At 42.2% G+C, this 70,555-nt stretch overlaps 3 protein-coding genes across 4 annotated transcripts in view; all 3 read left to right on the top strand.

Moving 5' to 3' along the window:
• The window catches only part of LOC117452627 (eosinophil peroxidase-like), a 4,923-nt gene extending 3,040 nt beyond the window's left edge, over positions 1 to 1,883 (top strand). The window contains exon 8 of the mRNA XM_034091336.1: positions 1,788 to 1,883. Coding sequence (XP_033947227.1) covers positions 1,788 to 1,883 — 96 coding nt within the window. The remainder of the gene's footprint in view (positions 1 to 1,787) is intronic.
• A 7,747-nt stretch (positions 1,884 to 9,630) lies between these two features.
• LOC117452746 (eosinophil peroxidase-like) lies at positions 9,631 to 15,173 on the top strand. Its single transcript, XM_034091495.1, has 15 exons — positions 9,631 to 9,642; positions 9,770 to 9,838; positions 10,277 to 10,364; positions 10,458 to 10,633; positions 11,315 to 11,444; positions 11,686 to 11,812; positions 11,901 to 12,107; positions 12,390 to 12,747; positions 12,855 to 13,015; positions 13,117 to 13,375; positions 13,459 to 13,629; positions 13,746 to 13,983; positions 14,088 to 14,287; positions 14,391 to 14,414; positions 14,526 to 15,173. Exons 1-15 carry the CDS (start codon positions 9,636 to 9,638, stop codon positions 14,981 to 14,983), a joined length of 2,673 nt encoding a protein of 890 aa, XP_033947386.1. The 5' UTR covers positions 9,631 to 9,635; the 3' UTR covers positions 14,984 to 15,173.
• A 4,507-nt stretch (positions 15,174 to 19,680) lies between these two features.
• On the top strand, positions 19,681 to 51,173 carry ebf2 (EBF transcription factor 2). Of its 2 annotated transcripts, XM_034091179.2 has the most exons (16): positions 19,681 to 20,224; positions 21,906 to 22,062; positions 23,690 to 23,753; positions 25,112 to 25,167; positions 25,264 to 25,337; positions 26,859 to 26,927; positions 43,720 to 43,801; positions 46,393 to 46,534; positions 47,360 to 47,490; positions 47,696 to 47,822; positions 47,950 to 48,038; positions 48,317 to 48,382; positions 48,879 to 49,053; positions 49,145 to 49,324; positions 49,411 to 49,581; positions 49,761 to 51,173. In XM_034091179.2, the coding sequence occupies exons 1-16, from the start codon at positions 20,094 to 20,096 to the stop codon at positions 49,790 to 49,792; spliced, it is 1,746 nt and encodes a 581-aa protein (XP_033947070.1). In that variant the 5' UTR covers positions 19,681 to 20,093; the 3' UTR covers positions 49,793 to 51,173. The 2 variants fall into 2 exon arrangements, with proteins under 2 accessions (XP_033947070.1, XP_033947069.1); XM_034091178.2 differs by having other exon boundaries at positions 49,411 to 51,173.
• Positions 51,174 to 70,555: the final 19,382 nt, after the last annotated feature.

The raw sequence follows: 70,555 nt of genomic DNA, 5'->3' as shown, positions 1-70,555 counted from the left end.
TGCACACACATATACAGTACGCACAGACATATACACCACAGACACACAAACGGATAATTAATACATTTTAGACATACATTTCAGATTAAAACTTTGTTATCAATCGTCACAACTTCTTTCAGCACTCGTGGCTACTAGCGACTACTACTAGCTGTGCTACTCATGCACTGAGTTAACGGTGCCCTGAGATCGTTCAGTGCACGTACAGTATATCCACACAAGTCACAGGTGCATGGGTTATGCTGACATTTCCAGTATAGTATGTTGGTGATGAGCAGACTTTAACAGCACGTTGTCTGAGTTGCTCAGCTTACAGGAGCAACGTGTTATTGTAATAGTAGTATTTTTGCAACATTAGCTGTAGATGGACACACACACACGGGCATGGTGGAGAAAACAAATGTATGCTATTTTAGACGGCTCCACTCCTGTAGAGCCACACGACAAGTAGTATCTGAGCTTTGTCGGCATGTTACTCTTTAGTTCAGTTTCATTCATTTAGTTGCATGTGTAGCTAAACATATTTCTGTTTCCTTAGAGTTTTCTTTGGAATGAATCCTGACCGAGGGTCCAAGGCTGAGATGAAGGGGAAGAAACGGCACCACATTCCTCCAAAACTGTCGAAGCTCGTGACTGAGCTGAAGAAATTTGACTGGCACATGTGAGCATTCCTCAAAGCTCAAAACAGAACTTTTTGGACTGGACTTTTGGACTGAACATCCCAACACACACAAAAAACAGTTTACTTTTTTTTTTTTTTTGTCGTCACTGCATGAAGGCTCCTCCTTCCTCACTGACAGGTGAGCCAGTAGGGTGCAACAGCAGTGGCAAACAGTGGGAGGAATTTATTACATTACATTGCATTGCATTTAGCTGACGCTTTTATCCAAAGCGACTTACAATAAGTACATTCGACCAGGAAGACACAACCTTGAAGAAAACAGAATCATATAAGTACATCAGGTTTCATAGAGCCAAACATTTCAAGTGCTACTCAACTGGCTTTAGATAAGCCAGTCCTTTATTAGTATATAAGTGCTTTATAACTACTAATTTGATCTTGAGGCGCACATGTCCACACAGCCCGACCTCTAACATCATGGTGTTAAGAAAAAGGTTATTGTTGCTGTTATTTTACATACTTGAATGTATGATCATGTTAGGGTTTTACAATTGTATGGAAATGTATTTTTAAAAAACCATTTGTATGGCACTCAGGTAGCGAGGGGTACAATTATTGCCCACCACCACAGATTCTTTGGGTTCAAATCCCCCATGTTCGGGGGAGGGAAGTTGGGAGGGGGATATTTGTCATTGCATGTTCTCCTACAGGTTGGGGGCGGGGAATGTTGAGTTTTATGGAAAGAAATAAATACATTTTGTTCAATTTCTATATATTGTGCTTTATTCAGTGTGCTTGAAAGTGTAATTGTTATTTATTTAGGATTTTATTTTTATTTTTAATCCCACGATTTAAAAGAAAAAAGATATTAGGATTGACGGAAGTGTCTGTAAATATTACGGACAAAGTCTTGTTAATCTACAGAAATATCCGTTATAAGGTTGACGGAAGTTTCCGTATATGGTACAGAAAAAGTCTTGTAAATCTACAGAAATATCCGTTAAAGGGTTGACGGAAGTGTCCGTATATGGTACAGAAAAAGTCTTGTAAATCTACAGAAATATCCGTTAAAGGGTTGACGGAAGTGTCCGTGGAATAACGGACAATGTCCTGGCAGCAAATTACCAGCACTTTGTCCGTTTTTTTACGTTTTTTTTTTTTACAGTGTAGCTGCTCCACTCTCAGAACGTCAGGAGGACTGCAGCTGCTGTTCTGCGTGTCCAGGAAGTCTGCCAAGTGGTCTGATCCATCCTCCACGTAACTGCCAGTATGCACTGGCGATAGGGACTGGCCCACGGTGAGTGGTAAGCCACAACCTGTTTCCACCGCGTAGTAGCACCAGCCAGCATGAAAATAAGGCATGAGTGGCCTGGCCTTTGTGGCCAGCCTCCCTGTTCCCAGATGCAGCTCCACGCTAGGGGTGATGGACATCTCATCCAAGGTGAGCACACATTTCTTCTCTATCTCACTCATGCCATCTGCCTTCAGCCTCAGCATATCAAACACCTCCCCCAACACTCCTGGCTCCAGTTTGACGTGCTGCCTCCTCTGAATGGTCCTGATGTCAGGCAGAGGCATATTCATGGCTTGGAGGGTTTTATATCCTGTAGTGCCACAACAGAACCTTAGTTGTTTTGCTTTTTTCACGGTTTCTTTCCCCCACCGTATCCCACCTTTTTTTGATTGCCCAAGTGCTCTAATTTGGTCTGTGTTGAAGATTTTTTGAAACTTTAGATTAATCAAATTGTGTTTTGTTTTTAATGCCGAATGAATCCTCTTCTGGTTTACCAGAGCCCTCTCGGCTCTCTTTCTTAGTAATCTCTCCCTTCTCAGTTGCCTCATTAGATCCTCCACGTGAGCCCGGTCACAACTGGCCCTTGGCAGTCTGGTCCCTGGAGCACCTGACCCTGGCAAACTGGCCTCTTCATAGCTGACCCCTGATTGACTGGTTCCTGGCACACTGATCTCTGGTAAGGTGGCCTCTTGATTGTCGGCCCCCGACATACTGGCCCCTGGCAGTCTGCTGACACCTGTCTGTCTCTCTCTGTCTGTGATGTCCCTTTCATTCCCTTGGAACTCCACCTCAATATCTCCCTGAATCTCTGTAACAATAACAAGGCAATTGCTATGTGTATGCTGCCTTTACATGTGCACCTATTGTCATTTAACCTGTTAAACCCCGAGCCTGTTTTTCAGGTTTCAGGCTCGAAAATGACATTCCCAGAACAAATGACTGGCACTTCACTTCTAAAAGGTTTATATGAATAATTGTTGTTATCAAAGCAAGGTTACATCTGTGAGTTGGATGTAGAAGTGTCAGAATCAATATAGATGTTTCTGTGTCAGAGTAAATTCAGATGGAACATAGCAAAAAAATGTAAATTCCTGTCTCCGCCTAAAGAAAACCCATTACTTATAGTGAAGACCAACCTTGAATGATGGGTTAGTAGCCTAAAAGCTTTAGGAATCCAAATGATAACATATAATAAGTACCCTGTATCAAGATTGAGGCAAAACAAGTGACATTTGACCTTTTTAGAGAGGTTTATGAAAATAAAGTCCAGGCGGAATAAGCTTTGGGCACATTTGGGCCCATCAGTGCCATTTGACCTTTTTCAGATACCAGACTATAAAAAGCATTGTATTACATTGAATAATCACTATAGGTATTCATTCCATTAAAAAAAAAAAAATTAAAAAATGTAAATAAAAAAAAGATTCTTAAAAAAATATTAAAAATATTTGTGTGAGTGTGTATAAAAAAAATCAGGGTCCCCGTCGGCGGGGACCTTCGGGCTTACACTATACTCCTATAGTGACATTCATCTAAGTTCGTCTATTGGCAATGTTACAGTATGAAGAAATCGTAGATTATGTACATGTGGTATTTGAGTCTTCAGAGAATCCATGAACCCTGGTATTTTTGAAGCTGATTAATCTGAAAGTTGGAGTTAGGAGTGTAGTCTATCCTTGAATGATATAACATGGGAAACATTGTTAGCTTCATATATCATACCAATGTTTGATGTGCAGTAATAGGTGTGGTCATTATTCCTGACAGCTGGAGGCATACTCCTTGACGTGAATTTTCTCCTTTTCGGTTTAGGCCGATGTATAAATACTGTTGGAACAGCATCTGGCCTCAACCTCAAATTTCCTCCTGATTTGTTGCCAATATATTGGTCGTCTTCAAAGTGTACCTGTGGGTAGGTAGGTTGATCAGCTCCCCTGCACACTTCAAATGTCATTGAAGAGTCATAATTCTCTACACTTGGAAATATGATGCCCTTTAAAATGTTAATAAGTCATGTCACCTCTGTGAACATTACTTACATGACAGAGTTTTCTGCTGTTGTTGTCCTCTTTCAGGCACAGGTTTTGTCTGTTGACCATTGCCATCCATCTCTTCCTTCGCCTCCACGTCCTTAGGGAAGCCATACATCCGGAACCCCTTCTCGGATCGATTAGAGCACCCAAATGCTATGTATGACAACTGATCTATTAAAATGCAATATAAACGAAAGTGCCATAATATTTATTGTGCAAACATTTTAACATGAATATTGCTATGTCCTCTGTTCAGTCTGCTCCCAACTGTATTCTCTCCCATTATTCACCACTGTTCCTATTCTTGCTCTGCTTTTTAGGGCCCAGGAAACAGATGAAGAGGATGTCCCTTTCACAAAGAACCTTCCTTGTTTTTTTCAAATGATTAGGCCCCTGGATGCCCTAGACTAGAGTTCTGTATTGCTTTTTTGTAAATAGTTGTTTGTAAATATTTGTAAAATGCCCCCCCCCCCACCCACCCACAATTGTTGTTCGCACAATTGTGCTTGTTGCGAACAACAATTGTGGGTGGGTGCTTATTGTGCTGCATGACGTTGAAGGACCCTGAGTCTCCTGAGGAAAGACGGTGTGAAAGGTGAGGAGAGGTCATCGCTTGGAAGGTTTTATATCCTGTGGTGTCTCAACAGAACTTAATATGAATTGCTTTATTGTCTCGTCGCTGGATCACCTCCCCCTGGCAAAGTGGCCTCGTCATTTTTAATTGTTATTGTTGACAAACCTGTTTGTGTTGCTCTGTTGAACCATGTTTCAACAGGAGCTTCTGTAAATAGTTTTGTAAATAGTTTGAATATTTATCATAGTAATCATTTTCAGTCTCCCACTCTCTCAATTTAATTTATCGTTTACCATATATGTTGTTGTCCAAGGGCACTAATTTGGTCTGTGTTGAAGATTGTTTTACACTTTAGATTAATCAAAATTGTGTTTTTTGGCTGAATTAATCTTTTTCTGTTGAACCCTCTTTGTTCTCCTTCTCATTCATTTTACTTTGTTTTGTTCTAACACACATCACTTTTTCCATACACTGTTCTTAATACTTGTTCACACATTTGTTCGTCCCTTTTACTTTGTTCTTCCTGTTGTTCTTGTTCAAACACATATATCAATTGTTCATCCACTGTTGTGGTAAAATGATATTCATAGTCTTAACATGATCATGCTACCCATGCTAACATGAACATTTTACAAAAATGTAAAACGTATCTAAGTAATAGGCTACCAAGCTTTCCGTTGTCACCCTGCCTCTCCAAATGCAATACTGTCAATAAAAAGTATGCAATTACAGCTGAAAAAGTACTTGGGTGTGTGTTTTTTATATATATATATATATATATATATTTACCATTCAATAACGCAATCGCTGCGGTCTGTCTGTCCCATATAAGAACATGACAGCGCAACTATTCCGTTACCCTGCTGACATCTTTAACCTCTCCGACTTCAAATCCAGCCATGTTTAGACTGTTACATTCACTCATGCAGCTGCGGGTTCCTTGTAACAGCATTTTAAGTAACGGAATACATGTAACGGAATACATGTAACGGCGTTACGTAATCAGAATACAAAAACCAAGTAGCCTAACTGTATTCAGCTCGCGTTACATTTGATAAACAACTAATCCGAATACAGTTACTTTCGTAAACCTGAAGTGAATACATTTTGGAATACTTATTGGAATTATTGGTGGAAAAGTTTCCTCACAAAATGTATCCTAATATTCATTACCGGCAGAACTGTGTGCACACATGGATGTATAATAAGAGTGTGCACAGCGCAGCAGCATGTCTGTGAGGCCCCGCCCCCGCACGCAGATGAGAGAGAGATCTCTTTTTAAATATATTGAAAGTTAGAAACGGAGATGGTTCGATAAAACGTGCAAGATAACGTTTATAGCAATTCTTTATTGTCGAAATGATGACATTTCATAACGGGATAAAATCAAAGTGAATGGCCTGCTGCTGCTGAAGGCATGGGGCAAATATAAGTCCTTTGCCTAATTTATAAAGTAAACCTTAGTATCTCACTAGCAGTGGCAACTGCAATCGGTTACAGCCGCCCTAAGTCTGTAGCCAAGTCTAATAACACCAGTGTACACGTTGCTGTGTCAATACAGATATGTATTTGTCTTTACTAGTCATAACACCTGGTTTATCGTAGCAAGCAGTGTAAACTCACCTCAAGAAGCGACAATTGCCAAGGGCGTTGCAACCCTCACTTGCCAATATTTCATCATAAATATAGCACGTTTGTTTATTTTAGCAAACCATGCTCCAAGTAAAATTGAATAGAAATGATAATGTATAATCTTTTTGAAAAACAAAGATCGCACATCAGTCCTGTGTACAGATCAGTTCGATAAAGTCATGCCTAAACAGCGACATTTTACACGATAAATACGGGTTTAAATAGCAGTGTTTGCCACGGAAGGCGAGTGGCAGGTACAGTAAACCTTCTCTTACTCTGGCATCTTGTGGCAACTCCCGTTGAGCAGTGGCAGATGCCTCGGCAAGTTGTGGCCTCTGTGGCATATGCCGGAAGTACTTGCCACTGCCTGCAGATGCCACGAAATGCGCTTGCTGTCTCTCGTTGACTGTTGAGTTGCTCAGTTTTTTTAGATTGTCAATACTATTACTGTATAACTAATATCTCAGGTTAAGAGGCACCTTCAAAGAAAGATTGGTCTTTAAATACATGTTGTCTTTTGAATTGTTTGTCTAAAGTCAAGGATCTAGAACTGGTACTTCGTTTTAATGATACAGTCTGGTTATTATGCTGTTTGGAGGAGGCATCACAGGTAAGAGCACTAACTAGCTGTACACATGTAACACATGTACCTTAGCTTGACTTAAATGTATTAAACGTATAGTTCAGTGATGGCAAAATATAAATAACTAATGTCATGCAAACATATTAATATTTGCTTGATTCCAGAGTTGAATTTAGCACAATTGCATACAAACGTTAAGGGATTTTAAGATTCTGAAGTCTTCGTTCAAAATATATAATAGCATGGATAATTTACAAAGGCTTTAAAAACACAGCAGGAGCCCAAGACAATTATAAAACTTGTCATTATTTCAGTACAGTTCAATTGGTTTTATTTTCATAAACGGTTATCAACCGTTAGTGCCAAAGCAGTAGGCTATAATATATGAATTACTGCTGTATAGACTACAACCACTACTTGTTTAGCTAGCATAAACTCAACAAAGCTATCGTTAGCTGGCTAACTGACGTTATTTTGCCGCTAAACTGCACGATATAAAACGGTGGTCTTCAAAGCGGATTTAATCCTCAATCACAATAATAATATTCAAAGTAATACTGGGCAAGTAATGGGCAACATTTACCGTTGATTGATGCGCCATGTCAGCGGACTGGTAGCGACACGAACCGTTAGCCCCGCAGTCTCCAGTCACCCGAGCCTCGTTGTTCTGATAGCTCCACCCCTTCGCTCCAACCCCCCTCCCTCCCCCACATCTACAGGTGAAAATTACTTTTGCGACACATTTATCGCAAGAAGTGTAGCAAAAGTCAAGACCGCAGATTCGTCGATTTATACTGCCACAGAGCAGATTCGTCAAGTTGTAATGACTGATTTGAAAGGTTGTAATAAATAAAGTTGCAGTTGTAATGGAAAATATATTTAAAAAATATGTATTTTTCTGCAAGTGAACATTTCATCTCTAAGTTCATTTTTTTCCTACAAGCTACAAAACTTTTTTTTTTCTTCTGTGACTTCAAATTTGGTTCACAGTTACGTGGATATTTTTTTTACAAGTGTAAATTTGATTCACAGTGACGTGGATATTTTATACAAGTGTACATTTGGTTCACAGTTACGTGGATATTTTATACAAGTGTAAATATGCACACAAGCTCAGATTTTTTTTCTGCAAGTGCTCACATCAGGTTTTCACGCTCTCGCATTTTGCACCATATCTACCTTCATAGAAAAGTCATCTCTTTCGACTCCACTTCGAGCGATAGAACTATTAACAAAGCACTTATATACTAATAAAGGACTGGCTTACCTAAAGCCAGTTGAGTAGCACTTGAAATGTTTTTGCTCTATGAAACCTGATGTAGTTTATATGATTCTGTTTTCTTCAAGTTTTTATTTTGTTGGTCGAACGCACTTGTACGTCGCTTTGGATAAAAGCGTCAGCTAAATGCAATGTAATGTCTGCTTGTTTTTGCAAAGATCATGTGTAATCTGATGTGTGATCTCTGACTGCAATGAGGTCACCTGGCTGCTTCTGTTAGTAGAGATTTGACTTGATGACATGCACAGGTATTAGTAATAAAGGTGGAACACGAGACTCGCCCACAAACCTAATTATAGCAGATAGGAATGAGTGCTTACCATCACAATGAGAATTCTAGTTCTTAAAGCACAAATAAATCCAAAGAAAGAAGTGCAGTCTTCTGTGTGTCCCCCTAAGCAGAGGGTCTCGGCTGGGAATCTGTTGAGATGATAAGAACAAGTAATCATTGTGTCTGAGTGTGTGCGTGTCTGCGTGTGTGTTTGTGCACCAACAACACACCGACAGCAACCCCCCCCAAAAATTGCGTTTAATATCCAAATGTAATATAAAAAGTTATTTTCCCCTATTGTGCAGAAAGCTGCGCAAGTTAAAGTACGTTTTTTTGGATGGTATTTATATGTAGGCCTAATATATATGTTTAGAATCCCAACAAAAAGGAAGCTCACATTAATTTTCGTTTATTCAAAAGCTGGGATCGTCTTAAAAGTTGTCATCATATTGAAAAGCTTGGACATTAGCGGGTTATTAAAGGAGCTGTTATCCAATGCTCAGGTGCTGGTAGACTTATTGTTAATTATTTCACGGGTCTATAGGACAACATCAGACCCTTTTTTTCAGCATTGGTCCAGGAAGATGTTTTCGTTTGGCAGGAATCGCAATACTGAGTTTCAATGGCATGTCAAAATGCAGCCACGGTATCATTGGAGTTTCAGGAACTTGAATGTTACGTCACGATTAACTTCCTTAAACTAATTTGACCGGAATCGACTTACATCGTCCTACTAGTGGAATGCGTTATCGTGTGTAGACCTTATTATGTGTAGGACGAGACTCACATAATATTCACAAAGCACTTTTCGAAAATGTTTTAATAAATACTCAAAACTCGAAACAAGAAATTAGCTTGAAAGGAATAGACACACACATACAGTAAAAGTTAAAATTAACAATCCAGATTTGGAAATGTAACTTTGTGTTATGGAAAAACTGTAACGTAACACATTAAGAGGGAGAGCATTTTCAGAATATAATTTCTTAAAGTGAAGCGCTGCAGCTCTCTAATCCAAAAGTATTATATTATAAATGTATGCAGCATTTACAAATAAATATGAACAAGACATTTATTCATGGCGAAAATAATTATTGACGAATAAATGACAACGCAAAATGTGTAATATGTGTGAAAACGTTTTTCTCGAGTTAACTACCCCTAAGAGTTTCTGTTCTTCTGTGAAAAACAAGATTCATAACACGGTGAAATCATGCAACTTTGATTTGCTACATTGATTTTTTTGATTGACAGGTTATTTCTTTCGCTGATCATCATTAATTGGCAGACTTCAACAGGGATGCTGAGTGAGAACGCGGAAGAAAAGATGGGAATTCCGGACAACAAATGGGCGGTAATGAAGCAACACACCGGCTATAAATTGTCCGACAACTTACACGTATGCAGCACACACTTCTGAGAGTGGCTGAAGATTTGCACCTCTTGCTTCACTGACTGGATAATATTTGTCTTTTTTGCAGCAATGAAGGGTTTTCTGTGCCTGTTGGCTGCAGGGCTTTACCTTAGCTTGCAATGCCAGGTGAATGCTGGTGAGTGCTTCCACCTTCCTCTTGCTTACAAAAGCCACTAAGATATATTTAAATATTTGACTTATTGTACTTTTTTTTAGATCAAGACCTTTCTTTCTGCCCTGCTTTCAATTGAACTATTCATAGGTTACATAGTTTGTATTCATGTTTTTTTTATACCTGTGTTATTTGCTTGTTTAATGTTTATTTTATCCTCCTTCTCTTTATAATGACAGTTTTTAAATGTCATTTTATAATGTGTTCCGCTGTACTATTTCTTAATGCTCCTAATGTTTTTCATTTTTGTAAAACACTATGAATTACCTTGTGTTGAAAGGTGCTATATAAATAAACTTGCCTTGATTCAGAAATAATTATCCCAGTTCAAATGTTTGAGTTTTATGTTACAGTATTGTATCACAAATATATCTTGTAAAAGTCTTTGATGTGGCATTTCAGAATCGTATTTGAGAAGAGATGAGATTGAGAGAATTGTGATCGCAGCCAAGGCCAATGTTGACTCAGCTTACGAACACTCCAGAAAAGTGTAAGTGTACAAACCTTTTTGAAGAACTAAATCGAAGGTATTAGTTCCTATTAATGTATGAATTCATCAATGTTGTCTCTGCTCACCACACAGGAGCATTGATCGCGTGAGGCGGAATGTAGTGAGTCCCTCAGACATTCTGCGGACGTTGAAGCAGCCTGTTGGGCTGACCCGAAATGCAGTGCGCGCTGCAGACTACATGCATTACGCCGTGGAGCTGATCCAGAAGTCTTTGAACAGACGACGAAGACGCTCCATCAATGCCACAGGTGTGCAACATTTACAGCTCCCCGTCACTTTCCTTAGAAACATCTGTATATCGTTACGTTTTTTGTTTTCTTTGTATTGTTTCTGTTCTGATTTTATGTAAAAGGTCTTTGAGCATTAGGAAAAGCGCTATACAAATCCGATCTATTATTATTATTATTATTATTATTATTATTATTATTATTATTATTATTATTATTATTGTTATTAAAGTAGTAGACTTACTCACTGTACTTAAGTAACATTTTTTGATACTTTATTTGAGTATATCCATTTTTGGCTATACATTGTACTTCTACTCCACTGCAATTCAGAGGTAACTCGTGTATTTTGAATACACTTTAGTTATACCTGGAGTAAATTCACAAGCTACCCTGAAGAATACAACGATATTAAAACAGCTGCACCTCAACCATCTTTGATAGACACATGAATGCATCAATAAATAAACAAAACATACAGTATTCTGAAATGGGCCAATCTGCATAATGAGAAGTTATACTTTTGAAGTACATTTTGATGCAAACACTTTGCTACTTTTACTTTTACTTTACACATTTTTATTGGAGAACTTTAACTTGTAGATTACTACACTCTTGTACTTCTACTTTTACTCAAGTACAAGATCTGAGAACTTTTCCCACCTCTGCAGCTGAGTCGCTGATGTTTCTTACTTAATTTAGATCTGATCCCTGAGGAGACTCTGGAGGTCATCGCTGATCTGACAGGCTGCTCCCCCCGACATCGGACCCCTTCCTGCAAGGCGAGTTTCTATTCGCCGTATCGCACAGCAAGCAGCACCTGCAACAACCAGTGAGTCAACTATTAAATAGAAACCTTACATTTATTTCCCCTGACTATAGGTGTGGACAACTGCACATATAGCTTTCATACTACTAACTCATGAGTAGTTTGATTCTGTTTTTGTTTTCATGTTACTGTATGTATTGGTTGTAAGCAGCTGCCTAGGTTTCCCACCTATCATTTTAATTAAATAAATAAAAAAAAAACATATAAGATGAGCACTAATTCATTTATTATTTCTTGCATATAGGGAATACCCCCTTTTTGGCTCCGCCAATACACCTTTCACCCGCTGGCTCCCTGCTGAGTACGAGGATAGTACTTATAAACCAAGAGGCTGGGATAATAACACTATCGACAATCACTTTCTGCCATTGGTAAGAAACCTTAACATATGGTCAATGACAATGAAGAAAAGACGAATGTAGTACTACTAGGTGCTCACTGTCTACACTGTGTCTTCAGGTATTGGACGTGTCAAACCGAATTCTGGCAACAGCAAACGATGACGTGACAAGCGATCCACTCTACACATTCATGGTGACCATCTTTGGCCAGTGGACAGACCACGACCTGAGCTTCACCCCTCACTCGCCTGTTATCCGCTCATTCAACAACGGGATCGACTGTGATGAGAGCTGTGATCTCACAGAGCCCTGCTTCCCCATTGAGGTCAGTGTCATTAGAAAAAAACAGACATCATTGAATTTAAACTGAACTGAAATAATTGTAAATCTTGAACTCTGTCTTTGTCTGTCTTATCCAGCATTAAATGTGCCTCTCTACACACACACACACACACACACACACACACACACACGCACGCACGCACGCACGCACGCACGCACGCACGCACACACACACACACACACACACACACACACACACACACACACACACACACACACACACACCCACACATTGAATGCTAACTACTTCTCGTCTCCCCAACAGATTCCTAGCAACGACCGGCGTTTTGGCGAAGACGCAGAGTGCATGCCTTTCTTCCGCTCGGCGGCAGGTTGTGGTTCTGGACGAACGGGCCACATCTTTGGTTCCAGCACCACCCGTCAGCAGATGAACGCTCTTACAGCTTTCATTGATGTAGGTCAGGTGTATGGTTCAGATCCTAGCAAAGCTCGCTCACTTCGGGATCTCAGTTCAGATGATGGCCTGATGAGGGTCAACAAAATGTACAATGACGAAGGCCGTGAGCACCTGCCCTTCTCCGACATGGTGTCCAACATTTGTGCCAACCGAGCTCGCATAACTAATGATGTTAATGCAGAGGAGGTGCCCTGCTTTCAGGCTGGTGAGTGGCAGCAAACACACTGATGTACAAATGTTGAACGTGTTAGATCATTCCAAGCATTGCACAGGGCTGACAGCTCTTTTTCTCACATTTTATCAACTTTCAAGGTGATGAGCGTTCCAATGAAAACATTGCGTTGACCACTTTACACACTCTGTTTTTGCGTGAGCACAATCGGCTGGCCCGTGCTCTGGCACAGCTGAATCCTCATTGGGGCGGAGAAAGGCTCTACCAAGAGGCACGCAAAATCATGGGAGCATATCTCCAGGTTAGGAATTGGTTTAGCTGAATCGCTTACAAAAAAGTTTCAATGACGATTTAAGGGATCGTTATTATGCATAGTTCATTAAAATGTTTTCTGTCTTTCAGGTTATCACTTTCAGAGACTACTTGGCTCACATTGTTGGTCCAGACTTCATAGCCAACCAGCTGTCCACCTACCCTGGTTATGATGACAGTGTTGACCCCAGCATCTCTAATGTGTTCGCTACTGCTGCTTACCGATTTGCTCACCTGATGATTCCGCCTGTTATGCCTCGTTTGAATGAGCAATTCGTTGAACACCCCACATACCCCAGCCCTATGCTTCACAGAGCCTTCTTCACACCGTGGAGGATCATCTTTGAAGGTTTGGCCAAGATCTTTAACTTGTTTGTTGTTACCTAATCAGAGAATGAGTTTAGACCCTAAATGATCTATTGTGTTCCTCAGGTGGTCTGGACCCAATTCTGAGGGGCCTTGTGGGTAGTAAGGCCAAGCTGAACACGCAGGATCAAATGATGCCTGAAGAGCTAAGGGACAGGCTTTTCAAATTCACCAACACGTTGGCTTTGGATCTGGCTGCCCTTAACATGCAGAGAGGCAGAGACCATGGAATCTCTGGTAATTTAGTTTTTATACCTATGTATTGTTTAGGAATAAAATAATTGTTCCTACAGGTATTAAAGATCACACACCTAAAACATGGCAACAATTTAACGCTGTGTACTTCCTTATAGGCTACAACAAATGGCGCCAGTTCTGTGGGCTTTCACAGCCCAGTAACCTGGTAGAGCTGGCTGAAGTGTTAAACAACACGGTTCTGGCCACCAAATTTATGGATCTCTATGGAACACCTGGAAACATCGATGTGTGGCTTGGAGGAGTGGCTGAGCCCTTTGTCCCTGGAGGAAGAGTGGGACCTCTCTTTGCCTGCCTGATTGCCACTCAGTTTGAGAATATTCGCAAGGGAGACCGGTATGTTACACAACTGACATTGCTCACAATGTGGAAGATGGTATGTGTTGTTATTCTTTTTTACATTCAATATTGTTATATTTTAACAAATTGTCCAATTTCAGACTTTGGTGGGAGAACGATGGAGTGTTCACTGACGCCCAAAGAGAGTCACTGAAAAACACGTCACTTGCCCGAATCATCTGTGACAACACTGGTATAAATGAAGTCCCAGAAAAACCCTTCCAGTACCGTCCTCGAGGACCGGGTTACACCCCATGTGCAAACATCGAAACTGTTGACCTTGATGCATGGAAGGATGATGGTTAGTATTTGTCCTGAAATCTGACACAGTAAACTAAACAAGATCAGTGCCAACATTATAATCCTTGAAAAAATACTGACTGTTTCCCCTTTTTATTACCCAGGATCTGACCGAAATGGATCCGCAGGTAAAACTACAGCTTATGCATTTTTACCCTACGTTTAGAATTATAACTTTAAAATGGTTGTATGGAAAGGTCCTGTTGGTATAATTGTACTCATGTCTGTTTTTTATTCAGGACCCCGAGGGCAACATGGTCTGAATGGCGCTTCTGGACCCCCTGGACCCCCTGGACCCCCCGGGCCTCCAGGCACCATGTTTAACTCTGCCTTCTCCATGAGACTCGGTAACCTCCTCAAAGCCGGCGGACCCTTGATATTTTCCGATGTCATCTACAATGGACAGAAAAGCTATGACATCACAACTGGGTATTTTACGTGTGAGTATCCGGGTGTTTATGAGTTTCAGTTCCACGCCACCGTTTACAACCGTGAGGCCACTTTGGATCTGATGCGCAATGGAAAAAGGATTCTGCACTCATTCACCACCATGCAGAGGGGTTACATCTCAGCAAGTGGCAGCATGATCATCAAGCTTGAGAAGTGGGACCAGGTCTATCTTGTGTCTGACTATGCTGTCAGCGGCGGTCTGACCGCTGACAGTTCCTTCTCAGGGCATTTTCTGTTTACTGAGTAAAAAAATGTTCTTCAGCTGTAGACCCATGACATCCTAAAATGAGTGCAAAAATATGGTCCTATATTTTTTCTTATTTTATTTTGATTCAATCATTTTATTTTCTCTTCAAAATGACCTTTGCCTCTTGAGAATATCTATTGAATGGATGTTAATGTCATGTTATATTTTAAAAAGTCTACAACTGCTGTGATAGTGCAAGTCATTTTAAAATGAATGTTAATAAATGATAATTGTACACATTGAACCCTGCCTACGAATGATATTTATAATGACAGAGACTTCAGGAGATGTATGTGTTTTCACACCCCCCCTAAACACAGTTGATGATATTCTTAACCAGACCAGTAGATGGCATTGACATACAATCTTTTAAGGAAAGCAGACACAACCTGTGGTGGTTTTAGTACGTTTCTGCTCTGCTAACAGGACTTAATGGTTCTTAAAATAAACTAGAGCTTCTTGACACACAAAGCAACACATCTCCATCACAAAGTTTAATCTGTGCTTTAAACAAATTCAGCTTCAGACGTTTTAATACTTTCCATTAGAGTAAATAAAATAAATGGAATGGATATTTATGTATGTTGTCATGGCCTGGCTCTTGGCCATAACAAAAAGCGTGGGAAGGACAAGAATTTGTAGGAAAAGGTATTTATTATTATTGACTCAGCCCTTTTAAACCTACCGGTAGCCAGGTGTCCTTAATCAATGCTGTTAGGCAAAAGGGAGAATATTTAAAGGGCCACACACACAACAGGCGATAGCAAGGCAGGGGTCGTCACAATGTTGTATCTACAATAAATACATTTAACAACGTTATTCCCTCTAAACACTTACACATGGACTATACTTTTCCTCAGCAGGAGGTCAATGCAATCCCTTTTTCTAAAGCAAAGTTATTATAATATTAGGTAATGATATGTAATTTAATATATTTAAGAAGTTGTGTTTTTGTCAGACAATTGTTAAACCACAGGAGTATTTTGGTGGGCTGTAAACAAATACCCCACTCACTGTGAGTGAAAGGGGTTTGAAGTGTCTGCAGTGAAGGTGAAAGGTTGATTGTAATTCAAAAGGAGAACTATAATGATGTATTGTACCCAATTCAACAGAATACAAATATATCAAGTTTTATAAAACTGGAAAAGCACAATAGACTCATAATCAACAACTGGCTTTAAAACTTGCTATGTATTTTTTTTTTAAAGCCTTCTATGTGCTTTGTTTCCGTATTGGAAATGATTTTACTCCAAATCACAACAGGGATTTTATAAAGATTAATCCTAATGTTTGGAGCAGAAGATTTTTTTGATATGAAGAAATGAGGCTAAAGGTGGTCACTCTGCTTTAATCTTAAATCCTAAATAAGTAAACAAAAAAAGCAGCTCAATATATGGCGATCGATGGGAGACGTGGTGGGTCGCATTAGCTCTGTTGTTTTCTAGGAGGACGGAAACCAGCTGCTGCGTCTCCACACGCACGCACGCACGCACGCACGCACACACACACACACACACACACACACACACACACACACACACACACACACACACACACACACACACACACACACACACACACACACACCACACACGCCACGCCCCTTCTGACCTCCGTGGACACAGTGCCATCCACACAGAGTGGCTCCGGGTGTCCCATGGGAGCAGGGGAATGCTGGGCAGGACGAGCGGCACACGATACCCCATTGTTTGGTTTAGCAGTCACTGATTCCCCCCTCACCTCCTCCCTAAAACACACGGGCTGACCGTCTCAGCGGGTTAAATTGATTAGAAAGACGTTTGTGGTTTGACTAATCCCCCATTTTCGCCCGACTCTCCGCTCCAGCAATTTAGAAAAGCCCCACATTCAGACAGCAGTCCTGCGGGTGGGGATGATAATCACGGCCGAGCCTGGCGCACCTGTGGGGCTGAGCTGCAGAAACACATCACAAAACACACATAATGCAAATAATAGGACGAGACTTGATCTGTTTAATCTGTTTAATCTGCCAAACATGTACAACTTCCAGCCAGCTTCAGTTTCGCAAGCAATACGATTTGAACCAATATTATATAAACACATGTATACGTTTATGAGATATGGGAGAACACATTTTAAACACAATCTATTAAAGGATTGTGATTAATGTATTTTTTTGCAAACGAGATTAAGCGTTCCAAAACAGGCCAACTAAACGCAGGTAATAATAGGATATGTGGGTTCATTATAGGCCAACAAATTATATGAGATTAGTTAACAAAGCATTCTTATGTGATGGCAAATAAACCTGTTTGATTATGACAACTCAAATGTGTTTGATGACTCAGGTGATTGATGTGTTGGAAGTCTGGCACACCCAACATTAGCAATGAAAAGTCAGTCCAAGTTTGTAATTCATATTTTCTCTTTGGGTGAATTCGAGTCTGCAGAAGCCTTGATTTCTTGCAAATATATTCAAGCTTTCTGGGTTGATTAGGCTACCTGAGTTTTTGAGCATCAATCGAGTTTATTCAATGTTGCTTCTCATACAAGAGACAGCCCAACCACCGATAACCTAGATCGCGTCTCCTTGCTTTTCAGTAGAGGAATTTGTATTAAAGTGTGTCATCATATACAGATTGTTCATGGTTAAGTAGAGCTGTCAATCATGTGTGGGGAAGTGTGTGAGGGACACGGAGACGGGGCGTAGACTCGGCAGCAGGATTCCCCAAGACTGCTCTCATAATTGGGGGAACATCTGACTTTGTCCCGCGCTGGCAGATGGTGGGTTGAGGCGGGATCCAAAGGGGGGAGATTTACATTCATTGTCCGGGCGCACAAACTCCACCCTTAGACAATAGTATCGGTAAGGGCCAAAGGACCAGGGGATGAAAAAAAAAACTTTCCTTTTCAACGCCAGATGAACAGAAGCGGAAATTAATTTTTAGTTTGCAAAAATAAAAGCTCAAAAACATGGTATAGCCCATATTTTTTATTTTGTTGGGCCTAAACACAATTAAAAAAAAAATTACATTATGATCAATAAATAATTTCAAGAACTATTACTTTATTTAGGTTTATTTCTGCTTATCCTGAAATTACCCAAATCAGCGTGCTAAAGAAACTTCAGACGTTATCAAAAATAACTCAACATACTTTTTACAAGGCAAGGCAAGGCAAGGCAAGTTTATTTATATAGCACCTTTCAACACAAGGCAATTCAAAGTGCTTTACATAAAACGAAAGACATTAAGAAAATGGCATTTAAAATCAGTCATTAAAAAGAAAAGATAAACATTAAACACATAAAAGAAACATTAAAAGAAAACAAATGGATAAAAGTTATAGTGCAGTTTAAGATGATAACATCAACACATTTTGTTATATGCTAAAGATACCTTACAAAAAACACTTTAGGAAGCCTCTCTTTAACATCGTTATTTTTGAAATGATTTCAAGACCTCTGTGGGTTTGATGAAGTAGCCTATACTCAGATCTTGCACTCTCAAGTAAAAGTAGAAAAGTGTTGGCATTAAAATATACTTAAAGTAACACAAAGTAAAAGTATGCAGATTTGCCCATTTCAGAATAATATATATTATATGTTTTGATTATAATTATTGATGTATTAAAATGTTTATCAAATGGTAAATGTGCAGCTAATTTGAATTCCTTTGTATACTGCAGGTAGTTTGTAAGGGTAACTCCAGGTGTAACTAAAGTATTATTTAAGTGTTGAAACTATTTCACATCATTAAACAAAATCTGCAAAGAAACCAAATATATAATAAATGTAGTGGAGTAAAAGCACAGACATTTTTGAAATATGGAGTATAATTACAAAGTTGCACAACATTGAAATTCTCAAGTAAAGTACAGGTCCCTCAAAATTGTACTTAAGTAGTACTTGAGTACATCTACTTTTACACCACTGTTGATAAGCCAGTCTTTTGTATTGATTGAGAACTCAGTTCGGGCTCTGTCAGGGTCCAATCAGAGCGCAGCACTGTGCGCTGTGCGGTGATTGATGGACCAACCAGACGGCCATTGTTGCGGCTGACACTGATGCGATGCTCCTCAGCGGAATCACTGGTTCAAAGGAGCAGACGGTGGAGCTGCTGAATGCGTGCCTGTCGAGAGCGCACTTGTGTTAGATTTTGACTTGAATGAACAGACCTAACAGGATTTGTTGTAGTGGCCATTCAGGGCAGCATGTCCAGAATAATTGAAACCAACGTTTAAAGTGTGGCTTTTATAAACACATTCATAGATACACAAAAAAGTACAAACAAAACAAGTAGGCTACAACAAAAGTATAAAACCCTATCACTTTTAGCATATGTCTACAATGTGGAGGTTGAATAATATTGATTGTAAAGACCCCCCTTTATCATCACATGAAACTCGTTCATGTGTCACACCACAAATACATTTCTCAACATATTTGAGAAGTGTGTGCTTCAAATGTGCCAACTTGTGTGTTTTCCCTTCATCATCAACCCGGCCAAACTTAATGAGTGAAAACTTTGCCTCAAGAGTCACTGGTTGGATGCTGAATCTGGCAGAAGTCCAAACAACGGATGCACTTTACACCAATGAGAGCATCCATTTCAACAATCGGTCCCCCATATGGCACTAAGGCCCCTCCTCCAGCTCTATCCCGGCAGAGGGTCTCATTCATGCTTCAAGACAGCGGTTCACTGCAAGCTTCCTGGCCCTCGGATCAACTGTTTTGATCCGATCTGGCCCTCTGACAAAGGAAGACTTTCTACACACACGTATTGACTGAATTCTGAGTCGCTCTGCAGTGTGTGAGGAGCCACCGAGAAGGTGACCATTTGCGCTCGAAGTGACGCTGGAGACTTTCGCTTGGACAATGCTTTCAATTAGAGGTGGAATATATCTATTATCTTCGTTTCAGCCTTAAAAGAAAGTTAGCGTGGATCATTATCTGAGGCGTTTCTGAAAGAACATCACACAGCATCGGTCATTTGTTTTTTTAAAACCTCTGGAGGAGCGCTGCGCCTTGGGGTGGACCTTCTGTTGTTTGCCGAAGTGCTTTAGCTCTCCAACTCTTGGCGTTTTGTTTAAGTTGAAAGAAGTGCACCGAAACGCGCAGGCAAGGGCTTAAATGTTTGGCATCCAGGAGCATCTGATACGAGAAGTGAGCGGATTAAAAGAGAGAAGTCTTGAAGAGATGGATCCAATCCGGTCGTGGGTGCGTAATGTCGGCGTGGTGGATGCTAATTTAGCGGCGCAAAGGTACAGTACAGCTGATCTATTGACATTACCTTCTCACCAGATCTTTACATCAGTTACATGAGCACATTTATTTTCGTAATCAGCAGGAACCCAGTGTAGTTACAGTGTGTAAACATTTAACTCATTAAGAGGAAAGACCTGCAAACTACTTGTTGCCAAATATGACAGGAGTCTTCTTTAAACTATTTGCCCCGAACTCATAAAACGTCTTTAAATATGTCTAAATAATCTACTATGATTATTATTATTATTATTTTAGAGTTAATAAATGTTATGTAGCCTACACAACAGGGCAACTATATTACCAACACGTAAAACTAAGAGGGTCTAATCAACACTACTTCAATATAAAGTCACACAAAGGTCAACATATTTAATTGAAAAACAATTTACCACAATTTATGAAAACCTGACTTATGCTAAATGTATTTCCCCAGACCAGCTAAGTAATTCATAAACTGAAAGAACACTTCATCGGCCACACAGATGAACTTCATGATTTGTCCTTTGCAGAAGTTACAGTATTTCTATTGTTAAAAAAACATTTATTTTCAACATCCACCAGATGTTTAATTAAAATCGTTAGTTTTTCCATTTCTTTACCAACACACACATCAGTGCACTCATTCCCGATTGTGTGCAAAGTTTAGAAAACAGGATAAAATGTAGGGTCCGAAAAGTAAATGACCATAATACATAATTCCTGATAGAATATAGATAATAATTACTGATAAAACAACGGCGCTATTAAAACGATACGTTGTATTGTATTGAACCTGAAGATTTGGGCTTGTTTGAAATATCACGGTTGTAATGATTTATCAAAAGAAAAAGAAAACTCGCTATGGGGCAAAGTGTATTATTTCTAATAAGAAACAATTCAGGTTGCCAGGAAAAAATCCATACACTAATGAAGTTTTGATTTATTTTGATTCATTTTGAATAAGACCGAAGTCGAATGTACAGAATCGACTGTGTGCAGACTTCCACGCTATGCACACATATTAAAGTTATTTAACTTTAATAGTTTGTAGCCTATTTATACTAAAAAAACTATACATTTCAACCATGATGCTGCTCCATTAATGTTGAAGTCAGAAGTGTCGATTTTATTGTCTATATTTTATTTCTCAGTTTAAGTTTAGATGTTCTTGTTTTTCCTCTTGCCTTGTTTTGTGTATATATTTCCATGCCCCACCAGTTTCTTCTGAACAAGTAAAGTAGACTTTAAGTTATGGGGAACATGTAAGCACATTTCAGGTTATTGTTAGATTATTTTTCTTTTGCAATTTATTGACATGCCTGATTATTGTATGATAAAATCAAGGCCTTATCCATTGGAGAATTAAAAATGTTATAATCAATGAAAAATGTAATTATTAAAATTCATGTTCATTATAATCATTATTAATAACTGCCTTGAAAGTGCAAATTAATCTAAATGTTTTGTTGTGCATATTAACTGAGTTATCATGATTTACTGCAAGCAGAGAAAAGTCTCAACTGTTGTTTCATTTTTAATTATTAAAAAGCCAGTTTTCAATTATTTTTATTTACTTTGTTAAATGGTCCTTTTAAATATATAAAAAACCCTTGTATTTATCAGTACAATCAGTGTATTACATTTGAACACAATGTGGATGTCTTTGTAACTGACTGTCTCTCCCTGTTTTGTCCTCAGTGGAGTAGCTTTGTCAAGAGCTCACTTTGAGAAGCAGCCGCCCTCAAATCTCCGCAAGTCCAACTTCTTCCACTTTGTCCTGGCGCTCTATGACAGACACGGCCAACCTGTGGAGGTGGAGAGGACTTCGTTTGTGGACTTTGTTGAGCATGACAAGGTGTGTTAAGGTTTCTGGATTCCTGTCTGTCTTAATGACTATTATTTTGGGATGTAATCCATTCATTTCATCATCTACACAGTTATTTTCAACCCCAAACCATAAATCCGAAGCAGCATCGTCTAAAAAACAGCCACAGATTGTATTAGTTAAATTATTTCAGCTGTAACCAGGTGCTCAACTTGATCTTCCCCATCCCCAGTATAGCCAAGCACATCGAACAGCTGACGGCTACGTGTTTACATAAGCTCTTCCCTCAATGAGCTGATGATGTGGGATTGAAAAGGAATATCTAATGACTAATTAGCAGCTTGCCTCATTAGGAGGACATCACTACTTTTTAAAATGCAAATTATGCTTGCTCTTGTTAAGTTATACAGTGAACTAATCATCAAAGTCTCCCCCCCCCCACCCTGCCATACTCTAAATACTGCTGTGGGGGTGAGCTGGATTCCTCAGGTTGGACAGGACCAAAATAAGGAAGAGTGCAGTGTGGAGACAGAGTCAGAAAGAGCCTGCAGTGAGAGCCTTATGCCTGGTGTTGATGGATGTTTCTGCCTTGTGGTACATCTCCCCCGTGAGAAAGACAAGAGGACACCGTCCTGTCGGCTGAAGTTCAAACACAGTTTTACTATGAATTTCATGGGCAGGCAGGGAGGGAGAGGGCGGCAGTGCTAACACCAGGGCTTAAAGCTGTCAGCGTGCTCCCTTTGTGCCACCCAGGCCAGCGTATAGTAATATGACGGCAGTGGAGGAGTTCATTTTCTGCATGGTTACCCTGGCATCTGTTTTTGCTTTGTAATTATGCAAAGGTAAATGATGGCAGGGCGAAATAAATGTTCCTCTGTGTATATTCACAAAACCTATGAAGCTAGGCATCCCCCAGCCTCAATCTCACTTTATTAACTTTGATATTAAGTTTGGAGCTCGGTTACTTCCCAACTCATCTTCATGCATCTTAATTCCCCCTACTTCTTCTTCCACCTTGCAACTGTCTCCCAGTTTCTCCACTTCCCCAACCTTCTCGGTCTCTCTCCTCCACCCTCGCACTCGTCTTCGTGATGCCAGCCTCCTGGGTTATTGGACCAGAGAGCATTCCTTTGAGACCACTTAGAAAGACCAGTAGAGGTAGAAGAAGAGAAAGAAAGAGGGGGAACAAGAGACAGAGAGGGGGAGAGAAGGAAGATGCGAGAGGCTAGTGGAGAGCCTGGGGGAGGGAGGGATAGCGGAAAGGAAGTTTTTCTGTCAAGGTCGACTGCTGCTCAGTCTCACATACAGTACTTTCCACACTTTGCACACACACATATAACCATGGCGGGTCCACCTCGTTGCGAAGAGGACCTCTCCATTTGATCTTAGGGTTTTAGGAGTTTGCATCAGACATGATAGTTCAACCTCTACAAAGCTCATCCGGCTCAAGGTGAAGCGCTCAGCTCTCGAACACAACGAAAGGTCCCACATGGGCTCTGAGCCCACAACCCTCTGATCTCAGTGCTGCTGTCAGGGAAGGGCGAGCTAGGCTTAGGAGAGACTCGCTGTGCTTAACGCTGTGTGGGGATGCTCAGCTGTACTTATCTGTGCCTCACATGTGCTAAATGGCATGTCTGTGTGTCTGTCCCTTTCTAAGGAGCAGACGGGGGAGAAAACCAACAACGGCACGCACTACAAGCTGCAGCTCCTCTACAGCAACGGTGAGTCAAACCAGAGATCTCTGTAGGGTATATGTAGGATCTTCACCGTCTAATTGATCTCTACAGGAGTTGACACACACCTTTCCACTTAAGTAATCTTCCTCCACATCCTCTCCTCTCCTCTCTGAGCTCATCAATTACCTTCCCCTCATCCTCTAATCACTGGGTTTGTACAATTCACCGTTCAGCTCTGCGAGGAGCCACGTCTGGGTGCATGTGTGGGGAGATGAGGTACATGTTTCCCCCCCGCTCCAACACCCCCCATATTCCCTCCTCCAACCCCCCGTGGTGCATTCGCATCAGATCGGGGGATACGCAGAGAAACTCGGTTCCCATGAGCCACTGCTGCCCCTACTCTGCCATCGCAGGAGCACCCATGGGAGAGAAGATAAAAGACGTGTTCCAGAGCAACCCCCTTATACACCCAACACACACACACGCACACACACACATGTACACGCAAGCACACCAAAAGCATTTCCTCTGCATCCCCTCCTCTCATCCCCAAGCGATATCAAAGGCATCTCAATCGAGACTTTGATGAGAGGAACACATTTTGAAAGCAATACTCTCCAAAGTCACAGAAAATAACGTGGGTAATGCGTTCATGTCTTAAGAAGCAGTTCATTCCATGTCGTTTCTTCTGAGCAGCAGAGGTTTGGAATCATCCGGAGGGTTCCGGGGTATCTCACTCAGAGACACACCCGATTTACAAAGAGCGAGAAAAAAAGTCATACAGTCAACTATAAAATCCCTTCAGTGACTGATCAGGTGCTTTTTGACTTGTTGGTGTATGACAGGTAACATCCCAGCTCGTATCCGCTCGTGTTAACTTGGGAATAAGTCAGAAGTTATCTGAGAAATACAAAAATAAAAATCCGTTTGACAAACCGTGAGAATGTGCTCGTAAATCCTGGCCTCAAAGCCGAACATGACTGATAATCATCATACATCAAATAACTCTCAATCCCCTCAGAAACCATCAGAGAAAATATGAACAGCAAGCCAATCGTATTCCTCCATGTTTAGCTGGACCGAGTTCAACGCTTCTCCTGAGCGCGAGTCCAGAGGTTGAGATAAAAAAAGATTGATGCCATAAATCTTTCCATTTTATTTTGAGAAGCTTCAGTATTATGTACTTTTTTATTTAAAGCTCAGAGCAGGTTTAGGATTGTGAGGGCATTTTTGGTTGCTTCGTGAATTGTAATGTAGTATTTTGCAATTAGAGGCGAGCTTCTCAATCTTTCATTGACTCCCAGTTTCCATTTTCACTAAGAGATTATAATACCAGTAGCATCTCTGCCACATCTAAAAGGACTTGTGAAAGCCGTTGATAACAACCCATTTTCTTTTTGCAGGGGTCCGCACAGAGCAGGATCTGTATGCACGACTTATTGACTCTGTCACGAAACAGGTTTGTAAACTTTATTTGAATCCATCAATTTAAATAAGAGTCTAACTTGGCCTACTTGAAACTTAATGTGTCCTATTACTTCTTTCCTTCTCTCAGCCAATAGCGTATGAGGGACAAAACAAGAATCCAGAAATGTGTAGAGTTCTGCTCACACATGAGGTTATGTGCAGGTGAGTCTTAGACGCACACACACACACACACACACACACACACACACACACACACACACACACACACACACACACACACACACACACACACACACACACACACACACACACACACACACACACACACACACACACACACACACACACACACACACACACACACACACACACACACTTTTTTAACCGTCATCCACAGGGACGAAATCCAAATATCCATTCCTCTCCTTCACTCTATTTTGTTTCAGCCAGCTTGAAAAGTAGTTCTGGGACGACGCTTGGGGCTCTAAATGTTTGGAAAACTAGAATGTGGTTGTAAGTCGAGCCTGTCTGTCATCATCCTTGTTACAGTGGTAACCCCCCACAGATTTCTGCTGTCACGCAGCATGTCCTCGGCCAGCTCCTGCTTCTTCCTGGATCTCCTCACTCTGTAGCCTCGAGTGTTGCAGACACCCCACGGTGGACAGCAGCACACACTCTTTTGGGGAATATTCTGCCGTTCCCTCATCAAAATGTAACCCTGCTGTTCAGCCTATACACCATGTCTGACCTTTGTCAACATGTGATGGCAAGTGCAGTGCTATAGTCCCAGTGTCACAGCCAGTGTTACACAGAGTCGTTATAACGCGAGTTTAAAGAGTCCCAGCCCTTTAAGGAGCTCCAGGGACCAGAAGGTTTTGGTTAGTGTTTGGTGGAGAAGAAAATAGGTGATCACGGGGTTATGGATGGAGAAAAAGCTGGAGAGAGCGGTGTGGAAGTGGGGCAGTGACCCAGGATTGGAGGGCAGCAGGGGGAAGGATAGGGGGCTGGGACACGGGGGAGAGGGGCTAAGACAGAGTGGGCTTTGCCATTGTGTAGCCAGCAGATGCCCGAATGTGACTCACAGCTGGCTAATAACAGAGCCGAAGAGGCAGAGGGCAAGCGTCACAGCTGGGGAGTGAGGCCGTCTGACAGGGGGGCGCGGGGGGGGGGGGGGGGCAGGGCAGGGCAGGGCCAAGCTGGGACACGAGAGGGGTGAGGCGAGGTGTAGGGGTGGCAGATGGTTAGGGGTGGGGGCACTTTTGTTATGCAGTGAAGGGGACTTTGGGGAGGGGGGACTGGGTGGCCAGCAGGCTCCTCGGACAGGACTGCTGACGAATGGTAGGATGTTGTGGGACGGTGTGTGTGTGTGTGTGTGTGTGGGACGGTGTGTATGTGTGTGTGTGTGTGCGAGGCTGCGTGGGGGTTGAGTTTGATTTCGAAATCAATGTGACAGATTGCCTGGCTGGCTTTTCACTTTTGAATGGTCTCTCACTGTTTGTAGGGTGTGTTGTTGTACCTTTTCTTCCTCTTTTATTCTTTTGTCTATTCTCCCCCTCCCCTCTCATGCCTCTTTTGTTTGCTCCTGGATCTTGGCCGACTGCGGGGCAAAGTAGTCTGGGCCTGTGGATGTGGAAGGGCCAGACAAATGATGGCTCCTTCTGTTTAATTTGTTTTTTTTTTTTCCTCAACTGACTTTCTCCTCCTTTCTGTCTCCCTACTCAGCCGCTGTTGTGAGAAGAAAAGTTGTGGCAACCGAAACGAGACGCCCTCTGACCCAGTCATCATTGACAGGTAATGAGATCGAACCACGTCCCATAACAAGCACCTCTTCATACTAAATGCTCAGGTCACCCTTCTTTGTATACATGCACCTACACCATTACATTGAAGCAGGATGAAGGAGACTAAGAGAGATCACAGCTTGATGTGAAGGCTGCTGAAATGAGACTCCACCAATCAGCTGTTGCATTTACACAAACCAGTGAGAGGAGTGGCTATAAAGCACATGCATGTACAGATGTGTGGGCTGGATATATGTATGTAGTGGTGTTAATGTTTGTGTGTATTTCACATATTAATATATGCATGCATGCATCACCTTGAAAGTGTTTCTGCCATGTCAGTTTACACTGCATGAATGCAAGGAAAGTGTAAAGTATCTGCGTCCATGTCTGCCTGCCACGTGTTTCCCTCTCTTCAGCTTTGTGTATCTGTTGATCTATCTTCACCTGCTGTTTCAGTTTGATCATGCATTACCTTTAACTGCTGACATTGCACCTGAAAGCGCAGATTTCTTTTCATCAGAAGCATGTGGATCGTGTGGACCACCAGACAGGCGCACATGTGTAGTCAATGTTCACCATGACAGCCAGTTATCAGGCTTAAAGGCAGATGACCCCCGCAGTAATCGGCGTGTGTGAGGGCCTTCACGTCCGACGGATTTCAGAGGTCCCGTGTCGGCCCACCCTTAACCAGTGTGATGAATGCTCATAAGCACACCTCATGTGAAATACTTTCTATGTGATGTCATAAACGCAACCTTCATCTCTTTTCCTTCGTCTTCTATCGCGTCTTCCCTAGAATCGTCTGTCTAGAAAACACTCACTTCATATACGTCAAGGACCCTTTTCTTCCCCCTCCTCAGTTCAAGCTGGCTGGCTGTTGACAGTGTGTCTCAAAGGATCTCTGCCGAAGATAGTTTTCATATAACGGAAAAAATCGAGCTGTTGTCTTTTGCATTTTCCCAGAATATCTTGGAGCAGCTGCTTTTCTCATTTACTGTAGCACACTACACTCCCAATAACCCCCTCTGCAAGGCTTCTGTACTTCCTCCTTACATGGCTACATTTTAAAATTAGTTTCTAAGTTGTTTGACGGTGGGGTGTTGAAGAAAGCGCTATCTATAACTCGTTGACTCTGAGTGTGTGTGTGTGTGTGTGTGTGCGTGTGTGTGTGTGTGTGTGTGTGTGTGTGTGTGTGTGTGTGTGTGTGTGTGTGTGTGTGTGTGTGTGTGTGTGTGTGTGTGTGTGTGTGTGTGTGTGTGTGTGTGTGTGTGTGTGTGTGTGTGTGTGTGTGTGTGTGTGTGTGCAGGCTGGTGTGAGGATTGATTTAAATGGAATCATTGACCTACTGTACTCTCTAATCACACTGGGCATATCCCGTCCTGATGGGGGCTCTCTCTCTTGACTGGCCTGTGAAATCCTCTCCTCAGGGAGCAGCCTATAAGCAGCCAGTTAATTTCTGATAAGCCAATGGAACGCTTACGTGGCTTTTGTGCCCTTTTATCCCAACTTATGGGCACCCTCTCTTTTAACTGTATGCATGTACTCCACACACTGAAAAAGTAAAACAAATCGACAGATGTGTGTGTGTGTGTGTGTGTGTGTGTGTGTGTGTGTGTGTGTGTGTGTGTGTGTGTGTGTGTGTGTGTGTGTGTGTGTGTGTGTGTGTGTGTGTGTGTGTGTGTGTGTGTGTGTGTGTGTGTGTTCAGAGCATGTATATGCTGTTTGAGTGCACACAAACGGATGTATAATTTCATGTGTGTGTGTGAGACGACCACTGCATGTTTATTTATGGATGTATAGTCCGATTGTCTGTGTGTCTTTGTGACCCCTGCTTTGACCTTTTTTCCCTAGTCACTGCATGGGTTTTAAATTATTCATGTGTGTGTGTGTGTGTGTGTGTGTGTGTGTGTGTGTGTGTGTGTGTGTGTGTGTGTGTGTGTGTGTGTGTGTGTGTGTGTGTGTGTGTGTGTGTGTGTGTGTGTGTGTGTGTGTGTGTGTGTGTGTGTGTGTGTAGGTCTGTTTCTGTGGCTCCAGTAATCAGCCTCCTGCTCCCAGCCCCAACACCTGTTCTCCAATTAACATGCAGCGTGCTGGGGCCCACTCGCTGCTATCGCCCAGCCACTGCTTCCTACCCCTTTTCTCTTCTTTCTTTTCACTCAACCCCGCTCCCTTCCTCCTTGCCTTACCTCTATATCTGTTCCTCTGCACACCCCTCTTGTTCTCTCTATTCGCTCTCACATGCACCTTGTGAGCTTACTCCTTCACTCCCCATTGCTTAATTCCCCCGCTCCTCTTCTTTTCCCCTCATGTTACGTTCTCCTCCACCACGGCACCCCCCTCCCTTTAGCCTGTCTAATTTTGCCATAATTAGGCGGTGTCATTAGGACACCTACCCAAGCACAAGGGAGTTTGCAATTCCCCAAACGGCCCGAACCCCCTCTTTTCTAATCTCCTTTCCATATTGTTTCAGTTTTCTCCCCCCCCCCCCTTCTCCTGCTGCTGCTGCACCCCTCCACCTCCTCTTCTCCCTAATCCTGATTTGAGTGAAAGGAGAGAGAGAGGAGATCACAGCTGATCCATAGGGAGGGGTGAAGGGATTGAGGGTGGAGGGACCGAGGGATGAAGAGGGCAAGGGCAGTCGTTGACAAAGAGATGACTCTTAAGTTGCCAATAGGGAAGGATGATCTAATGCCCCGCTGCCTGCTGTGTCTAATAGTTTTACAATCATCCAATCTTAACATTGTTGAACTGCTCCGCTCACAGGCCTGATGCGACTCCTCTGTTCGCAGAGTGTCTTATCTTCGGCTGATGGACTGGCATGTTCACTGATTGGTTTGATGATCGATCAATAGACAGATAGATAGATTGATTCCTCTGGGGTCATCACCATCAATCTTCACTAACTCCTCAGACTCATGCAGTCAAAGCTTTTATTAATGTTATAGTTTGGAGTAACATATTTATATTTAGCCGTGATATTTTTGTTTTATATGGCAGCTCTGAGATATTTATTTTATTGCAGAACCAATTAGGGGATACATTTTTTTGATTAGTGGATGATTGAATGACTATTTTGATTGATTGTGTATTTTATTTTTATTAAGCCAAAAAAGCTGGTTTTGCCTCCCCAAATGAAATGTTTCAGTTTACACTAAGTTTGATGACTAAATCAGACTTTTTAATCTACTGAAGAATAGTGGAAAGCCAGTCAGAGAGCGCAGACCTCCAGCAGGGCCCGTTTCATAGATGAAAAATAACGTGTCCCTGGTGTGCATCTCCTCTAAAATGGATAGGGTTCTTACTTGGCCCATGCTAAAACCATGCACCAACTTAAATGAAAAATAGGTCCTATGTATAAAACCAATATTTCCCACCAATCTTTGTTGCATTCACACCGTAAAGCTTGTCTCCTCTGAGAAGTTTTAACCCAGGCGGATCTGTTAATGGCGGCATTATTGCCATGCTGACCCCTGACCTCTGAGAAACTATATTGGTTCTGGGCCAAAGCTGGCCTCTGTATTTATGAGAGAACCATGGGTTTACAATGGAGACAAGCAGATGTCAGTATTAGTATTAGACTGTGTGGTTTGTGTGTAAGGGGTCGGTGCTCAGTGTGAGTGTGCGTGCTTTTATATGTGGCTAAGAAGCTGGGATCAATAGTTGGTCATAAGGAGTGTGTGGAGGGCTCCATGGCCTTGTGAGGTGGGGGGTGGATAGGGGGTGATCAATGGCAAGCACTATCTCACTAATTGATCGTGTTTCCAAGAGGGTTTTTTTTTTAACAAGCCGGTGCTCAGAGAAAAGAAGAATAATCAATAAGAATTTTCCAATGTTGTCAATATGGCTCTCCCCTCCCCTCGACTCAAGATGAGCTCACAAAGACTCGTGCATATCAGCCTGTGATTTTTTGAATACTGCACTAAAAACAAAACCTCCATCTGGAGTGCAATTACCATAGTTTTTCACAGTTATGTTTGTTCTCTGAGTTGATCATTTGACTATTTGAACAATGATGAGTGGACCTGGGCTTGACTTCAGATGCTCAGCTCCAAGAGGAATCCATTACTCTTAATCTTAGGTTGCGGGTTGTATTGATCTGCTTGTAGTCTTGGTTCTAGTTATGTGCATGTACCACAGCTTTGTTTTCTAGTCAGTGCAGGATTTGGTTTTGTTCTTCAGTCCTAATCGATGTGTGGATCACTTTAGTTGCAGCTCAATTACAGAATTCCCCAGCTCAATGTTTATTTTGCCGTTATTAAGTTAATTTCTTATGCTGACGTTAACTCTTAAACCTATTCTCCTGAAAAGAGACATCTCCCAGTATGGTAACATGCAGAGACACAGGCGCACACGGAGACTCAGTCCTGCAGTGCAGTAAAACTCGGTCTTTTTTTATAGTTCTTTACGGATTAACACTGTCTCGACAGTTTGACAATAAACTATTCAGATATAATTTGTTGGTGTATGTAAATGTCTGACCATCTGTTGTCCGTCCGTCCACCTGCTTGTGTCGGCCAGTCTTACACTACTCGATGCAGGGAACTTCCCTCTGTGCCCCTAAATGGCCTTTTTTCACAGGACAGATAGTTTATCCTTGCACTGCTAATCGAGGGGAACACCGGCCTACTTATTCTTCAGCTTTAACCCTCCCAAAAAATAGAAGTCTTTGGGAAAAGAACATTAAACTATCAGCCAAAAAATAAATGCAGTAACATTTGTTGGACTGTGTCAGGGGTCGAATTCCTCCCCTTTCCCAGATGCATACTCACGCACTGCCGCCAAGTCGCCCTGTTAGGTCATCATATATGCACTTGAGAGTTTTATGTTTGAGAGAAATTGTTTCTCATACTCCCAGTACAAGATTCTACTTTAGCTGTGAAGAGGAACTCATACTGTAGCGATCTCCGCTGACACTGGCATCTTGTACCTGTTCTCACATTATCTTTTTTTATCACATTTCAACAAAAAACGTGTAAAGTATTTTAGCCACATTGTAGCCAAGATATAGGGAAAATCCAGTGGAATTAATTTGAGTTTTATATCCATTCATCCATCCATCTTCTCCCGCTTATCCGTGGTCGGGTCGCGGGGGTAGCAGTTCCAGCAGAGAGCCCCAAACGTTCCTCTCCCTGGCGACATCAACCAGCTCTGACTGGGGGGTCCCAAGGCGCTCCCAGGCCAGCGAAGAGATATAATCCCTCCACCTGGTCCTAGGTCTACCCCTTGGTCTCTTCCCAGCTGGATGTGCCTGGAACACCTCCCTAGGGAGGCGCCCAGGTGGCATCCTAACTAGGTGCCCGAACCACCTCAACTGGCTCCTTTCGACGCAACGTTTTATATATTGACTTTTTATATATTTAGACTGAAACTGGATGTGGGGACTAGAGAAATCATCAGTGAGGAGGCCTTTGTGTGAGAAGTCACTGAAAAAAGGATAATCAGTCTGTGATAATAACTGTTGAGAATCGCTCTCGTCCTCTGTGATCCATCTAACAGCGGATTTGGAGGAGGTGCTTTTTCTTCTTCTTCTTGCCAGTCTGCAAAGAGCTGCAGATGATGTTGGCAAAGTTGTTGCAAACTGACACTTTCTGACATTTTCATTGAACTGGATAAATAAGCATGACGGAGAAACCACTGTATTCTCAATAATGCAGTCTCAAAAGAATCTGGCAACGTATCCTGACTCGTATTGGAGGATACTTCATGAAGTGTCGTCATGTAATCTGGGCAATCATGAGTTTTTACGTGTAATTATAATTCATATCTTCCAGATTATCGGACGCCATACATTTTTCTGTCTTCAAATCAAATCAAATCAAATTTTATTTGTAGAGCACATTTAAAAACGATTTTGGTCGAGCCAAAGTGCTGTACATGTAATTTAAACACATAAAAACACATTACATCACAATAAATCACATAAGTGATAAGTCTTATACTGCATACTATTGACTGATGGACTGATAGATAGATAGATATATAGATATATATAGATATATATATAGAGAGATAGATAGATTGGTAGATAGACAGATAGTTATATAGATAGATAGATAGATAGATAGATAGATAGATAGATAGATAGATAGATAGATAGATAGATAGATAGATAGATAGATAGATAGATAGATAGATAGATAGATAGATAGATAGATAGATAGATAGTTAGATACTATATTTATCCCAACTTGGGAAATAGTTTGAAGATTCAAGTTTCTTTATAAGCAGACTGAGTAGTTGGAGAACACTCTGCAGACTGCGATCAGGTGGTTGTGTTTCTGAATTGCACTCACTATCTGCCACATCACACTGATGCACATATTACTTGCATACGTGCGGAGAAAGAGAGTCAGACAGACTGGTCCCATCAGTCCGCTGTCACAGGTCTCTCCTGTTGGGGTAGCACTGTCCAGTCCCCCCAGACCCCCTGTCAGCGAGCCCTTCAGGCGGGGGGCCAGGCAGCGTGGCGACAGGGGCCTGAGGCTCCAGTGCACAGCGCCTCACACAGCGGAGCGGCACACAGGCCGGACCACTGAGCAGCTGGCACCGGACCGCAGGGATGCCTCCCCCCTGGGGGCAATGCTGGGAAGAGAATGACACAAAGACAGACAGGGAGGGAAAACGCAATGTCTAGAATATCAAATTCAATGACAGGTACTGCTCCAAACCCACTCAGTTAGACTGGTGAGTTCAGGGACCTTTTTGTTGGGTGGTTGGGATGCTCCGATGCGGTCTCAACTGAAATGTGAAGATCCTGCACAGGAAGTGTATAATGGGTAGTAGGTTATGAGCCGAGTTTATGTTTGGTCACCTTTGCTCCGCTTCGGCCAGTGTTAGCTGTTGTGGCTTGAACCTTGACACGAGGAATAGGCCTGGTTTGTTTTCTTTGAGGGAGCCTACAGAGGGGGCAGTCGGAAGCAGAGGCCGGTGGAGAAATGTTTTGACAGGAAATGGGAATGGACTACCAATGGGCTAATGTGGAGGAACACCAGGGGGGCTCTTAGAGTGGGTGGGATGGGGGGGAAATGAGAAGTTTTGGGTTGCAGCTCAATGGCACTCTGAAAGGCCCTGCACTCTCAGAGAGGCTGGGGGAACCCTCTCATTTGTCTGGGCCACTAATAGGGTTCACCTTTGGTTGAGCGGTGTAGAGATTAAGTAGGGCCACTCAGAGGATCAGAAGGGGGCAGATTAGTGTGATTTAGAGGTACTTCAGATCGCAGGCAAGTGAGCGCTGTGTGGTTGTGTGTTTGTACATTTATTTTTCATGTGAAATTCCTGCCTTTGCCATTTATTTGTAAGAGGATCTTGTATCAGTATCAGGATCTCATGTGTGTGTGGGTGTGGAGTCAGAGGCCAGTTAGCAGTGGTATTTAGGAACAAGGGCTGTTTTCTTTGGCTGGATGCTGCCGCTGTGGGTGGAGCTGTTAGGGTGTGTGCATGTGTGTGTGCGTGTGTGTGTGTGTGCGTGTGTGTGTGTGTGTGTGTGTGTGTGTGTGTGTGTGTGTGTGTGTGTGTGTGTGTGTGTGTGTGTGTGTGTGTGTGTGTGTGTGTGTGTGTGTGTGTGTGTGTGTGTGTGTGTGTGTGTGTGTGTGTGTGTGTGTGTGTGTGTGTGTGTGTGTGTGTGTGTGTGTGTGTGTGTGTGTGTGTGTGTGTGTGTGTGTGTGTGTGTGTGTGTGTGTGAGTGATGGGGATCAGTCTTAAATTTCACTAATGACTTAACAATGCCCCCTGGTGCTGGGCCGGCCCCGCCAGCCACCTTGTTTGTTTGTCTCTTTATCTAGAATCTGGACGGACTATATTTCTCCCAGGAGTAACATTTCTCCTACCCTTCCCCTTGGAAAACATTTCCCAACACTAATATTTACACATCTGCAGAATTTCTTAAATAAAATGTGATTAAGTATCCTTATTGGCTAAGGCTTGAGGCAATGGTTATCCCTCCTGTGAGACATGGAAAAAGGCAATGATATTGTGCAGAAACCGTTTTCATACAATGGATCCTTAAGTTAACTCCTTATTTGCTCGTTGAAAGCACTATTCTAGCAGAAGAATGTGGCACTGAGTGCAGGATAGGAAGTATATCAAGTCAAAGCAAAGCAGTAGAGTATCATTTGGTGTTTTGTAGTTGAATTTTTAATGCAACAGATGTTGTGTTTTCCCCATCATGGAGGAAAAGTTGAAGGAAAACAGGAAAAAGCCTATAATATTTTTGAAATGTTATTCTACAATTATTTAGTTTGACAAACTTCTCAATTTCTCACATGTTAAAATGTGTCTACACACAAAAAACCTTTCCCACAAACAATATTCTGAATACCAAGCCAGTATTTCCATGTATCTCTACTGTACACATCTGCTATATTTCAGGGTTGAATATTGCACATTTGACCTCAGAGCATTTTCCGATAGTTTGAAGATTAAGATCTAATTAAGATTAAGATCTAAATTAAGATTAAGATCTAAATCTGACTTTTAGCTGCATAGTGCATATTTTCATTTAAGATATTTTCAGCAGATTTTTTTGCCCACTAAATGGAGTGTTGTTTCTGTATCGTATTGGTAATTTTCTCTCAAGTACAATATCAGAATGCTTTCTCCACCACTGTTGTACGTGGCTGGATTGAGGTCCATGACAGTATGTGGGTGCGGATGGTTTTAAGGTTATACACACAACTTACGATAGCTTACAATACCTTACTATATCATATTGGTACTTTCACTCAAGTAAAGTATCTGAGCAAAACAGGAAAATGCCTATAATAGTTTGGATACGTGTGTGTGTGTGTGTGTGTGTGTGTGTGTGTGTGTGTGTGTGTGTGTGTGTGTGTGTGTGTGTGTGTGTGTGTGTGTGCGCGCGTGCGTGTGTGTGTGTGTGTGATGGTCCTGATGAATCTGTCAGGTCTGAGGGCAGGGGGCGATGTGCCTGCTGACAGGCTCCCAGCAGGCATGCTGAGAGCCCCAACACTCAGCCTCCCTCCAGCCTCCCGCCGCCCGGCTCCCCTTCTCCTCTCCCAATCCTCGGCTCCACACATTTGCTGTGTATTAGCCACGGACAGTAAATTACAGCACCCTGGACTTCTGAGTGATTCCATTCCCATCTCTTCACACGTTCTTCCTCTCCTCCTGCAGCACCATTATCCAGCTCACCTTCTCTCACGTCTGTCTATCTCCCTCTCTCATTTTGATCTGCTTTCCTCCCCCTGTCTATCATATTCGTCCTGGCTCTTCGACTTCCTCAACCCTGTCAGATTTCTCTCCCCTTTCTGTCTATCCCTCACTTCTGCTATACTTCCCATCCTCTGTACTTCTATTGTGTCACGCTACACAGCGTTCCCTCCCTTACACATCCCCTCCGCTCCCCCTTTACTTTCTTACAAGCAGGTCCCTGTTGTCTAGGCTTCACAGGTTTCTCAGCTGCTTCTCTCTCTCTTTCGTCCTCCTTCCTATCCCTCTCTCCCTCCCTCTCCTTCGCCCCCCCCATCTCTCTCCTTCTGGAAACAGATGTTGTTTGTCAGATCTTATCATTACTGGCTAATTAAGAAGACATCTCTTCTCCTTCTGTTGTTGCTTCTCTTTCCTCTCCTCTCCCTCTCGGTGGCATCCATCCCAGATTCATTGTTCTTCTCTGGGAGAGGTTCGGGTCGAGCTTTGATACACACATGTTATTGGTAAATCTGATTAGTGGCTGATTGATTGAAAGGCTATTGAAAAAGCAAGATTAGTGTTGCTGTATTGCAGATGACCTCTGGTATGTTTGGAATCTATTCAGCTGTACAGGGTGCTCCGTGTCTCCATTCGACAGTCGAGAGTATATTTTTGAATCTGCGTCCCTCAGGACACGCCGAGCATGCTGGGAGAGGTGAAGCCACTGATGGGACTTCTATTCCCCGTCCTGGTTGTGAATTCATGTTCTCCAGACTTTGAATATCTCTCCATATCCATCTATTTGGCAGGCTGACCGTTGTCCCATGTGGCCAAGCTTTGTATGCAATCTTTGTTTTGGTCGAGCCTGGGAGACGGAAACATTAATTCATTTTAAATTGTCGCGATGCACATTTAGCAGCTTGCGAGATGTTATGCAGTGAAACACTTTAGCACCCAGGAGAAACCTCGTTGAAACACTTGAGTGCCTCTTGTATACTCTTCCCATCATTCCACTTTCCTCGCCTCAGCCATCTCTTTCTCTCAGCTCTGCTGTGCCTCACTCACTTTTGCGGTGGCAAGCCTGAAGGTTTTACAGCGCTACCAAGCTCTATAAATCAGCACTAGTGGTTTAAATGTTTGGCTTTGTCACAGTTCTCAAGTTTAGAGGCGGGGTGGGCTTGGGTTGAGGTTGCAGGGGTGAAGCCAGCCTGGGAGGCAACGGAGAGAAGAGGCCAGGAGGGGCAAAGCCAATCCAACAGGCAAATGCATAACGAGCCCAGTTCAGCCCATGTGCTCGCTGTCCGCCTAAACTACTTAGAGTCCATTTAACCACTCGTTCTCTTAGCGCTGATCAACAAGACAGGGATATAAACGCCTTTTATATGGTGCGGCGCAACAGAAGAAACTGAAACGTTGACTTTTATTCAATGTATTATGTCAACAGATTTCACTTAACTGCATTTAGTTAGTTGAAAGCAATAATATCAAGTTTAAATAAGAAAATATCAGATTTAACTTAATATTATTGCTTTCAACTTACCTAATACAGTTATGTGAAATTTGCATTTGCATTATAGCTGAATGATTAATACTTATTCCGATTATGTATTTAATAAATGTTATGATATTCTACAATAATTTGATTTGGCAAAGTTCTGAATTGCTCACACACAAAAAACTGTGCCCACATATTATCTAACATTGGAAAACTGATCATCTAAATCAGTAATTATCAGATTAAGAAAACAATTCTCTGAATACTAAGCCAATATTACCATTTATCTCTACATCTACTTTATTTTCCAATATTGCACATTTTACTTCAGATAATGTATTTGATATTTGCTGGAAACTCTGATTCAGATTTTTAAACCAAAACGGACTCATTCTAACTTTTAGCTGTATTTTAAGATATACATATTTTCAGTACTTTTCTCCCTCACATAGTGGAGTGATAATAATATATATTGTATTTGTACTTTCACTCAAGTAAAATATCTGAATACTTTCTCTGCCACTGATTTGTACTTAGCTGGTTTGAGGTCCATGTCAGTATGTGGGTGCGGATGGTTGGTTATACAGGATAAGTAAGGATGTCCCTAACATACGATCAGACATTATGGTAATGTGGTGACCAGTCATTTGTGGAAAGAGGTCTCAACTGTCACAATCTTGTAAAAATGTAGGAAAAGCTGCAGCTGTTGACTGACGACTGGATGAGCATTATACAAGCCGTTATAAAAAAAGTGAGCAAAGACTACCATGGAGTCGGTTTGGCTATGAGACGTTTCCTGGTGAAAGGCGAGGAAGCTGATGCCACAGATATCCCTGTATGTTTTAGGAGAGGAGGAGGAGGAGGGTGGGTCGGACAGGGAGCTGGTGTGAAAGGTCCTGTGGTGGTATGCGACAGAGGGGGTATCAGTTCGTGGAGGGTTTTCTGTGCCCCATTAGCAGTGTCAAAGGTCATGTGCCCCGGGTGTTAACCCTGGTGACCAGTCTAGCTTCCAGTCTGCCAGGGGACCCAGGTCCAGGGGTATTTATTACTACTCCCCCCCAACTCACCACTCAATCCCCCAAACATAGCTCTCCCCATGGAGGAAAACAAAACACCTCCATGCCTCCCCCCAGCCGTTCCTTGGCCTGCGTACATGTACTAATTGGATGCATATCCATACACTGATGCGTGATGACCCATCTGTAGATTTGTGCCTTGCCGTGAAATATTCTTAGGTCAACACTGGTTTATCCATTCCTAGCACATAGCCATGAGCATTATGTTTTCACCCCGTTACGTACATGTTTTTATAAATAATTAAGCTTGCGATGTAAGCTACGTACGAGCTAATGACTGTTAGACATTTGCTTTTGAGGAATCTTTTTTGCCAATGTGTATAATTTGGCTTGATTGATTATGCACACATGGTGGCTTGCTAGTCGGTATTTGTCTTTGTGTATTTTCCTGTGAAATCACGCATCGAATGTGTGTGTGGTTTGTACCCCCAGCGTGTGACATATTAATACGTGCACGTATCGGGGCCTGCTGTATGAGTTAGTGCGCTCAGTGTGTGAGTGTGGCAGAGGAAGGCCCTCAGCATGTCAGTATGTTTTAATGCTTCACATCTGGTTTCCTAATTTTCCTCCCACCCTCCCTGCCCTCCCCTCAGCTCCCCTCCACCGCGATGTCAGGACACTGTTTTGTTTTTTCAGTGTGGAAGGCAGGGAGTGATGGAGGGGATGTGTGATGAGTGATGGCCCTGAATACAGGACAACAACATTCTCCCTCTCTTTCCCCTCTGTTTTTCGTCTTATTTCTCACAATCAAAAGCCAACGAGAGCTTAACGGTTACATAAAAGAAGAGAATGAGGCTCTTTTTCTGTGTTCACCTCTCTTCTTTACTTAAGTCAGCAGCAGGGCATCCACACGTCTGCTGAACAAAAGTTAGGACAACCTCTTTCTCCTCAATTTGTTCCCGTAAAATGTCCCCAACCTTATTTTTCTATTAAAGCATGAATGTGTCATCTTTTGGTGCAGTAACCTAAAAGAAGGCAACATATGAGTGGAGAAAGTTTCATAGCTAACTAACTTGAACTCTGCGTTAAAGACTCATGCGTCCCATTCTTCAAGAGCCGCTGCTACCAGTAAACCTTCATTTACAATCAGCACAGAGGGCGATGTGTTTTATGTCTATGTGAAAAGGCAGTTTGTGTCAACAGTGATTAGTGCTGATGAATGCCTATGAACATTTTTGTTAGGGGTCCTGTGCTGCTTAGGTGCTCATTGCATGATTAAGGCCATATGTATAGCCCAATGTGTAACACTTATGTGTAACAGATGTCCCAACGGACTGAGAAACGTGAAACCGAGGGTCCACACTGAGGGGTGAAATATTTACAAAAACTGCATTGCTGTTTTTGTCTTTAGTGACGTGCTGATTGGAAGTTTAAATAGTTTAAGTTAAGCATTTTGTCACCTTTGGGATGTCTGCCATTCACTGAGAGGCCTGTGTTTAGTCTTGGGAACAGTAACAGATGCAGACAAAAGGCATTGGAGGCCTTGACAGAGATGCAGAAGTGAAGACAGAGAATAAAAAAACATACTCCCCATGGAACCACAATGGAAATGGATCCCGAGGTTTAAGACGTGGGTTTATGTTTTGTTTGTGTTTCCTGTCTTAAGTGTGTCTTTGGAGGTAGATGTTGCGGCTGAGAAAACGTTGTCTCCATTCCTGGCCACACTGTCAAATTCATTTAATTCCTAAATATGTCAACAACCAAATCATGAGGAGTTAAAGTGTCACATTTGTTAGTTATTTAATGCTCTTTTCAGTTATTGGAGAATGAGTTTCATGATCATAGTTTTGCTTTGCTAAATTGACAAAATGCATTTTCATTACAGACTTATAACAGTTTATTAGTTTAAACATGTTTCCCATTGGCTGTATTTGCCACTTGTTACTTATTACTCACTTTACAGTGTTTTAATCAAACAGAATCACACAGTATAAGTATGTAAAGAAAAAGGCACACATTAAATATGAAACGCTTAAGCTAATGGAGTTCTTGGGAAATTCTCTGCAATTTTCCTGTGACATGAAAATCACCTCCAATTCTTTGCATGTTCTCCTCATATCTTCCCTCTGGATGGGGAGGTGTGTGGGTGTATTACATTACCAAAACAAAAACAAACAACAGCAATATTAAACTTTTGCAACCACAATAGAGGGGGGGATAAAAAAAACAGAGGGTCCTCGACTTCTTATTAATTATGCAAGATTAGTCTAATTATAATTCAGCAAATGAATGTGTGGCAGAAGGTGCGAGGCGACGGTGCTGGGAGATTTGCATGTTAAGTGGGCAGGGGGAAGCGGCTAATGCATGCTAATATATGCGTCAATGTCTCGCTTTAATTTCAGCATTTGCAGCTGTGTGCGTCCGAACTGAGGGGGGTGAAAAGTTGACTCAATGGGTTTTTGGGAGGGGGGCAAAGGTGGGGGTGTCTGTGTATTAGAGTGTGCATGCATGCATGTGAATGTGTGTTTCTGTGTGTGTGAGGCATCTGGTGTCATCTCAACAAGGAATGATGAGAAGAAGTCAAGAAACAAGGTCAAGAACCCTCAAAAAGTGCACAAAGCCTCAGATGGATGTAGACAACCCCTCAATTAGGGTTGTGATATTAGCTCTCCGAGGCATCTCTGCAAGTTTGATCATGTCCGTCAGTCAAATGAATGATGACTGCTGGTTGGATTAAAATGTAGTGGCCGACAAGCAAGTGGCGAGGAAACGCTTGTGGCTAAACAACTGCCAGACCATGGACGAAGGTATTAAACCAAAAATGTGAAACCCTGTGCTGACTAACCTCAACTTGTAAATGAAGGCGATAGCCTCTAAAAAGGAGCCATAATGTATGAACCACTGCCCAGGATAAAACATACAAGCAACGGAGGCAGTAAAATGAAACAGAACACTTCTGACTGTGGTCCCTTTTCCGAGGAAGGAAACAAACTGTACGTTTCCTGCAGTGTATATATTCTGATTTAAAATCGAAGTAAACTAATACTGACAGGGTGTATAATGAGCAAATGTATGGAAGGACGTTAACAGTCAGACTGATGAGGAAAGAAAAGAAAGAAGGAAATAGGAGAGGCACAAATATGCACTTTAACATATTTCCAACCAAAACTGAGGTCTAGCGCAGCTTTAAGGTTGGAGGTCCGAGCGCTCGCTGATAAATTATAACCGCCCTCTGCCAACAACAATATTGATTGTCCTCCGATGAAATAGCTCAAATCAAGAAATATTGGACACACTGTTGGAACTGAGATCTAGTTTAAAGCCAGGTCCTGTTCGCAAGGGAGGAAGGTGGAGCGAGTGATGGGAGAAAAGCGAGTAAAAGCTGACAGAATGAGGGAGAGATTAGTATTCGATGGGAGGGTTCTGGGCTGTGGGGCCAATATGAAGTTCCTCTCCAAACAATCGCTCTCCATTAAGATGACTTATATTTGCAGAGAGAGTGGGTGGCATTGGAGCTAACCATGTAGGCCAAAACCACTGCCTCCCTCTGCAGCCTTTTTCCCCAGCTATGTTGTTGTTTGCTTAATTGGAACTTGTATGGATGTGTTTTCCATTGGCACGTCACAGTGTTGTGTGCTCAGAGAAGTGGACATCTGGTTTGAGGGCTATTTATTTGCCAATTGCCATAATTCTGTCACAGTGCCTCATCGCTTTGTGGCTCATTTTTCTTTTCTTTCGATTTAATACACATCTTCTGCCTAATATCTCTTCAGCGTGAGATTTGTGTGGATCTTCTCAGTCTGGGTTGCACCTCAAAGGTTCAACACACAGCCGTGTAGATATAATAATAATACTTTATATTTCTTTGGCGCTTTTCTTGAACCCAAAGACGCTTTACATTTGGGAGGGAGGGTAGACAAACAAAACAAAAAAAAACAAAAAGAAACAAAGAAACAAAACAACACAGAAAAGCAGTCAGGAGGAAGTTGGTTGAGAGGGGGGGGGGCTTATGGATACAGAGTTACAGAGATATGCTATGAAAAGTCAAAGGCTCATCCAACAATGCAACATAAATATATAGAAGACAAAACAAATAAAAAAGCAATACATATAGTGCAAGAATAAAGAGAGTAGGAATAAAATGGTGCAAGAGAATGTTGCAGGACTTATGTGCAAGTAAAATAGAATAAGATGAGCTAAAAACAGCATGTTAAATTAAATGCTGTACAGTGAATAAAAAATACTTCCTATTGTAAGATACATATGTAAGAGGCCTTTTTTATATATATCTCTGCATCACACATTGCGAAGCCTGGCTCCTGGCTACGTTTCAGTGATGGAATGTGCTTGTTGTTTCCGACTCTTTCCCATCGCTGTCTTGCCTCTCAGCGTTGGGACTTTGGGATTGCGGCAGAGCTGCGTTGCCATGGCAGCGGGCTGTGTTGCCGAGCTGTGCACACCTGGGATTTGGAGTCTCTCTCGCTGTATAGTCTCCATCTCTCTCCCATTTATTCCACCTTTCTCTCAGTTTTTTCTTCAGTGTAGCAGAGGCTATCAGCGCCCCGCTTTCTCTCAGCTTCTCTCAGTCTCCACAGCCTATCACCCTCAAAAGTACACTCACATACGTAATGAGACACATAGGCCTATACTTGAAAACAAAATGCATGTCCATACCAGTGTCTGCATGTGCTTCTATCAATACCTTCCTCTTTCCACCTCCTCATTTCACTTTCTCTGTAGTTGTCTCCACTTTATTTCCTGGCCATTCCCATGTGGGGGTTCAACTACGGCATTGCGAGATACCACAGTCCCCCGAGTCCCCTGGCATAGTCTACATCACTGTCTCCAGTTTACTTTGAAACACAGCAGCGCTTTTCACCGGACTGTGCTTCAAATTCTCATCCCTTGATTTAAAGTGTAATAACATTGACTCTAATTCTAAGCTAAACAGCTGGCATTGATGTCAGAGCTGTAATCATGTAGATACACACACACACACCATCCACAAGATACAAAAATAATGAATGTCTTCTTTGACTGCCAGTGTGTGAAAAGGTAGCAAACAATCCTGTTCACAATTCTTTCATGTGCTTTTGTTTTTGTTTCTGATGTACAAACATGTGTCCTCTTATTTACCTTTGCAGGTTTTTCTTGAAGTTTTTCCTGAAATGTAACCAGAATTGTCTGAAGACGGCGGGAAACCCAAGGGACATGAGGAGATTTCAGGTACGAAAATGCATGTGCTTGAGTGGGAAGAGGGATGGTATATCGGACTGAGTATAGGACTCAACTTTAAAAAAAAATAGTGTGCAGTATAGCAAAACATACCCCCTTCATGCCCTTCCATCTTAAATGTATTATTCAACAATCAAATTCTTGTCTGTTATAGCAGGTAGCGTTTACATCTAATGCAAAGCTCTAACCTGTTAAACCCCAAAGCCACCCTCTGCAGGGGCTTTTTTGTCTATTTCTCACGACACTGACTCAGGGCATCTTAATATTTAAGAACCTATTAATGTGTTATACCAGATTAACGGGAAGAATCTCAGCTAACTGACAATACAAATTTTTTTTACCAAAACATAACACAAGTCTCATAAGAAGCATCTAAATGACCCTTGAACGAAAAATGCTAACGCACTTTGGCACAGAACTCAAGATAAAAGATAGGCCTACCCTTATTACTTATCGTAGCTGCACATACAAGATATCCGATTAAAACTAAGGTTCCACAGATTAGTTAGGTATAGTATCATCACTGAGTGATCCGAACTCGCGGCAGGGGAAGCAAACACAGACATCACAACACGTACCTTTACGGAGCTTTTACGGGAGATCGTCCGTAGCTGTCAATCTGATCAAAAGATTTGTTCAATGGCATTAAAACGAGAAAAAACGCGGCTGAATCGGTGAATCCATAGGTTGATAATGTTTCTGTGGATTTGAAAAAATTATTTATAATCCATAATTCCATTTTTCTGTAAAAATCGAAGAGTAAAAGTTAGCTGCTAATGGTAGCCAGCAGAGTTATCGCGGCTTCCGGTTTTGGCTATGCGTCAGTCTCACACACACACATGACCAAATAAGGAGTATTTGGGAGTTCCCCTCGATTCCATTGGCTCTGACGGTTAGAAAGAGATGTCAATCAGCAAAATCGAGCAAGGGGGGCCAGAGATATGGAAAATCCACCCAAATGAACCCAGAAGTGTTTTTTGTATGCTAAATCTCTCTAAAAATGTCACATTTAACTTGTTTTGCATCAATCTTGATACAGGGTACTTATTATATGTTGTAGTTTGGATTTTTTTAGTCTATCATCCCATCATTCAAGGGTGGTTTTCATTATAAGTAATATTTCTTTTTTGGACGGACACAATAATTAAAATTGTTACTGTGTTCAATCTGAATTTACTTTAAAATAAAAACATCTATATTGATTTTGACACCTCTACATCCAACTCACAGGTGTGTAACCTTGCTTTGAGAAAAAAGATTATTAATGTAACCCTTTTAGAAGGGAAGATATGGTCATTTGTTTTGGGAATGTCATTTTCTAGCCTGAGACCTGAAAAACAGGCTCAGGGCTTAACAAAGAATCGGAAGACAGGAGTTAGAGGTGAAAGTTAAAAATCAATAAGGAGTCAGAGGGACGGAAAGACAAACTAGAGGAGTCAGATATGTGGGAGACTTGGTCGTTGGGGTGCTGGGGTGCAGGAAATAGTTTGAGGTGTTTCAGGAAGTTGTCAGGAATTGAGTGATTGGCTCCAGATGGAGGAGGTCATGCTCCGTGACCCAGGAAGTGGTCACAGGGGACTCTCCCGGCCCACTTCCTCTGCCGTCTTTCAGCACCAGCGGCCCCTGTCTGGCATTCTCCTTCTCCCAGCAAAACCTCCATCCCTTTCCCTTCTCCGTGCTCCCTCTGTCTTTCACCGTGTTTGCTTTAACTCCTGGGATGTGACACATGCTGAGAAGTTACGAGCATGCAGGCGCTCCAAGACTCTCATCTCTGGGTTAAAAGGTGATCAGGGCTGGACAGGAGTCTGCTGCTTGATCGATAATTTACAGTTATTTTCCTTTAGGTTCCCCTCCCTTTCCTGCGCCTATAGCACATATGCTTTTCCCCCCTTTTCTTTCTCATGTTCCTTCACCTGCAAAATTACTGCCATGTGTTTATTTCGAAGGGAGAGAACGGTTTTATCTTAACAGTCCGATTTTATTTAAGAAAAGCACGTTATAAATAGTTCTACTACTGACAATTGGAAATCACTTGTTCTCACTAAGGCCCATTGCCGTTAACTCTCATAAACATGTATCAAGCATCACTTCGGAAAACCCCCTCAAGTATCCTCTCATTAATTGTATGTGTCATCCATGCAAGGCAGATGTGGAAAGGGACACACATGCTGCGGCCAGAAAATCAAATTAGGGCCACAATATATCATCCTCTGCTTTAACGGCCGGCAAAAATGGGAGATCTGGTCCATATGTTTGGTGTCATTGAAGGATCAGGAGGAGACAGCGATGGGCCTGCTGCATGCTGTATGAATCAAAAAGTGAGGCAAGAGGCAGTGGGAGGCCATATGGAGACCTGATGGAGGAGTGGAGGGCTGTTTGAGCAGTGTCATCACCAGAATGCAGACATATTGTGAAGATCCTAGGGATGTCACATTACCTATTGAGAAATATTACTATCACCTGCATGCCCGAAACAAATTGTCGCTCAGGGATTCTGCTGTTGTAACCGGAGAGTGTGATTCGCTGCGTGCTGTCTCAGTTGTGCACACACACTCATGTATCTTCCTCCTGTCTTCTTTCAGGTGGTCTTGTCCAGCACTGTGAGTGTAGACGGCCACATCCTGGCAGTGTCAGACAACATGTTCGTCCACAACAACTCGAAACACGGCCGGAGGGCCCGCAAGTTGGAGCCAGGCGAGTCTGCGGAGAATTCAATGGAATATGGTGAGACACTAAAACACTATGTCACACCACATCTATCTGTCCTCACACATGTCTACTACCATGATTCACTTTGAGAAACATAGTATTAACTGTAGCAGCGGGTACTGATGATGCTTAATGTCCACTTATAATCACTATGATATATCAAAACATAACCAGTGGTGCTACTGAGGTCATTAACTGAGGTCATTACTGTATCAGTGAAATACTTGACTTCACATAAAGCAAAGCTGATCCATCTCCACTTAAAAGCTAACATTTCACATTTTTGTCTAAATGAAAAAACACACACTAACCCATTCGCCTTTTACTGTTTTTACAGAGTACTGTGAAAAGTGACTATTTAATACATCATTTCATAGAGAGATGTTCTTTTTTACTAAACTACATTTACACTTTTAGTTAGTTGCTATATTTAAATCTGTACTGCTATAATTCAAATAACTACCCGGTAGAAATTCAAGTGGTTAAGAATACCTCAACAGCAGCCAGCCTCAACATCATAATACCCCTCCCACAGTTTTGTATCAATAATTATTATTTAACAAAACAACGTTTACATCACTGTGGATATGGACGATATTTAAGCTTCTTTACTGTTCTATATGATTCCAGCTCATGATTAACCACGCTATGAAGTTATTGATGTATAATAAAACCACCCAGATAATATGAGGGTAGCCATTAAATTATCTTTTAACTTTAAAGATGGGCCTGAGAACTTTACACACATTCCCACTGAAACAAATGAAGCATGGTCTTTCCACTCATGTTTCATTTGGTGCTCATCCTGCATTAAAACTCTTGCTTTGCTCTCCCGTGCAGCCACCCCCTGCATCAAAGCCATCAGTCCCAGTGAGGGCTGGACCACTGGCGGGGCGATGGTCATCGTCATCGGGGAGAACTTCTTTGACGGGCTGCAGGTGGTGTTTGGCAGCATGCTCGTGTGGAGTGAGGTAGGAATTGTCTCCAGAACATCTCACTAATGATGGTACAGTCTGAAGCATATTTTGAAATGATATATATAGCATATGGCTTGTCTCATTATTTAGATGATTTATGGGAAGTCTACATAAATTAATCTTTTTTTCACAGTGTTATGTTAGCCTAAATATTTACAAGGCACGGGGGGTAATCATTTTGCTGTTTTCTTTTTCTTAGCTGATCACGCCGCACGCTATCCGTGTCCAGACTCCTCCTCGACACATCCCAGGGGTCGTTGAGGTCACACTGTCTTATAAATCCAAACAGTTCTGCAAGGGAGCACCTGGACGCTTCATCTACACAGGTATTTATAAAACACACTTTAGACCTCACAGATTCCTAACTGTTTCAGGGTCGTTGAGCATGACATTTGAATCAACTTCACTGCAGATTTGATTTTCAATATGTGTTTGTTTTTTATTGTATTTCAGCCCTAAATGAGCCAACTATAGATTACGGTTTCCAGCGCCTTCAAAAGGTCATTCCTCGACATCCTGGTGATCCAGACAAACTAGCCAAGGTGAGAGACTCTCATAGGAAATACATTACATTACATTACATTGCATTTAGCTGACGCTTTTATCCAAAGCGACTTACAATAAGTACATTCGACCAGGAAGACACAACCTTGAAGAAAACAGAATCATACAAGTACATCAGGTTTCATAGAGCCAAACATTTCAAGTGCTGCTCAACTGGCTTTAGATAAGCCAGTACTTTATGCCAGTCCTATTTATCCTCTTATGCTAGACTCCTTAAACAGCTTGATAGTAATGTTATAAGTTATGTTCTTTGCAGGAGATCCTCCTGAAGAGAGCAGCAGATCTTGTAGAGGCCCTGTACGGAAATCCACACAGTAATCAGGTAACAGCAGAAACTTTGATACAATATCTTAAATATATACATAAAACATGCAGATATTCGAAAAACCACAAGTGCATGTTTTTGCCCATTCAGTATTTATTGTATATACACTGCATTGCTGGTGACCATTTTTCAAAGACTGCCTTTCTTAAAAAAAAAAAAAAAGGCTTCCTACTTTCCATGAAGCCACTAGTTTTCCATTCATTTAAGTAATTCACTTGCAGGGATTTTAAACCTGTTTGAGATAGGTACTCAATCAGAGTGAATAATGAGAAGGCTTACTTTTTTAGCAAGATAATCTGAGTCGATCAGTCATTTCATTGCTTTGAGTGTCAAGAAGCTTAAACATTTGAGATTTGACAGCAGCCAAAAAGTTGATTGGTCTTCTTGGAAATACCCACCTTCATGGATTTTCAAAAGAACATCACCTGGCCTCTTCATGGTCTATGACTCTGCAAACCTTTGCTAATTCCCTGTGTTGTTGTATCTCCTGTAGGACATGTTGCTGAAGCGCGCCGCGGACATCGCCGAGGCGCTCTACAGTGTTCCCCGTCCTCACAGCCAGCTGCAGGCGCTGCCCAGCTCCCCGGCCCACGGCAGCGTCATGGGCCTGGGATCCTATCCTTCTCAGTTAGGCGTCAGCATTGGAGATCACGGGCAAAGCAGCCAAGGTAAGCAAAAAGAGACAAACTATAAATCATAAAGGTTTTTCTTCCACTAATGAAGCTCAGAACTGACCTGAACTTTATATTATTCCTCCAGGTTACATTAGAAATTCCAGCAGCTTGTCTCCAAGGGGTTACCCATCAGCCTCCACCCCTCAGCAGTCAGGCTATGGCGGCGGAGGCATGACCGGAGGCTATGGGACGGTTCCCATGACCAGTCTAGGAGTACCTGGCTCTCCTGGTTTCAGCAGTGCCTCCCCCACAGGCTCTCCCTACAGTAAGACCTGATCCCGATCTATATATTTCTGAGTCCACCACTGTGATATTCAAACGTGAGACTAATCGTTGCTCTCTCTTTTGCAGTAATGCCCTCCAGCCCCACTATACCAGGCAGCTCCAGCTCTTCATCGTCTCTCTTGCCTTTCTCCTCCTTCCCGTCTGCTGCTAAACAGAAGAGTGCTTTTGCTCCCGTCCTCAGGCCCCAGGGCTCCCCCTCCCCTGCCTGCCCCGCCTCAGGGGGGAACAGCTTCAGAGGTAGCCATCCGACTCACTATCTGACCCCCCTGTCTGAACTCACGAATGCAGTCTAACCCCCTTGTACTAACCACTCGCAAAGCTTTGACTGAACAAGACAGAAAAAAGTTGCTGGATGTACAATAATGCAAGACCTGATTGATTAGAATTATAGATTTTGTATATTTTTTTCTCTCCAGCGATGACGGGCCTGGTTGTTCCCTTGATGTAGCAAAGCACCCTCCCAAATCTACCCCAGACCACTGCTTCACTTAGCCCATCTTTTGGCATAAAGAGGGAAGGGAGAAAGGAGAATTGATCCCTAGCGACCATGTATAACTGTCCCTCCGCAGCCTCCCCCTGCCATTTCTTAGTCCCTTCTCCATCCAGCTGGATTAACGGGACGAGGTACAAAATGTCCAAAGACCAGCCATCGACTCCAGAGGCCGAGCACATTAACTAGAGACAAAGCTCCTTCGCTGGCAGCCGGACCATGTATGTGTGTATCATGAAGCGTCTACATTTTGAAAGGGAGCAAAAGGAAAACTCAAGCTTCAACAGCATCTGTATTTACCTCTGGCCCGCTGTCACATGCAGCATCTGATTTTTTCCAACAACCTGCCCAAACCTTGGCCAGAGACGTACAGGACGCGCTGTGAGAGCACTGACGGACTATTCTGATGTAATGTTGCAGCTCCAAGAAGCAGGGTGCTATTTGTCTGTGTATGGACACCTGAAATGGCATGTGTGTACACTGTCTGTGAGTTAGCGAGAGGTTTTTCTGTAGTAGACTCTTCGAAGACGATTTACATTCCAGAAAAATAGACCCTTTATTTTTTGTTTCTGATCTCTACGGTTTTACAAGGGAGAACTCTTTGTCTCAAGGGTTATTACTAAAGGAATTCATATATTGATTTATTTAAGAACAAGCAATTTAACTTATTATAGGTAGTTTAGGGAATAATATAAACGTGTTTTTATAAAGTGGTCTTTTTCCAAATGAAGTTCTTACCAACTGCTAATTAATTTGCTAAATTATCATTTTGAATTGATTCTGTGGTGGAGAAAATAAACTCTGACACACTTTCTTGGAATAAAAACGTCTTCTTCTTGCACAACAACATCTAAATGTTATGCCCAGATCTAAAGAAGGTTATTGTCCTTGTGCAAAGGAAACATGTTATAGTTAGCCTTATCCTTATTTCACTTATAATGCATGCTTTGTCACACCAATTCCCTGATATTATTTCAATCCACTTTACTTTCTATATTTATATTTTCACAACTCATAGATTTTACTGTTTTATTTTAAATGTCTCAACCCAGTACATGTCTCTAGTCTCTATGCAGTACAGTACATAAAAGCACAAACTGCTCAAAAGTATTAGGTGTTCATTAATTCATACCATGCTGGTCTTACGCATTCATTTCTGTCATCAAAACACAAACTTCATTCTCAGGACGTGAAAACAAAGAACACAAAGAGTGGATGACATTTGCAAATTTGTTTTTAGAGTTTTGTTAATTTTATTTATTTTAAAAAATATTAGCAATTTAATATTATGTTTTTTGAAGCCATCTTTCTCTGAAACGGTACAAAAAATGGTTCAAATGTGATTTGTATATCTTAAGGTGTAATTATATTTTGTGCTCCAAATAAATCAAATAAGAAAATTGAGGATTGTCTTGGTGGCTTCTTTTTACAAAGACTCTATTTTCACACATTATCTGACTATTTAGTGGACATTAAGACTTTCCTACAAGAAACCACATCTCAGGATCTATTTTTGTGCCGTCACCTGTGAGCTCGTGCAGCTTGCAAAACTGTTTTGTATACATAGCTGATGAGCCGCAGCATCTTAATTGTGATGCGAGCGTTAAAGACTGAGTAGAGCATGTCAAGATAAACAACAACACCCCCCATCTCTCTCCTCTTCAATAAGCCTGCTTTTCTCCGAGGACCGAGCCTCCTGGGGCCCGAGTGAGAACCACATGAGTCTCCCTCCAAAGCGTCCTCCTCCTCTCTGTTAAAACACACACACACACACACACACACACACACACACACACACACACACACACACACACACACACACACACACACACACACACACACACACACACACACACACACACACACACACACACACACACACACACATACACACACACACACACACACACACACACCTCGACATGTGCCTCATCACTGCCTTTTTTATCCGGTCTTTGTTTGGTACTGCTTCATCCCGTCTTTCTTTCTCTCCTCTCTTTTGCTCCCCTGAAATGGCCCTTCTGTGCTAATGTAATTAGCACTGGTAAAGAAGGGCAGTTAATTACCCACTCTATTTTGATCGGGTAATTAATGTTATGCCAGGAAACAGCAACTGTTTCATTAACATAGCGCTCAAAGCAGTGAGGGGGCAGGGTAGCACCAAGTAGATGCACGTCTCTGTGTGTGTGTGTGTGTGTGTGTGTGTGTGTGTGTGTGTGTGTGTGTGTGTGTGTGTGTGTGTGTGTGTGTGTGTGTGTGCGTGTGTGTGTGTGTGTGTGTGTGTGTGTGTGTGCGTGCGTGCGTGCGTGTGTGTGTGTGTGTGTGTGTGTGTGTGTGTGTGTGTGTGTGTGTGTGTGCGCGCTGTATGATACATGTATGTGCAAACAGTGTATCAACAGCTCAGAGACAGTGAGAGGGATGTGGACTTCAAACCAGCACTGACCCTCTCTGTGATCTAACCTCAACAGCAAGTCACTGTTTCTCTCTGTTCTTTCTTTGTTAACATCAAGTGGCACATGTCAAAAAAAAAAACTCCGGCTGCTGCGTCTTCTTCCTCCTCCTCCTCCTCCTCATCTCTCTCTCTCTCTTTCTCTCTTTTGATTTGCTGTTAATTTGACAAGTTAAAGTCAGCTTTGTTCCCGGCACCTCAGCATTCATCTTGCTGAGTTCTCCTTCTGCCCAGTGGTGCAAGAGCCATATGCTTCTCCTTCCCACATGACTGTTTTGTTGCTGCTGTTGTGAGACTGCTGAAGTCCCATTGACTGTCTTCTGATCACATTTTGGATTAAGACAGGATGAGAAGCCACCTGCCACCAAGTCGTTCCACATCACACTGTGTGCACAGCTTCAAAGGAGCTGCTGGGCATATGAGAGCAAACACCATGTCATCTTTCATTATCGATACTGCTTAAGTACTGATGAGCCTCCATGTTTAGGTTACAGTATTGGCTTCCTCACAATACAAGGAGCATAAAGCACAACATACACCCTTCCCTTTTAGCCTCTCAAGGGATGTGTTTGTGTTTATATACCCAATTAGCCCTCCGGCCACAGCATGGTCATGCATTAGGCGGACATTAGCCCCGGGTGTATGTACGTTGGTGTGTATGAAATACACTTTCTCATTTGAGGTACAATTTAAGGGGTGTGCGTGCCTTATTAGGCATACAGAGGCAGAGCTTGACAGGGGTGGCCCACTGTTTTTCAAATAGATTGGTAGATTGGCGTCCACACACCCAGCCTTTGGCCCGTCCGTAAAACCCGCATTGTTGCCCATTAGACCACTGGACCCCGATTCCTTTTTCCAAAATGAGTCCCCCACCCTTGCTGCCATTCCCTTGGGTGTCAGTAGAGTGGGGTGGCAGATGGGACAGACACAGAGCTGCCCCATGAGACCACCCCCCCCCAACAAAATACACACACACACACACACACACACACACACACACACACACACACACACACACACACACACACACACACACACACACACACACACACACACACACACACACACACACACACACACACACACAAAAGCACATACACATATAGGTGCACACACACGCTCAGACATGCATGCATGCACATATGCATAAGGACAACCACACACACACACACACACACACACACACACACACACACACACACACACACACACACACACACACACACACACACACACACACACACACACACACACACACACACACACACACACACACACACACACACACACACACACACACACACACACACACACACACTCAGAAGCACGGGCAGCAACACATAGCTCCCCTGCCCCCCCCAAACACAAACCTCATCTGTCAGCCTGCTTTTGTCCAGGCCACAGAAGTGTGTTCTGTGAACATGGAGTGACGTCTCTGTCCCTGCCTCTCAATCTGTGCTCTGTTTACCTGTGTGGGTGTGGGTGTGTGTGTGTGTGTGTGTGTGTGTGTGTGTGTGTGTGTGTGTGTGTGTGTGTGTGTGTGTGTGTGTGTGTGTGTGTGTGTGTGTGTGTGTGTGTGTGTGTGTGTGTGTGTGTGTGTGTGTGTGTGTGTGTGTGTGTGTCTGTCTGTGTGAGTGTGAGGGAGAGACAGAACTCCACAGTAACAGCTGCAAGGGGTGAGATGTGTAACTCAAATGATGCTTCTGAGGTGAATACATTTGAAAAGTCATGATGTGTCCACTTGTTTCTAATCTTGCATTACAAACTGTATGCCTAGCAAGTTTAATAATATTAAATTCATGAACTATTTATCATTTAGGTAGATTTAAAGTGTCATGTTTATCAAATTGATTTGATGTAGCCTTGATATAGATAAGACACAGAAAGACATTCAGTGTGTTGCATGGATTCAATCAAAATTAGACATATTTGATTTTAGTCCTGTATTCATGCATAAGATGAAAACAACATTGATTATATCTGTTGTCTGTTTTAAACATAATTTTAAAATAAAGGCAGTTTTCACCCATTTGATAGTTTATGTTTATGTACTATACTTCATAGTATGCATCAGAGGGGGAAAAGGTATACATAGAGCCTTTACTTTTGTAAAAGTAGAAATACTTTGGTTTAAAAATTCCATTAAAATTGAAAGTCCTGAATTACTTAAGTAGAAGTATAGAAGTATTGTTAGCTGCAAGTATCAAAGATACAAGTACCCCTTATGCACAATAGCTGTTTTGAAGGTAAAAAGTATTATATTATTATAGAAGATTACATTGTAATTTATTCTTATTGCTTACAAATACATGTAAGATCATTCTATGTTGTAGTTTTTTATTTATTTAGACAATGTAGCTGGTAACTTTGAGTGTAAGTATAAAGAAGCAATGCATTGAAATACTCAAGTAAAGTACAAGTATAACAACATAGAACTTAAGTACAGTACTTCAGAAAATGTACTAATTTACTTTCCACTACTACATGCTATCCTATGCTACCATGTCCTATCATACAATACAATATCCTACTATGCTATACTCAAATATATTCTGCACTATAGTAGGTCTACAATGCCATACTATAGTTTATCTGTCTCTTATGGTTTACCTTTGTATTTATTCCTCAGGTCTGCCTTGTTAGTAAACATGCCTAACATCAGGATTCTCCTTATAACATATGCATAATGCAGAGTATACAGAGAGTAAGATATACATTTGTGTCTGTAGTAAATACTTTCCATGTCACGATCTTTCTCCTCCTCTGGGTATAATATTGACAATTAGCCAGATTAGAGGAGTGGGGTTTGTTATTTAGGCCAAACGCAATTATTGACTGTTTGTGCGCGCGCCTGTGTGAGGTGAGAAGGCCCCACACCGGTGATTAATTACAGCCCGTCCGCGTGACAGAGGTGGAGCTCTCGCGCTGCTGCCGACATGGAGGGAAACCCAGTCTGGCTAATTGACCCGGCTTCTGTAAGGCCATCCATCAAGCGTGGCCCGAGTGGCCCCGTAAGAAACACATTATTCAGAGGTAAGTTAGTTAACCAACTAGCGCTCCACCATTCATTAATGCGTTTGTTCAATTATTCAATTAGCTCCTCGATCTCCTGTCCGTCTCTCGAGCCAGCGCCTCGTGAAAGGTGCGGTTCACCAAATGAAATTAGCAGGCAGCATACCCAAAACCAAGCTTGTTGAACGTTTTATTCTGCTTTTCATAGAGGTTTTAATCGAAGTTTTCTTTACGAACATATCCCTTTTGGCCATTTTTGAATAGCCTACTTCAGCTGAGGCAGCTAGGCCCAGAGTAAACATAAACCATGCCATTTTGAGTCGCATGTTTTTCTATCATCAAGTTGCTAGTTTTTTGGATGTATTACATTTCCCTGCATGTTTAAAACAAAAAACCAGTTGAGTAGTGTGATGCTTTTCAAAATAAGGAATCATTGAGACATGATTTATGTAGTTCTTAAAACTAACGTCTGTGGCAGATTTTCAACTGCGTAGCTACAATGAAGTTTTATGACGCAAGCATTTTTTTAATGTCCAGCTAAAGACAATGAAGAGTCATTTGGATATTAGAGAAGTCTTTTTTGTTGTCCTCAAAGCCAAGCAACATGATTTATTTACATATCCAAGAAAGAAACACCAGGAAGGACGCACACATTGTGTTGATATAACCATATGAATAAGCTATATTGCACATGAGCCTTTCTGGTAACTGTCAGACTGTCTTTTATTGGTCTCAGTATCTGCAGACTGAGAGACAGCAGCGTCAGATCAGCTGTCAGAGAGAGTCTGGGTGGTGTGGTTATAGCAAAGATGGTGTGGTTATAGCAAAGTGAAAGGTGGAGAAGGCCTGAGGTCTCTGTGCTCTACACACCTGGTCAGGGCCCACACATGTTTTCACTCGACTTCCTCATGATAAAAACTTTCCAGATATCTCACACGAGAAGACATATGGAGACACATATGAGGAGTTGCTTGGTGCAAGCAGGGAGTAAATAATGTCTCATCCCCAGAAGGTGACTTATCATACTGGGGTCTCTCCACAGATATGCTCCCTCCTCACTTCCTGCGAGACTTGCAGAGGCAGAGAGTAATTGCAGCTGGGTCACATCGAGTTGTCACAGTTGACCCTTTGCCAATGAAGTTATAGCTCTGTTTGTCCATGAAGAGGGGTATCAGCTTTTTATTGCTGCTCTAAACAGATGTGAGATGTCTTCAAACCAAAATAAATCTTTAGCCTTTAAATGGCCATATTTTCTCCCTTTGTTGTGATTTTCAAATTTCACAGGCTGCATTAGTGCTTTTCATGATCTTCTTCATTCATGCAAACTGTGAGTCTGAGGCAGCCCCATAGCGCCACCTACTTGTGAAACACCAAATCCATCCTTCCCTAATCTCCAGGGTTCTTCAGTAGAATCCTTTTCACTGTAAGAGGTGTTCAGCATCGCTTCAAGTTACAGTATTTTTGTCACCATTTCCTTTAGTTAGTCATTTTCTCAACATGATTTGCTGCAAGCGGCTTCATTTATGTGAATCCGTATGTCAATTCTGTCACAAACAGCATGCCACTGATGGCAACACTGTGACAACATCCACAAACAACCGTTTTATATGTCTCACTGTCCTCTGTTTACCAGCATGCATAAATATGCAGGAGGATATCTAATCAAATAAATCCATTCATTAGGAGAGCTGCTGGTATTTCTGCTTTTGCATTAATTACATAGTCATTACCATATCAATTAGAGAAATCAGAGATCATGTAATTAAGGTTTAACCAAAAGCACCTGCTGCCTCTGGGCGGTGTTGTGGTTTGTGTGTGTGTTCGCGTGTGTGTTCGCGTCAGTCCTAATCTAATCTCTGGCCTTTGACAGGACTCCCCCTCATCAATCCTGAGCTGTCGGAATTCAGCTTTATTTTGTTTTTGTTTATAGGGGTGGGTGGAGGCACTGGTGGCTGTGCTTGGAGGGGGCGTCATACGAGATGTTGTCATGGCGATCAAATTGATTGGCAGTGATGCCTGATTATAAGGGAAGAATAGGAGACAGGTGGAAGGAGGCGGGCTGTACATTTAAAGGAACAGATTGGGACAAAGTGAGGACTCGCTGGGAGTCAGGAGGGGAGCCACTGTCTGCTTTGCCTCTGGTAATACCTTGTAAAGGATAACTAGTAATTACCACAGAGGGTATTCTAGGTTGTTAGGGTCTTAAAACAATATTGCCATATGTTCTTATATTATGTTTTAATGTAACTAAACTGAAATTAAAACGGAGATTTTCTGAAATCAGAATCGGAAACAGGTTTATTGCCAAGTAGGTTAACACATTTGAGGATTTAGCCTTGGTTTCTAAGGTACATACAGATGCATTATAAGAAAATGACCAATAATAATACAACTATTTAAAGAAGACTATATCATTAAAATATAGCAGTATTTACATGAAATATAGATATACCTGTACAAATAAAATAGAAATAAAGTAAAATATGTGAATTTTTGGTAAGTGGAAAGCTGTGCAGATATAAGAGGTAGCTTTATGTACAATGTGCAAAATCCCACAGTTATAGAATAACACCAACACGTTTCAAAGGCTTGCACCACAGAGGAACATGTGTTTCAAAGTGTTGGTTGACCACCTGTGAGAAAAAGATAGATGGAGCTGAGAGGAGGATGGAATGATTCTGTTAATGAAGGGGTCAGAGGAAGCCATGTGTGAAGACAAATGGACAGAGGGAAAGGTGGAGAGGAGTGAGGGAGAGGGAATGGGACTCTGGGGGACCGACACCAGCCTCCTCCTCCTCTGCACTTCCTGTTCCACTTCCTTTCTTCTCTTAATTCTCCCTCTTTGTCCCCTTTCACTCTCGACAGTCTTACCTGTTTTTTCCATTAAGGTCAACTCTACGCCTAATTGCACACGGGCTTGGTCAGTTAAATATAATCATGATTTTGCATCTTTTAGCTAAAAAAACTATAGATATTGGTTTCTGCCTTTTTTAAATTGGTTCACAAAGGGTCCTTGCAAGTTTAAGGAATTGAAGGTTTTGAAAATAGACATAGAGATGTTTTTTGGAAAGTTCTTGACTTTATGTTGTGAAAGAATATATATATTATTTACTTAACCATCAGGACCTCAGCACATTTGAGAAGCGTTCACACATTCAAGCTTCCCTTTTTAATTGTTTGTGGGCTTCTGTAAATCCTGCTAGTACTAGAAAAAACAATTGTAACAATGTTAGAAAAATATCACTCGTCACCAGCTTGATCTTCAATATCAGGACACATGCATTTATTATCCTTGCAAGAATGGAAGTAGTCATCACATACAGAGCTGCAGGGGACACAATAGTTCCCAGAACAGTGACCTTCACATGCTTTAGAGAGTTACAGTCACAAGATGGAGAATACCGGTTCAAAACAGTATTCAATGCTTAGTTTAGGTTATCTAAGGCCTGCGTAAACAACATGACAGTCATTTGTCCATCTCCATAGAGACTGAATCATCATGTTAATCGTTGTCACATAGCTTATACCTAAAACAGTGTGTCCTAACGCTCTTCTAGGTAGTCATACATCCGGTTACGTACACAGCTACGTAGGGTCTTTGTTATCATGTGCTACTCTGATATTAGAAGAGAACATTCAGTATTTTCCCAACACATAATAATTAACCTTCTTCAGTGTCTCAAACGATGTCGTGAGGGGACTTTTAATGTATGGGATGTCCTTCAAAAGTCCAGACAGCCATCACTTTCCCCCAAAAATGTAATGCAGAGACAATAAACTGAACATGGTATTTTCAGTATTTTATAAAAAGTGTCATAGTTCTCTTGAAATTCAGTTGGAGACAGTTTCAAAAAGAAGTCTCTAGTTGGGGCTCTTAATTGGTTTATGCCTGAGAAAGATAACTTGCTTTGTATTGTATTTCCTGAACAAAGTCCCCAGACTGGTGTCAGATGTTTGCAAGTGATTTATGCACCACACTAGCATGAACTAAAATCATTGTCTGTCGAGAAGGCAATAGGCGCTTTCACACCTAGTACTTTTCTCAGGAATAGTTTCCGGAACTTTTGTTTCCCCGGAACTTTCTAGTAAATCGTGTTCACACCGGAATAAGTCCCTGAGGGAGGATTACGCAAATTAAGACGCTGACGTCACTTCTTCTGCTTTGGGTTTACTGGCAGGCCGCAAACAACTTCACAGCGTATACTGCCACCCGAAGTCTCGGAGCCTCCGGGACTTTGGGTGGCAGTAAATCGCCACCCGAAGCCCCGGGTAACTCGCCGGAAGTGCCGACACCTCCTCATCACTCATTGCCATAAGTTAGTTTCTCTCCGTTGGTGCGCTGGGCTAATGCTAATAATGCTAATGCGAGGAAATAAAATGGCGGCTTCACAAAAACTTTTCGGAGTTTTACGGGCCGTGGTTTGCAATTCGCCCAGCCAATAAGAAATTGGAACCTTTTTCTCCCCAGGAAAGTCCCTGCTAGAGAGCAGACTAAAAAAGGGTGAAAAGGTTCCCGAAAAAAAAGATATTCTTGGTGTGAATTAGCGTTTCTCAAAGTGTGGGGGCAGAGATGTGATGGGTGGGTCGCGAATGGACGCGATGAACGGGAGATTATTTTTTTTTATTTAAAAAAAAAAAATAAAAATGTTTGGACCTCAGGCCAGAATCGAACCTGGGTCCTCGCGGGCGGTAGTGGATTATTACAGCCGAAGACTCGCAACGGCGGTGGACTTTCACAGCACCGCTGCACCGGACCTGCCGGAGCCGCCAGAGCCTCGCAACGGCGGGTGTTTGCGGCGGCGGATGCGGCGGCGGCGCTGTGAAAGTCCACGGCCCACCAACGGCAGCGGCCCAACGAGAAAAGTCCAGAATCTCCCGATGGCCAATCCGAGCCTGCTCACACACACACAACTGAAACCAAAGTCATTTGCAGACATATGTAAAAATCTCTCATACACACATGTGAAACGCTCACACACACACACACACATGCACGCACGCACGCACACACACACACACACACACACACACACACACACACACACACACACACACACACACACACACACACACACACACACACACACAGCGTTGCAGTCGGTAAAAGTTCTCGGAACTAAGTTCTCTTTTTGGTGTGAACGCAAAATTCCAGGTACTATCGGAACTAAATGGGAAAAGTACGGATAAAAGTACTCCGGTGTGAACGCGCCTAGGGTTGCCAACCGTCACGTATTAGCCGGGACGTCCCGTATTTGAGCCAAAAGGGGCGTGTCCCGTACGGGACATTGTTTGTCCCGGACTCCGGTGTTTGCGCGCAATGCAGTGTGTCTGTGTGTTTGTGTGCTATATGGGAAGGGCGCTAGGACCGCTCAGTTGACAGGGCAGGCACAATGCTCGCACGTGTGTGTGTGAGATTTTCTCCGCAGCTTTGTGTGTGTGGCATATCAGCCTGTTCAGTTGTGTGGGATAATGAAAGAGGAGAAGAGAGAGAGGATTTGGTTCTGGGCCCTGGCCCTTCTAAAAAGAAAAGACTTGTGTCTTACAACAAACGGTGGATGAAAAACACAGTTGGGTAAAGCCTGTGAGTGGAGATCTGTCTCGTGTGTGTGTGTGTGTGTGTGTGTGTGTGTGTGTGTGTGTGTGTGTGTGTGTGTGTGTGTGTGTGTGTGTGTGTGTGTGTGTGTGTGTGTGTGTGTGTGTGTGTGTGTGTGTGTGTGTGTGTGTGTGTGTGTGTGTGTGTGTGTGTGTGTGTGTGTGTGTGTGTGTGTGTGTGTGTGTGTGTGTGTGTGTGTGTGTGTGTGTGTGTGTGTGTGTGTGTGTGTGTGTGTGTGTGTGTGTGTGTGTGTGTGTGTGTGAAAATGGTTGGTTGAAGGATAACATTAAGTCTAATAATGATGTACCGTGCATGTTCACATCATGTATACTTTGCATTACTTAATACCATTTTTCAAATATTTATTTTTTAACATTTTGGACAAAATAGCCAATTGTACATCGAGGTGCCCAGATGTCCCTAGTGCCCACCTCTCCGATTTGAACATGCTGATGTACAATGTGATGTAGTAGCCTAATGCAGGTGTAAGACCATTGTGTTTGTATTGTGTTATAGGTATGCATAGTTTTCTATGCATTTTGAGGGTTTTGGGGGGTTTGACCCCTCGAACCCTAAGGGGCTGGCTCCCCCAAAAGAATTAAATAACATAACCCTAACCCTAAAACCGAAATAAAGTAACAAAAAAAAGTAACTAAATCTGCCAGAAACCAGAAAATCTTCGCGCGCGACACATGCATGTGTCCCGTTTCTCCATTTCTGGAAGTTGGCAACCCTAAACGCGCCTAATGTAACCGGTCTGAAACCTGCTGTGCTTTTTGGACTCTAATTATAATTGTTTATTGAGTGAACTGGTTAAAACATATCAGAAGGACATTGAATGTTTGAGAATGACGGGGATTTATCGCGAACATATAAAACTGTCCATTTGAGGACTGCAGGGATCCTGTTCCCTGATCTGACAACCTTCATGTTCGCTGTGGGTGCCAGCTAAAGATCAAGGCTGTAAATCTTTTCTCTCTCCTGTCCTCTTTTCACCTTCCTCATAAAAAATCCTTTATCCTCACATTCCTTTTTGGTTCTTTTGAAATGATGTAACATTCAGTCCTTTGGAAATACCTCGCTCTCTACATTATTAACTTGAAATTAACATCTCATTTCTTTAATGGCTTAGCTTGGAGAAATAGAGACAAAAAAATAGTCACCCAATATTTTGAGTTTTTCTTACTATTAAAATATTAAGCATTTCTTACATTTTTAAGCCGTTTTTTAATGATCCTTTTTTAACACTCGGGGTCCTAAAGTAAAAGCTGGAGACCAGTCAAGCTTCTTTTTATTTTTTAACAAACATTGAAAACAAAAAGCAAAGAAGATAGGAAACGACAGTTGTGCCATAAATATTCTGTTATTCCATCTATCGCATTTGTTTTTCGACCCATCAGTCGAACTGTCAGAGCGGTTCAGACAGCATGACACAGTATTATCAGTTGATGGGTATTTTTTTATTTAAAAATGTTCGCTCTCTGACACCACTAGATGGCAGAAGTAAGCTGGTAAAGTGTCGGTCCCTCAGCTTGTTGCAGCTTCATTTTTTGAGTACTCTGCTCCCTCTTCACTCATTGGTCGGACTTACTGTAATTTGTTAGGACATCATGATGGATGAAATAGGGCCAATGCCCTATAGAAATAGTTTTCAATTGAAGTTTGCTTGCACGGCTGAAACTGCAGCTGTTGTACTTTACATTTCACAGATGGCAGCTTCTCTTATTTGTAGTCTAGAATCACCTACATGGTTTACAAAGAAGGGATTGTTCTATTCCTGTCTAAACAAGAAGTGCTGCAGACTCATCACCTCTCTCCCTTGCAATAACGATGGAGGCAGTTTTGTTGTTAACTTCACTAGACAACCCCTTCTACTTTAATTGTCATTACATAGTACAGGTGCTACGAAATGGTTTCTCTGCATTTGACCCATCCTAGTGTTAGGAGCAGTGGGCTGCCATTATTATTTACGGCGCCCCTGTGTAAACGGCCAATTAAGAACAACCTATTGCTTTGCCTACGCCGCTGTGCTTTGACGGATCTGCTGCACACAACAGCCGTGAATGTCAATCTGCCTAAAGCCGTTCCCAGTTGGTGTGACTGTGAAATTCACTGCTGACTCTGCAGCTTTGAGACTTCTCTGAAATGCTGTTCACACCACCGAGCTGGTGATGCTGCAGCGTCAGTAACACTCCGGCATATTTACACTGAACTCTGGTCTTCATACTTCCCTGGCATACAAAGCCAAATCACATGAGCCCTTCTGATGAGGTGGCAGGCTGCCTGAGCTGCGGCACAGTGTGGACATGAAGCCTGCCCTTGGTTTGTTACCTGCCATATGGCTGTCCCAATCAGGGCTCTTTCTGCTGGGGCAGTGCCAGTCGAGAGGGGGAGAGAGACGCAGAGAGACGCAGAGAGACGCAGAGAGACGGAGGACTCAGCTAACCTGCTCCATCATCTCCTTGAGCTTTAGCCAAATGGCAGGAGGGGAAGGATGGCTAAACAGGTCCACCATATATCAAACATAATGAGGATGTACAACACAACAGGAACACCTTTTGAAAATACAGTTTTAGTAAGAGGCCTGCAACTTTATTTAATTTGAACCAAGCTGATTCTTGGTTTAAATTGTGTTTACCTTTATGATAAACTCTGAGTCTGCACTTGGTGGTGTTGAAAAGATGTGGACTTGGTTTGAGAAGCAGGTCCACAGGTCAAAGACTTTATCAGAATTATAGTTCTACCTAAACGGTATATTGCATTCATCTTTTGCTACCACATAATCTTTCAGGTCACATCTTCATGTTGTTTTGTTATTGAATCCCCAAATGTTATTTGTAATATTATAAAAGCAAACAACTCATACATGGGAGGGAATTATGTTAAAGTAATTGTTATTATCTTAACTGAAAGGATTTGTACCAACCATATCATCTTTCATGTCTGCAAAATGCCAATTGCAGATGTTCTTCATCTGGAAAGACGACATCCTGTTGAATAACCAGAAAACAATATGTCACGTAATGGGCTACATGCACTAGGGTCCGAGACGTACTTCCGCCTTCGCCGTAATACGGCTCGGCAGCTTCCGGTCTGCGTAGCTGAGCGTCCACAAATGTTAATAAGAAATTAAGAAATCTCTGCAGCAACACTATACTTACTTGTTACTTATATGTTGACGCATATTTAGCTTATAACAATTATTGTTCCTTCTGCCATTTTGGATATTGCACTAGTCTAAAGAATATGGATTTAAATAAGTCCTCATCAATATTGTCGTCACTCTCCATTCCAGACACATTTCAGTGCTCATGTTCACGTGATATTGGTTCCATCCACTCGATGGACACGTGATTGTTTCTGGACGGTGTGTTCTTTTATCGAGCAGCACGGAGCTGTTGCTCTGAGACGGCCGTGTGCTGCAGTGCAGTGTCGAGCTCTGCTGTGCACTCACTCACAGTACTGCAGGATGAGCCTACGGGGGCACTGTGATCAGTATTATGGATCAGACCCGATCCCACCGCACTTGTTGTCGGTGTCCCGTTACTCTTCTAATCTTATTCCTTGACCATTATGATGGTTGTTGTTACTGGTCAATTGTTTTATTATGTTAATTGAATTGAACAGTAGGTTTGTACCAAGACCCTTTATGTTAACCTGTACACCCATGCAGCAAATGTGTCCCTCTTTGTCGCAGTACTCCATATGAGTCAATAGAGGGTGCTGTCTGACCTCTATTTCCCCCTTCTCCATGTTAACTGCCTTTCCTATAGATCTAACCGTTTCAAGTGGTTAAAGGGAAATGTTTTGAGCATTTACCCAGCTTGAATTCACAACATGGTCCTCAGTGTTCATCCATACTGTAGTTGCACAAATACAGCCATGGTTGTTGTTCATCCCATCATCTCGTTCTGGCTCACAGTGACTAACACTGCTGCTAAAATAACTCGACAAGCCACAGTTGATGGTGCAGAGGAGGGCACGGGCCTGTATCTCACTGTATGCTATGGCCCTCCGCCAGCAACACACCAGAGACCTGCCTGAAATATTGAGGTGGATTTAGCATAGTAAAAACTAGAAGCATCAGCTGTCTCTGCACATGAGCTACTGCGGCAGCGCATGTGATAATATGATTGATGCAATTCCATAAGATGTGTTTTGTAACCTTTCCTGTCATTATGGCGAACTGATTTAAGGGAAGTGTTTGTTTGAGAATATTCTTCCGACCTGTGACCTGTCCCTGCTGACGAGAACGACTAAATTAGAGCAGACATGAGAATATTGGTCCCAGGAGCTTCACCTGTGGTGTGGGTGCAAAATGAGTAAAAGCTGACATTTACTTTCAAGAATGCCTGGCTAGAAAGTCCAATCCAAGGACAGCGTATTCTCACTGTTAACAAGCACACCTGACTTGCAGAATCTGGTATTTCAAGTGGAAACCGTGTTATCCTTCTTTCCAGCAACTTGGAGCCCGCTTCAGATTCAAGCGGAGACTCTTGGTGAATGTCACGGCAAATTGTCCTTTCTCATGTGCCATTTCTTTGGGTGTAGTGTGCATCCTTGAGTTGGCTGGTGTCAAATAGGGGCAAGGTTTTCCACTGAAGCCGTTGATTAGACTTGGAAAGGTGGGATTCATCCTTCAAAACCGAGCTGAAAGGCTGCAAGGGGAATACGTTGAAAGCAGTACATATACGTGTGACGCATGCTGTATGCGGTTTACAGGTTCTTCTGGAGCTCTTGCCATGGATGTCCTTTGTTACTTTGTCAGACTTGGATAGCAATATTGCCTCCCTGCTTCTCCGCCCATCACCACTGATGGAAGCACAAGGGTACACATACGCCCCATTGACACAGTGGACGAACTCGTGCATGTTCAAATAGTATATATTTAAAATCAGTCTTGAAGCTTTAATGCGTTTGCTATTTGGAATCAAAACAAACACTGTCTTAAATGGTTTTGCATAAACTGGACTAACAAGATAATAATGCCTATAATAATTTGGTGCAGAGATATTTAAAAGCTACAACATTACTGTGACGGGGCTCTATTTCTCCGTTCAAAAACTGCTGGGTAGCAGAAGTAATTTGCTCTTTTCCCCTTTTTAAAATGGTCTAATTTCTGTGCTTTGCTTCAGCCTTTGTGGCCACCAAGCGGGAAGATAGGCTCAGAAGACTTGCCTCCTCACAGAAGGGAAAACAAAGAACAGGACTTCATATATCCAGGATCAAGCTCCTTAGCTGAGGAAGGGTTTATATCTGACGTCATGTCCAATCCAGATATACACCTTTTGTGCAGACAACTGTAGAATTTAATATTAGTACAACGAGAGCCGAGGAGCTCATGGACTATGGGTGTAACTTCTCAAATTAAAGTATGGGATTTTGATTTAAATGAACAATGTTCAGGATGAATGTATGTTTCATTTGAGACATTGCACAAGAGCTGTAGATGTTAATGAAGAACATTAGTTACGTATTGTAACTCCAGATTCTATGAGCATATGCTTCGCCCTCTAAGGCCATCCATATTGGGTTAAGGGCGATAGCCTTAGAGGAAGAAGCGTATACGAAATAGAACTTGACGTTTCTATATCACCTTAAAGGTGGGGTAGGTAAGTTTGAGAAACCAGCTCGAGATCGCTAGAATTTGAAAATACACAACCGGAGAAAATCTATCTGCCACTTCCTTATAGAGCCCCCTCCCCCAACACACACGAACGCGCACATGACCAATGAGGGCACGAGATCAGTTTGTGCCCCGATGGAAGGCTGACAGGCAGGTAGGCCACTTTTTACCGTATTACGGCTTCCACAGATGACATTTTTTTATGGATTTTTGGTCAAAGCACTTAAGATATTCATTGCTATCGGGATGTTAAGAGCATTCCATGGAATATAACAAAAAGTGTATCTCGAGCCGGTTTCTGAAACTTACCTACCCCACCTTTAAGGAACCTTATTTAGGGAACCACTCAGTTTTCTCTGGTTTCAGAACTTATGGATGTGAGGCTGTATGGGGGCTTCTTCTGCCAGGCTTCACTTTTCTGATGGAGGTTGCCTCTTGGTTGTGCTTTTTCTTTCCTCAGTTTTTCCATTGCTCATTGTGATTTTTATTTATCTCTGAAACATTATGTAAATGTGCCAATTATAATTGAAGATGGCCAAAAGGAATGTATGAGATTTGAGGAATTTACTAGTTGGATGTAAAGGGGAAATACTTAATGCTTTATCCACAATTCATGTGTGTGAGTAGTGGTGAGAACATACCGTAATCTGTTGGTAAAAAGTAATTTGCTGCTAAAAACTAAAAATGTTGGTGAATTCCACGAGCATGGATCTACACCAGGGGTGTCAAACTCAAGGCCCGGGGGCCAAATCCGGCCCGCGACTTCATTTTATGTGGCCCAGCAAGAGCTTTCAAAGAATATAATACGTTTATTATACGGTTACAGTACATGCCACTTTACAGAAGCAGGTTGCCCATAAACTACATACGCATCTCATTTTGTGACATGCGCACTGAAGACACTTGCAATTATTTGCCCTGGACTTCTGCTTTCAGACGTAGTTAATTACAAAGTTATTATCCTATCCGATAATAATCCAATTCAGAGGCAATAATGTAATAATAAATTATTTTATATATATATTATATATTATTTTATATAGTTACAACCGGCCCTTTGAGTACAACCTTTATGCGAATGTGGCCCACGATGAAATTGAGTTCGACACCCCTGATCTACACAAACACTATGTTTAATCAGAATCAAATCTATTGCCATGGTACGTTTACACATACAAGGAATTAGCTTTGGTATCTGGTGGTGCGAACATAAACAATCTAAAAAAAGAAGTTGCAAAGTAAGTAATAAAAAAAAATATATATATAATATATATAAAAGAAAAAAGTATTTTTAAGAAACAGTTTAGCATTAAAAAGGGATACTGAAGACAAGTATTTACACCAAATGTAAATTAAACTATACAAAACTAACTAGCTGCAATAGTTAAATCGCACACTCAATGTATTTGTCTGTATACACTTGAACAGTTACATCACTCTCCGTGTTACTATCCAGAAGTCTGGATTTGATAGTGACGTTTACATGTATGCTCTCATGTGTTGAAAAGGCTGCCTTTTGTGTCTCCTTTCACTGTGGTGGGTTTGAATGGGAGTGTGTGTGTGTGTGTGTGTGTGTGTGTGTGTGTGTGTGTGTGTGTGTGGGTGTGTGTGTGTGTGTGGTGTGTGTGTGTGTGTGTGTGTGTGTGTTGTGTGTGTGTGGTGTGTGTGTGGTGTGTGTGTGTGTGTGTGTGTGGTGTGTGTGTGTGTGTTTGTGTGTGTGTGTGTGTGTTTGTGTGTGTGTGTGTGTGGTGTGTGTGTGTGTGTGTGTGTGTGTGTGTGTGTGGTGTGTGTGTGTTGTTGTGTGTGTGTGTGGTGGTGTGTGTGTGTGTGTGTGTGTGGTGTGTGTGTGTGTGTGTGTGTGTGTGTGTGTGTGTGTGTGTGTGTTGTGTGTGGTGTGTGTTGTTGTGTGTGTGTGTGTGAGTGTGTGTGTGTGGTGTGTGTGTGTGTGTAGTGTGTGTGTGTGTGGTGTGTGTGGTGTGGTGTGTTGGTGTGTGTGTCTCTGTCGTGTCCCTTCCCCTGTTTTCTCGCGGCGCCCTGGCGCGGCTCATCTGCTGGCGGGTGCCTGGCCGTCAGACTGAGAAAGCTCGGGCAGTAGCTGTGTGTGTTCTCTCCCCCAGGGCCCACAACCTGTCCCTTTGTCACCCCAGGCAGGACCAACCCCTCAATATACCACTGGGGGCACTCTGAAAACATTCAAATAGACGTATATGGGGGGGTTTTAAACTAATGGTTTTTGCACTTTTGGCAATACGTCTCTCTCACAATAGTACAGTGTTCAGAATCTCCCTACAGTGGTTGATGTGAAACATGACATTGTACCCATTTGTGATCAGTTTTCATAAATGGCTTTTATGAACTGTCTCTCTAGAGCTTTTGATAATAGTGCAAGATCTTTATTAGAAGTGGAAGTACAGATCAGTTGCTGTGGAAAAACAGATACAAAAAACATCTTTAAAATGTACAATTACTCAGAATGAATGGAATTTTAAGTGTCATTACAACTGTCCATCTATGATCAAAATATTCAGAAGCCTGTTTCACCCAAGCAATGTCTGAGCACTGTGTCCATGTAAATCCCTCATGGCAGCAGTGTCACGTCCACAGATGATTGACACTCACAAATATGGTAGATATTTGTGAGTGTCAATCATCGGTGATGCAGGCAGTCCAGGGTTTATCAGGTGGTTACATGCATGGCATTTCTTTTGATTAGTGAAGGGCAACACAATTAACATGTTGTAAATCAGTTTCCCTTTTTAAATAAGGGAAACTGATCCCTGAACAGCTAATACATGCAGTTCTACATTTCTGTCTCCAATATCAATAATGCATTTTGGACTTCAGATCAGTATTTATTTGTGTTTGCTTATTGCTTGGTTCATTGTCCGGTCTGATTTCATTGGTTGTTGTGGATGCTATCAGGTATACATTTATTGAAAATGACAACATTTGTAAATCAGTTTTTTTAGTCATCCTTTGGTACTTACACCTCGGACTCGGAAGCAGAACAAGTTGATTCACTTGCTCTTGCTTCCATGTAATGTTGGTATGCTCTTGCTTCCATGTAATGTTGGTATGGAGCAGCAACTTGCATAGATTACATAAATGACACATAGTAAATGCCCCGTGTTCGCTGCGGCCCCACGAGGACGAATTCGGGTCGTTTGCGTTACTGTTTAGTGTCATATAGACCGTTCGGCCACACGAGGACAGACCGAATACGGCACTAAACGACTGAGAAAACGATAAACGGGATAGAAAGGCATACGCCACTCTCTGGGGGGTCAAACGGCTCCGTGTGTACACCCTATCCGAACATTTTCAGATCACTGATAGTGATTGCGCAATAGCCCCCGCCTCTCTCCCCACCTCTTCTGCTCGCCTCCGCTTACCCCGCGCCATTGCTGAAGTGTTTCGCCACCAACAACAACAACAATGGCGGATCGCAGAGTTGCTATCGTGCTCCGGACGCTATTGTTGTGCAACATCTACAGCAATAATGATGAGGCAATAGCCCCGCCTCTCCCCACCTCTGCTGCTCACCCCCACCCTGAATTCAGATTAATGTATCTTTCTCTCGATATGGACCTAAACGCGAGTGAAGACACGCAGGCTCTGCTCACCTGCAGCTCCTCCCGCTGCAGCAAAACACACACTTCAAGTCAGATCATCACCCTTAGCTATTTTTTTTTATAATTTTGTCCGGAAGATTTAAACTTTAATACACGCTGACTGGCGAAAAACTCTGCCCGGTTCCCTCGGCCCCCACCGCGGAGAATAAACAGAAGGGCACCATGACAACCTTCTTCTTCGCTGCTTTTGTGGAGGAAGTTACAGCGCCACGTAGAGGCTCCTGCATATGTACTGCAGCTTCTCCAGCGGTTGGAGCTAAACGGAGCGGTCTCGTGTGGGCAGACACTATCCGGATAACTATTGCGTGTGGACGGAACCTTGTTTGCGTTAATCCTATGCGTTTAGCCGTTTTCGTCCTCGTGTGGCCGCATAAATCAAGGTGTCCTGTAGAAGCATCTCTCTACAATT

The sequence above is a fragment of the Pseudochaenichthys georgianus genome, chromosome 9, assembly GCF_902827115.2.
Source record: "Pseudochaenichthys georgianus chromosome 9, fPseGeo1.2, whole genome shotgun sequence".
In the NCBI taxonomy this organism is placed as follows: domain Eukaryota; kingdom Metazoa; phylum Chordata; class Actinopteri; order Perciformes; family Channichthyidae; genus Pseudochaenichthys; species Pseudochaenichthys georgianus.
Note: the sequence above shows the minus strand (reverse complement) of the source record. Positions and strands in the feature narration are given on the sequence as shown.

Excerpts from the sequence above, each read along its gene's own strand:
- ebf2 (XM_034091178.2), top strand. The coding sequence starts at position 20,094 with ATGTTTGGCATCCAGGAGCATCTGATACGAGAAGTGAGCGGATTAAAA. Across the intron at positions 25,168-25,263 it reads TTGACTCTGTCACGAAACAG|CCAATAGCGTATGAGGGACA; the intron begins GTTTGTAAACTT and ends TCCTTCTCTCAG. Across the intron at positions 49,054-49,144 it reads TCACGGGCAAAGCAGCCAAG|GTTACATTAGAAATTCCAGC; the intron begins GTAAGCAAAAAG and ends TTATTCCTCCAG.
- LOC117452746 (XM_034091495.1), top strand. Across the intron at positions 10,634-11,314 it reads ACGCTCCATCAATGCCACAG|ATCTGATCCCTGAGGAGACT; the intron begins GTGTGCAACATT and ends TACTTAATTTAG. Across the intron at positions 13,630-13,745 it reads CAGAGACCATGGAATCTCTG|GCTACAACAAATGGCGCCAG; the intron begins GTAATTTAGTTT and ends ACTTCCTTATAG.